The following is a 57,276-nucleotide window of genomic DNA, read 5'->3' on the forward strand; positions in this document are numbered from 1 at the left end:
AAATATCCTCAGCAAATATTGGCAGTGCTCATTTGCTCTTTATTGGTCCAGTACCCCAAAGGTTGGGGAAGACAATTCTAATTCAGAAAATATAATTAGTCAGCCTGCTGGTTTGTGTTCTAATTTAATCTGGGCAGCTGTGCAAGGAGCTAGTATTAACATGACACTGGGAGGTGGAGAATACAATTACCAAGCAATAGAGGAGAGAAGGAGCAGAGGGATCCTAACCAGTGTATGCCTGCAAAGGGGACGCAGTGGGGGCAGGGTGTCATAGAGGATGAGGTTCCCTAGGGAGAAAGGAAAAAGAAAGAGGTTTCTAACCAGGGATCAACAGTGGCATTAGTTTGGTTTTAGAGAAATTACACATGTGTGCGCTTTCGTGTATGTACATGCTTGTCGTGTGTGTGTGTGTGTGTGTGTGTGTGTGTGTGTGTGTGTGTGTGTGTGTGGTGGCAGTGCTGGAGTGTCCAAGGAGGAGGATTTGTAACTGAGAACTGATCCATTCTGCATGATGAATGTGAGTCTGGGAGTGGATAGATCCCTTCTGGGTCACCCTGGAGCTGGATTAAGGGTTGTTGTAGCAAGTTATGGTTGAACTGGGGGAGATGTTCTCAGATAAATTTCAGTGCATCAAGCTCAATGTCAAAAGCAGAGTAAGATCTGAGTGGTGCCTACCTGTTGTGTTATTTTATGTTTAAGGCAGAATAATTGTTCACAGCCTTAGATTATTTCACCCATATAGAGACGCCTCTAGCTACTAATTTGCTTCGAGGGTGTTTACTTTGTGTTGAGCTCTGACTAAGGAGCTTATGTTTATTATCATATGGAGTCTTTACAAGATATTAACATGCCAAACAAGATATTAAATATTATTATCCACCCACTCAAAAACTGAGGAAACTGAGGTTCAGGAAAATAAAAAAAAGTGCTCACAGTCATATAGTTAGTAAATGTTGAAGGCAGGAACCAAATCTAGGCCAGTCTGATTCTAATATGCCAACTATTGCTTTCTCCATTTACCCATGGGGAAGTGGGCCTCGTAGCAACAGAGCCATTTGCATTAGCTGTAAATTTGACTTAGTGTCAGAACTGAAAATAGACTTCCATCTCATGAGTTTGCTCTTTTATGAGGTGCCTATGGGAGGGTATTGCTTGCCAGAGGGAGAGCTGGATATTCAGAAAGAAACAAATGGAAACTAGGTTTCCTTACCCTCAATCTAATGCTTTCACTAATGTAAGTAAAAAAGATTTAATAGTTGGGCTGTTAGCTTATTTACTGTAGAGTAGTTTTACATATCCCCTATTTCAATCATATATTCCCCGTGCCTCATTATATGAAAAGAAAAAGATGTCAAGGCTCTATAGTTTGCCAAAACTTAAATATCTGGTAAATGACAGAATTGATATTCAAATCCAACAGTCCCAGTTTCCTATCACACTGCCTCTTCCTGCATGGTGCCAACTCCACCTTTATATCCAGACAGAATTTCAAGGTTCAACTATCCTTTGAAAAGGAAAAGTATACTATGCCTCTAAGGTCCATAAAACTATCTTTAGGTCAGGCCTATGGACCCGTGATACTTGAAGTGTGGGGAGGTGCTAGGCAGAGTGGCACAGACCTTCAATTCCAGCACTTGGGAGGCAGAGGTAGATGGATCTTTGTGAGTTAGAAGCCAGTCAACCTGGTCTACATAGTGAGTTCCAAGACAGCTAGGACTTGCATAGTGAGACCTTGCCTCAACAACAAAAAGAATGAGATGACATGTAGGGTCAGAAGGTTGGGGATCACAATTTTTTAACCTCAAAATTAACTTTTCTCATGGCTTTCAACCTCTCCTCTGTTCAGCAGAAACCTTTATAGTTATTTTCTCTCTCTCTCTCTACCTCTCTCATGGAAAAGGCAGAGAAAGTGCCCAGTTTATTCTTCTGCCTCTTGCAATGAGACTTTTCTATTCCTTCAGCTTTTTCCCAGTAGCAGCCTCTCTCTCTCTCTCTCTCTCTCTCTCTCTCTCTCTCTCTCTCTCTCTCAGCTTTTGAGAGGCACTGAGAGTGAGAGGACTTGGCAGCTTCCTCTACTAAAGGAAAGGAGGACGCTTGACAGAGCCAGGCTTGGTCCTGATAGCTCAGGGGCACAGCATATGCCCTACACCAAGGGGAGGCTCTTCTCTAGGGTACCTGCCAATCTCCAGGTGAGTGCCCAGATGAGCTCCTCCTCCTGAAGCCTGTGGACATTACTGGGCCACTGCATACAACCCATGTGCCAGAAACCAGAAGTGGCACCTTGATTTCACAGATCTTACCCCTGATGTCCATCATCCCTATAGCTGCCATTCTTCATCTTTTCACTCCACTCTCTCAAATCCTTCCTCTTCTCCTCAAAAGAGGACACAGACTGAAATGAGAGCTTTGAAAGAGGAAAGGCTTGCTTTTTCCACTATGTAGACACTGGGTTTTTTTCATCTATGGGTGAGACAAATGTCACCTACTGCACATTCCCCACCGGTTTGCAGTGAGATTATGAGAAAAATATACAGTAAAAAAAAGAAAATCTGCTGGAAGAAAGACTGTATCCAGAAGTTTTCCTGTGTCCCACCTGTCCCGCAGCCACTCAGACAAGTAAACACACAGAGGCTTATATTATTTACAAATCATATGGCCTAATGGCTCAGGCTTCTCACTAGCTAGCTCTTATATCTTAAATTAACCCATTTCTATTAGTCTATGTTTTGCCACGTGTTCCGTGGTTTACTGGTCTGCTGGCATGCTATTCCTTGAACAGCAGGCTGGCATCTCCCCTGCCTCTGCCTTTCTTCTTCTCGTCTCTTTCTTCCTGCCTGGCTATAACCTGACTCATCATAGGCCAGAGCAGCTTCTTTATTAACCAATCACAGCAACACATATTCACAGCACACAGAAAGATATCCCCCAGCAAAAGGCTGTCCATTTTCTCTAAGGATGTGGTCCTTATGAGACTGCCCATGTGCTGCAGTCATTACACTCATTACACACTGGTGGCACTAAGTAGATTTGGTGTATTTTAAAAAAAGAGCACATGAAGTTGGTGGGAAGAGTGGGGGTGTATAGAAAGGAGACAGAAGGAAGACAAAAATTCTCAATTTTAAAAAATTTAAAATATGATTATGTCAGTTGTGAGATGGTTGTGATAGACTTCAAAGTGCTTCAGAGCAGTAGAAATGATGGTCCCAGGCAGAGACATCTGGAGTCACACCCTGGGTATCCACTGAGACTGCTGGAGCTGAACTTGATTATCTGTGTAATGGGAATCCTAAGATTTCAATGACAGGATGTTCAGTGGGACAGCTGGGACAGAGGCTGTGCCAGGGAGTCTGAGCTTCATCACCCTTGTTCTGTCCCCCAAATCAAAGCCAGTGCTATAGTTCTAAGTATATGTGAGTGCTTTGCATAAGGAAAACATCAAAATCTCTGATCAGAGACTGGGCTGCCTTAGTCTGGAAGCATATCCCCATCCTCACCTGACCTACTGAGATTTTACGTGTTAGATTCAGGATTCAAAGATTTCCTGAACTCAGTCAGCATCAGGGATTTAGGCATAATGAAAGATAATGTGTAGGAGCTAGAGGTACAAAAACTCTTCCCTCCTTCCCTCCCTCCCTCCCTCCCTCTCTCCTTCCCTTCCTCTTTCCTCTCCTCCTTCATGGTGTTATTTCTAAACATATCTCTAACTTTATCCAATAAACTCAATTTTTAATGATTCCTCATTGAACATTACAAAGTCTCCCAAACTAGCAGTTGTAAATTGAAAGTTTGATAAGGAATAAAATGTTTATATAGCTTTAAAATATTTAAAAGAACTTAATTTTTTAAAAGGAAACCATAAGTTTATAGGGAGGGAGGGAGGGAGGGAGGAGAGGGAGGGGGAGAAAGAGAGAGAGAGAGAGAGAGAGAGAGAGAGAGAGAGAATGACTACAAACTTCCACAGAGGGCAGAACTTTCCCACGTGTTTCTTGGTGCTGTTCATTGAGGGAGATATATATCCTGTACAGCAACCACATGTCCAAATCTGATTATATGAACTGTGGAGAAATCAAACTGAAGGACACTCTGCAATACCACACCACATTCTTTAAAAAATGTCAATGTCGATGTCATAAAAAGTGGAAAAAAAATGAAAGAACAATTCTGGACTTTAAAAGACAAGAGTAATGAAAACTGCATGTAATACATGATCCTGAATATAATCAGGAAAGTAAAATTTTTTGTGCATGTGGGTGTGGTATATTCACATGAACGATGTTTGTGGGATAGTGCTTGCCGGATAGTACTTGCCGGTGTGTGTGTGTGAACAGGACTTAACGTTGAGATGCCTGCGTCAGTTGCTTCTCTGACTTCTTTCCTTTGGCAAGCTCTCTCACCAGAGCTTGCCATCTGCATTAAGATGACTGTGGTGTTAAGTCCGAAGATCTGCCTGTCTCCACCCCCAGTCAGTAGGACTGCAGGCATGAAGTGTCCCGTGCAATTTTACTAGGGTGCTGGAGATCTAAACTCCAGTCTGCATGCTTGCCCAGCAAACACTTTTTTAGTCATTGAACCATCTCCCTAGCCCAGAAAGGAAAATTTAATTAAGTCTGCAAGTTAGAGTTAGATGGCAATGTGGCATTATTGTGAAAATTCCTGATTTTTCTTAATTACAGTTCAGCTATGAAATAGCTATGAAAATCACTATCCTTGTTTTAAGCTGAATGGTAAAGGGACACAATATCTACAGTCCATTCTCAAAAAGTTCAGGAAAAAAGTTTGATGAAGCAAGGTATTAATAATCATAATTACAGTGCAGGCATAGAGCTACAACCTCCATAAGTCTGAAATGCTTTCAAAATAACTGGATATTTCTACCATATTCAGACCCTGAGGCAAGACATTGAGTTCCCTACATCTAGCCTGGCATCATGTCATCTCAAGGTTGACTCCTTCCCACTGACGGTGTAACCACTTGATTTTCCCCAAATCTACGCGGCATTTTCCATCTTAGAATGTGCTCTCCTTTAGCAGTCTTTTGTCTAGGCAGCCTTTTTGTGCTGCCTCACCTTTGAAATCCTGTTCAACCTTGAGGATCCTTAATTAAATATGAGCAATTTAAGAAAAAAAATCCCTTTAGTTGTCCACTTTGCTGTAAATATGTCCCCTCCAGTTATTCAAATCAGATAAACACACTTGTCCACACACTGCAGGAAAGGTTCTGCTCTGGTTTAGGTCAACCTGGGAAGACCTATGCAATTGTGCTCTCGGAAATGGCTGTTGGCTGCCACCTGCTGGTTTACAACAGTACATCAATCTGACCGTTTCTGGACTCAAATTTGTAGGAAGGAAAAATCTGATAAAAGAATTTCATTTAGTTCATCTGTTGAACACAATAACCGTTTTAAGAGATTGTTTTAATGAGAGTTAATGAAAGTTATTTTCAAGTAGTAGTCACAGTGGATATTACTATTATAAGCAGACGAACTGCAAAGAATCTTTTATTTCATACGTTTTTTCAATTAAGAAATGAAATCTGGAGGGAAAGCAGGGAGAAGCATGAGGAGCTGGCTCTTGTCCCTCACCCCTTCTCTGAACATACATCAGAAGAAACAGGTTGAGTGTGAGCTACAGGAAATTAGAGTATGTAGGTGTAGATGACTTCAAGGTGTTTAGATCACACACATACCCATCCTTTCATGACTCTGCTCTTCAAAGAGCCCCAGGGCAAACTGCAGGGGCCAGAGGCTGGACATGTGTTTGGGCAGGACAAGTGCCTAAGGAGGGGAAGTCACTTTTTTTTTAAACCACTTATGTGGCTTTATAATTCAGTTTCACTTTCTCCAGCTGATGAGTCACTTCCTTCAAGGTTCTGTCCCTGCCCCTGAGGCCATCTCTCTTCTTTCTGTGCTCTCTTTCTCAAAGCCTGACAAGAGAGTTCTGAGCCAGGTCTCCTGCCCTGACCCCTCTAAGGAGCTCCTGCAGACATCTTCTGATCAGAAATCAGTTGTTGTCTCATTTCCTCTGAGGAACTGGTACAGAAGATGGCATTCTATAACACTCCTCTCTTTCCTCTGGCTCTTACATTTTTTTTCTGTCCCCTCATCCACAGTGTTCTGCCATCCTTGGAAGGGTGATGCAGATGTCCTGTTTCTGGCTGGGCATTCAACGGTTACTTATTCTTATCATTTTGACAGTTGTGAGTCTCTGCATTAACTGCTGCCCATTGAGGAAGGAAACTGCTCTGATCAGAATATTTTGAAATCTTAATCTCCAAGGTGATGGTATTAAAAGACAAGACATTTAGGAAATGATTAGTTCATGAGGATAGAATCCTTTGAATAAAATTAATACCCTTGTAAAACAAATTCCAGAGAGCTAGCTCTCTCTGGCTACCACATGAAGACAGAACAGACAGCTGCACATGAACCAGGCAGCAGCCCCTCACACAGAATGTACCCTCAGTTTTGAGCATGGATATCCAGCCTTCAGAACTGATGAGAAATAAATTTCTTTTGTTTATAAACCACCCACCTTATTTTTGTTATAACAGTCTGTTGTATGACACTATTTCTAGTGATACCTGAACAAACATTTACTCATCTCAGATAGGGAACCGAGGACAGACCAGAGTAAGGGCACCATCAAAGTTCAACATGGTGAGCCAGTGAGTTTTCTTGGGGTTACTTTCATGAATATGGGTAAGGGATTACTTAGGGAAACAGAAATGACTCAAAGATGGCTACATCACCAAGACCTCACCCCAGTGTGGGAGAAGCTCATGGAAGCTGGAAACCTGGAGCGCACTGACAGCCCCACGCAGCTGGACAGGTCTGAAAGTTTTTTCCAGGTGGCTTTCCTGGTCTCTGCCTCTTCCAGGCAGCTGGATTAGTCTCAGGGTGTCTCCCAACAGGCCTTACTGGTTAATACGTTTGGGGAGAGCAGGGACTAGTGCATCCAGTCAGTTCCAGGGACTTCTTGAAGCCTTTGAATGGTTTACTTCCTGAGTTTTAATGAGCTTCCCTCCAGGAAGGAATGTTTCACTGGGCTCTAGAACATTCCAGTCTTAAGAAGCTTCCCTCCAAGATCAAAGATTTTATCTCAGAGTAAATTGCCACACAATATAGCCCAAATTGATAAGGAAAGATTCAACTCTAAAGCTTCATGTTAGTTACTCTTTGACCTCAGAATGGCCTATTTTTCTTTCTCCCTTACCTCCTTTACAATGAGTGGTTACTTTGTACCACGTTTGTGGTAAGAAAGCAACCCTTCTAGAAGCCTTTTTCTTCTAGGTAAAGAGATCAAATTTGAAACTATTCAAGTCCATAGATTTCTCCAAATAGAGTTTTGTTTTGTTTTGTTTTGTTTGTTTGTTTGTTTGTTTGTTTGTTTGTTTGTTTGTTTTGATAAACTTTCAGGGTAACTGGCTCCCATTCCATTCAATCCCCAAATGGTCCTTCTCTACTACACTTCCACTTCCATCTCACCCTAGGGCCTTGGGCTTGATATCAAACACCACTTGAATTCATTTGGGAGGCCGGGTGGTGGTGGTGCACGCTTTTCATCCCAGCACTTGGGAGGCAGAGGCAGGTGGATCTCTGTGAGTTCGAGGCCAGCCTGGTCTACAGAGTGAGATCCAGGACAGGCACCAAAACTACACAGAGAAACCCTGTCTCGAAAAACAAACAAACAAACAAACAAAAAAAGAATTCACTTGGGATCTCCATAAGCCCCAATGCTTCTGAGCTAAAGGGACTTGGACAGAAGAGGATGGTCCACGAGCCATCAGCCAATCAAACAGTGCTTGTGAGTACTGCCAAAGACACAAATGCCAGTATGTAATTCAGAGAAGACAGAAGCAGGGGACAACTTTCCCAAACTAACACCCTCAATCATACCTCAAAACAAAACAAAAGGACAAAGCAAGGTTGGTGAGGTGACTGGATGAGTACAGCACTGTGCACAGGCCTGAACACCTGAGTTTGACTCCCAGATCCTACAAGGTGGCAGGAGAGAACCTAAGAATTATTTTCTGACACATACCCTGAGGCATACACAGAGAGAGAGAGAGAGAGAGAGAGAGAGAGAGAGAGAGAGAGGAGAGAGAGAGCAAGAAATAAACACAGGCAGTCATTCAGAAAAATAGAATGCTCCATCTATCTTGAACATACACATTTCAAATCTGTTTATGAAAATCTCCAAGAAGTTAAGCTTTAAAGAAAAAAATCTTGACCTTTTAAAATCTTGTATTTTCCCAATTTATCTGATCATAGTACAGTATAATATTTAAGAGATAATGCTTCTCTTTCAGATGCTTGTGCCCATGGATGTGTGCTTACATATATACATAGGCACTTGGAAAGTAGCCAGTATCACAGCATTAGTGGACTTACTATCCAGATTTCTGAAAGAATATCTTGTGACTGATTGCTCCTCAGCTGGACTAGGATTCATCTAGACAGAGGAAAAAACTTCCCTGCACTGAGAGGAGGGATTCAGAAGGGACAGCTAGAAGAGTGAGAGAGTCCCATTTTTCAAGCTCTTTCACTCCCAGAACACAGAGGTAAAGGAAGCAGTACCTTGACAGACACATTTCTCCATACAAGAAACCCCTGATGAGCTGCCACTGTTTCCTCCTTGCTACCCACAGTGCTACAGCCCAGGCTCGCCTGGGAGTCACTATGCAGTGCTTGGCAATCCTTGTGGTTCTGCCTCTGAAGTGCTAAGATTAGAATCAGGAGTCCCATATCTGGCTGTCCTCCTACTTTGGTCCTTTGATACTGTAGGAAACAAATCATTAAACATCTCACATGAGCAGTTTAAAGAAACAGATTCCTACACAAAGTAGCTTTTTTCATATTATAGGAACCCAGCTCTGAATGGAGCAGATGTCATGCATCTGGGCCTGGGCAGAGGGGCCCAGCTGCTAAGGCAGAGCAGGGTTCTGAGCAGCAGCTTCTGTATCGTGGGGCAGCCTCTCTGGGCAGCTGTCCTGGCTGTGTCCCAGATCTGGGCAACCTTCCAGATGAGCCTTAGTTCTTTAGCTTTAGACTTGTGCCTAGCCCCACCCATCTGTCTGATGGGCACATCAGAGCTCAGAAATGGTTTGAACATTGCATGTCTACAGATATTATTCAAAAGTGATATATATTTGGCTTAAATGGACAAGAGTCTTTAATACATTTTTGTTACATTTGTAATATTTTTGCCAAATATCTTAATATCTTCATTCTTCATAGCAAGCCACATGTTAGGTATTAAACAATGAAAAAATTAATTGGTGTAGATGCTATAGATTTTAAAGCCAAGAGAATCTTAGTGGATTATATCTTTTTGTTAGAAAAAAACACTGACATCCAATAAAATCAAGAAATTGACATGTACTCATATTGAAATCAGATGGCTCTTAATTCTATAAAGAATAAAGAAAGCCACCTTGGAACGACAAATTATCCATAAGACATGGCATCAAACCCTTGAAGCACACATACAGGCGATACGTACTTTATTGTTTCAGTTAGCATAAGGAAAAATAAACAAAAATATTTTTAAAATGCTGATATCTTAAATGGCATCAATTTCATAAATGTCAAATGGCTACATTTTCATGAATTGTGTGAAAAACATTATCAGTGAAGTCTGTGGTGTTAAATATAGTCAGAGGATAAAGGCAGAGCAGATGAAAGATGAGGGCTGGATATTAGAGAAAGCAGAGGCCCAATGAGCCAGAAGACAAACACAGAGAAACACTGTAAAAAGCAGTCTTCATCTTCGTGTTTCAGCAATTGCTTATAGAAGGAGAAAACATTTTTTCTTTAAAAAAAAGTCCAAGTAGTCATTTTCTTTTTTATTAACCAATATCTCTAGAAATTGTTTGTGAAAAGGCTTTTTTTAATGGGATATAGCTGAATAAATTGAAAACATTTTATTTTAGAAATATTAAGAATAGCTGCAATAACTGAGCATATTCTTTGAGATGGACACAGCTGAACATTCTAGATGGCTCTATCCCTCTACCTTGAAACCACCCCTTCAGGATCATCATCCACACTGTGCAGCCAGGAATACTGAGGCCTGCAGATGTAACATGTCTATAGTCCTGCCTTGACTGAGCCACTAAGAGCTGGATTGTTACTCCAAAGGCTGATCTTCTATTAATGAAGTTATACCATCAGTGTTCACAAAATGTTGGCATTTTGGCCAGGACAATTATTTCTTATTCTGAATAATCCCATGCTTTCAATGATAACTTTGCCTTTTAGACACTGAATGCCAATATCAGTATCTTAACTCTGAGAAAGTTAAAATTTCCTCATATGTTTCTAGATTTCTAGTTGACATGAGTAGTCTTCATATCCAAAACATAAAAAAAAACAGATAAGAAAATAATTAACTGGGCAGTGGTGGCACACACCTTTATCCCAGCACTCGGGAGGCAGAGGCAGATAGATCTCTGTAAGTTTGAGGCCAGCCTGGTCTACAGAGCGAGTTCCAGGACTGCCTCCATAGCTATTGAAAATCCTGTCTTGAAAAACCAAAAAAAAAAGTCCATAAACTTAAAGTTTAAATGGAATTTAAGAATTTCTCAATTTTTACAGATAATTTGTAGATGAAAAAAATTGTTTATGATGAATAGGGAGTGCTGGGCTTATAATAGGTTTAATATTTTTTTGTGTGTGTATAGTTAACATCTATCTTGTATTGGGAAATTTGTTGGATGTTTTCATCCCTGGCTATAAAAGAATGTGATAAGGTGGAGATATGAAGAGATAAGAGACAGAAAATACAATTATCAATTCCTTATAGCATATTTAAGAAAATAATCTGTAGGAGAGCTAGTGAGGTGGCTCAGTAAAAAAGGTGCTTGGGGCCAGGCATGATGCCCTGAGTTTGGTCCCTGGAACTCACATGCTGGAAGGAGAAAACTGACTCCTATAAATTGTCTTCTGACCTTCACATGTGAACTGTGGCATATGTGTATGCACACACATACACACACACACACACACACACACACACACAATCGATCGATCGATTGATCGATCAATAAATAAATAAATAAATAAATGTAAAAATATTAAAATTTTACTTCCATATGACTTATTGATCAAGCAGGGCCCCAAAGGTACCCAAAACAATACAGGCAATTGCCATTGTTCTTATTTACCAACTGCAACGATATGATAAGGCCCTATTCCTGAAGACACCTCATACTTTAGTTGCAAGACACAGAAAACTCAATCAAATAGACCCAGAATCTCCCTGACGGCCGGCTTTCATAATTCTGGAAGGTTCTATGAAGGCTAATGGGAAAAAAAAGCATTAATGGTCTTATCCAGCATGGACCCTACATTATATAATATTGACCTGCCAGGCAGTTGTGTCCATTGGTAGAACAGTGATAAGACTATTTAGGGGATTAATCAGCTATTCTCTTGACTGGATCTGGAGTCTTCTTCACAGAAGGAAATTCATGCATGATACTGTAAACATGGTCAAAACTTATGGCCTAGGTAAGTCATAGGCCTTATGGGAGAATCATTGATAATGCTGTTTGTCTAAATGACTAAGTTATCAAATGCTTTCTAAATATTTATAGATTGATGCTGCTCCCAACTTTGGTCAGAGAGCTTCTGAATTGGTAGTGGTTAATGCAGAGATACATTACTGTTCATAGTGCCAAGAATAATGGATTGTGAGTGCTCAGCTGTAAATGGGACATCTGTATCAACCTCTATTCCGAAGCTCAGGGAACTTCATCAAAAGGGAAAGAATGTAAGAACCAGAGGATGGGGGGGGGGGGTGATGTGAAATACTGTCCCCTGGACTGTTACACACATGAACCCAGTACAGCAGTGATTACCCATGCAAGGTCCATAGACAAAACCAAGCCAGTTAAAAATTCCAGCACTCCCAGGGCCCAACCCCTGCTGAAGAGCTATTTAGAAGTTGATGACTGATGAAAGAGAGAGGGTCACTTTTCTTCAAGAGTGTAACACTACTTGTACTTAGTGATCTAAAAATAAATGATAAAAGGAGAATATTAGGTTGGAAGGTTGATGTTTTGGCATGGCCTGTAAGGATTTGGAGGATGGGAAATGAAGGGTGGATGTGATTCAGTTACAATGAATAAATGCATGACATTTTCAAAGACTAAGGAAATAAAAGAAGAAAAGAAAATCATGTTCCTAGAACTTAATTTTTTGAGCAAAGATTTTAATTGGACTTTTCTCCACTGTGTTACAGCTGTGCTTAAATTGTATATAGCTATTCAAGGGGGTTCTCCTATGGAGGTTTGAAATGGAATTTGGGGCCATAGTAAAAAAGAAACCCTACTCTCTACAATCCTAAAATTAAAAGAGAATGTGCACATGGTAGCAGTTACATTTAGCATATGAGAGGAGTGCTTTGGAAAATTAGTGTTCTGTTAAGTATTTATAAGTAAGTATAATGCTTAATTTCAATTGTCAATTTGATGAGACTTGGACTCACCTAGGAAATGAACCTCTGGACATGCCTGTAGGGGATTATCTTGATAGGTTTTTGAGGTTGGAAGACCTGTGTGTGGCACCATTCCCTGGACTGGGATCCTGGACTGTATAAAAAGAAGAAAGGGAGCTGAGCACAAGCATCTGTGGCCCTCTCTTTTTTGACTGCAGATACACTGTCACCAGCTGCATCAAGCTCTTCCTGTGACTTTCCCTCTGTGATGGACTGATGAGTCAAAAATCAGTCCTTCTTTCCTTAAATTGCTTTGATCAGTCTTTTATCATAGTGACTGGAAAGGTAAATGAGATGTTAAATAAGTCCAAAAAGAAAGAATAAAATCAGAAGATGTGGGAGATATCCAGACTTAATGGAGAACCATCAAAGACACAAAGAAAAAGCTCAATAAGAGAGGCTGGACAGAGGTGGAGGCATGGTCAGTGGTGCTAAATGCTACTCGGAATGAAAGTGAAAGGTAAACTCTTCTAGAGTTTAGTAAGGCTCCCTGAAACAGAGAGACAGCAAACTGAAGACAGCTCCAGGGTGATAGACTTTAAAAGTACAACTCTTAAAAACAAAAGTAGTCATTCCTAGGATAAGGGAAACTGCAGTGGGCCTAAACATAATAAGCAAAGTGTTAAGAAATAAACACAGGCTGGGCCTTTAATCCCAGCACTGGCAAGGCAGAGTCAGGTGGATCTCTGTGAGTTCGAGGCCAGCCTGGTCTACAGAGTGAGATCCAGGACAGGCACCAAAACTACACAGAGAAGCCCTATTTCAAAAAACCAAAGAAAAGTGCTGTGGGATGTTCTGTATGTCAAATGTGTTGCTGATTAGTCAATAATTAAAACACTGATTGGCCATTGGCTAGGCAGGAAGTGTAGGCGGGACAAGGAGGAGAATAAAGCTGGGAAGTGGAAGGCTAAGTCAGAGAGACACTGCCAGCCGCCACAATGAGAAACAGCATGTGAAGATGCCGGTAAGCCACAAGCCATGTGGCAAGGTATAGATTAATGGAGATGGATTAATTTAAGCTGTAAGAACAGTTAGCAAGAAGCCTGCCACGGCCATACAATTTGTAACCAATATAAGTCTCTGTGTTTACTTGGTCGGGTCTGAGCGTCTGTGGGACTGGCAGGTGAGAGAGTTTGTCCTGACTGTGGGCCAGGCAGGAAAACTCCAGCTACAGAAAAGAAAAAAGAAAAGAAAAAGAAAGAAAGAAAGAAAGAAACAAACACAGGGCCAGTGAGTAAAGGTACCTACTAAGCCTGATGACCTGGCTTCAAACCCCAGGACCTATGTGGTGGAAGGAGAAGACTGACTCCTTCAAACTGTCCTCTAACCACTACATGCACGCTGTGACATGGGTATGTACACCACACACACACACACACACACACACACACACACACACACACACACACACACACACAATGCATGTATACATACACAAACACAAATAAATGCAACAAAAATTGAAAAAGAAGTTAAGACATAAACACAAAAAATTGCTTTCACTGATAGTATTTAAGAAAAAGCTTCTGGGTAATTTACCTGAATGTGAAAGTTATGAAAAGCCCAGTTAGGGAGAAGTCCTCCTGATTTTATGGAGAGGCAAGTCTCATTTTTAAGTTCCATTTGGCTGCAGGAGTGGATTCTAACTACTTCTAACTGCATTGGAGGGGGCTCTCCCAGATTCCCATCCTCCCTAGGTGTGGTAAACATGACAGCAGCCCTCTCAGAGGATGAGCTCTCTGCCTGTAAGCGTATGGGTAAGAGATGCTTTGTTCTCCAGTCTCCTAAGCTAGAGCAGAGGATGTGGCTGACCAGGAGGCGGGGACAGTGCAGATGCATGTGTAGGTGTGTGTGTGTGTGTTTTCTCACATCCGCTTCCCCTTTTGAGCTGACAGTTGAATAAGAACAGAGAGAAAGTCAGTCTTCGATATGAGACTATCTCACCGTCCTCGTCTTTGGCACGGCTTCTGAGAAGGGCTCAGGCCTGTTTGGAGAACCTTCTTTCTTCTGGTAAGTGTTTCAGGGTGGGACTGATAGACATTTATAGATAGTAATAGAGAGAAGGGACATGGGTGAGGGAAAAAAATCTTGATTCTAAGGAAAGAGATGTGTCAAGAGACAACCTCACCTTCCTGACTTTGACTCTACAGCCTCATCATTGGACCTACTGAGCAAAAATACCTCACTTTTCCCTCCTGATTACCAGATGGGAATGTTCTAGGGTCGTAAATCACAGTCTCATTTGATGAACTGAATTACTATTTATAAAATTTCATTTTTCTCATGAGAGTTCTTAGCATCTTGCCAAACTCACACGTGTGATCATTTCATTCTATTTCCAACTATGGAAAGTTCTGAAGGAGAAAAATTTCCTGGTTTGATGACAGGTCCTATTCTAGAACCCATATCTCTGAATTTGGGAATACATAAGTCTGTCCTGAATCTTGTTCTCTGTGGACAGGATCTTTTTCTCTAGAATCTTCAGGGGAAAATGTGGAGATATAGTGTAGTGATGTATGCGAAAGTTCCTATGTAGGAGAATTTACACCATTGGACAATGGCAGGCCAGATATACTAGAGGCCCATGGTTCATATTTCATGAAGACTAAATTTTTGTCCCATATCTCATCTAGATATGTTTACTTCTCAGTGATCTACATAATACTGGGGCTGGAGTCTCCAATACCCTTTGCTTCAAGGTAACCACCCATCTGTATCCTGGGGAGGGAGGAGGCATGGAAATATTATTCACACTGGGCTTTTCCCACAACCTCATGCACTGCCAAGTTCATCAGTGAATGAAAGAGGTGAAGTGGAGACTTAGGGCAGAGCCCTATCTTGATAAAAGTGTATTGTAGAAGCAGTTTAATAAGATAATAAGCATTTGGAAGCAAAACTCAAGGAAATACTTGTGACTTTGTATATCACAAATATCCTTTTTTTCTTTTTAATTAAAAAGTTTTTATTGTTATGTGGTTGGAGAGATGGCTCTGTGTGGTTAAGAGTGTTTACAGCTATTGCAGAGAACCCGAGTTCAACTGCCAGCATCCATGTTGAGCAGCTCCCAACTATGGTAACTCCAGCTCCAGGAGAATCTGATGCCCCTGACTGCTGCAGTACCCGCACTCATGTGCATGTACACAGACAGATAGACACACATCCACAATTAAAAACAATAAACTTAACTTTCTATCACATCCATTCATTTATTCTGTGAGTCACAAATATCCTTAATGGAAGGTTTTATGCAATTTGGGGGGATTAGAGGTGGGAGGTTTGCAAATGGTGTGCACAAGCTTCCGATTCAGCAGATGTTCAGCTTGAGTGGTGAGAGCCACAGATCTGTATTCTCCTATGTCATGAACCATTGATGAAAAGAGGAGAGGCCAGGTTTATTGGTTGTCTGCTACTGAGAATGTTATCATTGCTAGCAAAATGAAGCTATAATAGGAGGGGTAGAAACAGAGTCAACACATGGTTTCTTATTCACAAGCACCTAGGCCGTTTAGAGGCTATTTACTAATTACTACTATAATGTTCTCTTAGCTCCTTTGGCCCTCTGAAAGTTAAGATGTTTTCCTAGGATGAAGCATTATATAGTGACTGTGGAGAGCCAACACAGTCCTTCTAGGTTCAAGGTCCAGGATTCAGATTCTAATAGATGATGAAGAGAAAGTTTGGATCTTTGCCCGTGTTGTGACTCAGTGTGACTTCACTCTTAGTGGCAGCAAGGGAAAAGACACATTTCTTTCTACTTGCAGACTAATAACTATCCTGATTTCCACTTAGGGGTCAAGGAAAGTGATGAACCCCAAACACACAATACTGTGGCCAGATCATACGCAGGCCCAGTGAGAACAGCTAAAGCACAGATTTAGGCTAAGAAGAGAATTCTGTCAAATAACTGAAGGATGAGAGGAGTATGTGTATCTACTGTGTAATAAAAAGGGGGAAGATGAGAACAGGAGTGAAATAACTTCATGACCATGAAAACAAGACATTGAATTAATGGTATCAATGCACAGGGATCACTCAGTGGTCAAGAAGTCTCTTCACTCATCCTAAACATGTCTGGATGAAGCCATGTGTAATTAGCCAGAGTGAGCTGCTGTTTCTTATTCCTGATATGTTTATAGCTTACCCAGATATTTTTTTAAATGGCATCTCTCACACACCAACAGTACAGGATGACTTGCTCCAAATATCTGACTTTGATATTTTCTATGGTCATTTATAAACACAAAACTCACTCACATCTGAATGTTGAAGGAAGTAGAGAAAGGGAAATGAGAGGAAAAGAACTTAGAAAGTTTGCTTCCAGTATTCAGCTAAACTAGTTTGTGGAAAGAAAGGTATGAAAAAGGAAAGGCAAAGGAATTACATTGAGTAGCTGACATTTTCTCCTTTCATTATTTCATAAATAACACCATATTTTTCTACCCCCTGAACAGAGATTGAAGTGCTCCCTTAGGTCATAAATATTTCAGAATGCTCCAACACCCTAAGGGCAGATTTTGATCTGATGATCTTCCTAGTAGCACAGTGAAGAGTATAAACCAGGAAGACAGTTATCATTGATCTAGGAAGGAATATGACAGTCTGTTGTAGGTTTGGGGCATGTAGGGTTGAGGAGGTTCAGCCTGGATTGAGATTAAGTTTGTCCTGTCCATAGAGAAATGCTGCCTGCTCTGGGATTTCCCCCAGCCTTCTAAATCAATAAGACTATGCCTGGCTGTGGATGCAGAAGTTCTGTTGGGCCACATCATGGAAACTCTATTTCCTTTTTCTCTTTTCTTATGCTTGATCTCACTCTCACTCCAAATTCACAGGTACTGCTTAGGGCATAAGTAACATACAAACAGAGAAGAGAAACCTTTATGGTCTGTGTCTGTGGAAGGAGGCCCAGAGCACTGAAAACTCATCCAGAACCAAGAGTGGCAGGAAGAAAGTTGTGTGACAAAAAAAGAAGAAAGAACACATTTGGGATACAAACTTGTGAGTCCTACTTTCTATTCTTCCTTCCCTCACTCCCTCCATCACTCCAGTCACTCCATCACTCCATCACCTCTCTTACCCCTCCTTATCTCTGTCTAGTTTTTTCTACTCTAAAATGAGTGACCAGATTAGGTTTCTCTCTGACCCCTCTGAGAATTATATAAGGATAGGTACTGTTGAGCTAGAGAGACAGTTTAATGGGTAAAACGTTATGAGGATCTGAATTCAGATCCCCAGTACTCATGTAAAAAGCTAGAGGTGGTGCTGCACATCTGTTATTAATGCTGAAGTAGTAGGGACAAAAGAATCCCAAGGGCTCACTGTTGAATCAACCTAGCAAATCAGTGTGTCCCAAATTTAGTAAGAGACTGTTTCAGAGAATAATAGAGGAAAAAACCAAATATGGCCCTTTGGCCTCTATGGGTGCACATATGGGTACATGCACCTGTAAATATATGCAACACACACACACACACACACACACACACACACACATACACACACACATACACACACACACATACACACACATACACACACACACACATACACACACATACACACACACACACACATACACACACACACATACACACACACACACACATACACACACACATACACACACACATACACACACACATACACACACATACACACACATACACACACACACACACACACACACACACACACATACACACAATTACAAAAGGCTGAGAGATTATTTTTTCTCATGGTTCATCTCTGCCTAATGTGAGCATCGCTATTTAACGTCCTGATGCTGCACACTCTAGTGTATTCTGATGACCACTCTCTTTTCTCAATTCTGATTCTTAAAACTATTCTACTTTTAGAGACTGGCAAATAGTGAGAGAAAATTAATAACAACCCTGCATATTATTTATTACATAATACATAATTTTAGTATCAAATAACCCAAAATGTCTGGTAATTTTGTTTTGTATATTCAAAACACTTAGATACAAAGAGGTTTAATAATTTTACCAAAGACTCACAAGTGTAAACAGACAGATTATTATTTTAAACAGGAATACTCTGATTCCAAGGCCCAAGCTCTGCTTACATTTTCCCCTGAGTTTCTAAATAACACTCTGAAGAAAAAGAATCATTGCCCATTGTTACTGGGCCTTTAAAAACATCCCCAAGTTAAGCCACATATAAGCAGAGCTTGTATTTGTCAACTTCATGGTGATAGGCCCATTTGTTATATTTAAATATTAAGCTGGGTGTGGAGGAACAGGGAGGAGTAGAGGGAGGGAAAACTGTAACCAGGATATATTATATGAAAAAGATATATTTTCAATACACAAAAAAGAAGAAAAGGAGGAGGAGGAGATAGAGGAGGAGAAAAAGAAAGAGAAGGAGAAGCAGCAGCAGCCCACTTGGCACATAATTAATATAACCCATCATAGGGAAATGCATCAACCACAATTTCCAGTTTTAAATAAAAATCAAACCTCCCACTTGGGGGAATGTTCCCAGCAAATTGTGGTAGACACTCATTGCTCCAGACCTTCTGAAAGCAACAAAATCCATCCCAGGTGCTCCTGCTCTTCCCACAAGGTTTCCCAGACTGTTCCAAAAAATCCAGATGCTCAATAACTAGGCCTGTGCTGAACAGGGCTCTGACTATTGTAAACTCTGTTAGTTCAGTCAGTGCCCTTCTACAGCTGCTGCCAAATATTCTAATTCTACAATATCAAAGCAATGAAGAGTTCTCTCATGTAATCCTGATTTGGACCTTGTTGGAAAACTGCCTTGCAAGTCCAAGGGGGTTTGTATGCTTCAAGATCACCAAGATGGAATCAAGAGGGAAACCATGCTGGTAGCACAAAGAGCAATACTTCTTTTGCTTCGATTATCACACAGCTGAGCACAAAATGCATTGGGTTTATGCTGTTTCTCTTGTACTAGATTATAAATAGAGAGCTGAACAGCATGTAAAGTGGAGAATTTACTAAAATCATCCCTACTTTCCTTCATCCCAGATTGTATTATCTGCTGATACTTGGATGACAATAGGCTGCTTTATTATTCCACTATTCGTGCAAAGACATAGAATCAGACCACTGTGATCTTAAATCTATGCCCTTTAAGGTCCTAAATACCCATCAGTGAACAAAACATTCTCTCTGAGCTTCAGATGCTAATGATTAGCTTTAAGGTCAGAATTAAGTGAAGTATTTTATAGGACATATTTATGGGTATATATTAGATGCTATACACAAATCAGTTATTACTAGTCTGTGCTTTGTTGATTCACCATATCAGTGCATTGTAAAACTCCAGCTGCATCTTCTAGAAAATGGACTGGCAATGTAATAGAACTGGCAAGAAATAGGCAATGTTCTCAGTTTAGCAATAATGACACTTTAACAACAGTTTTTCACTACTGCTCCAGTTATTGCATTTGATGATATTTTATTGGATGACAGACATTCACAGATCTTAAACAATCCTGTGTTAAGCCACAGATGTGATTTCATCCCCACTTCTATAAATTCTGCTTTTTCTATACTCTTCACAGAACAAAGAACATCTCTTACTCTATTTTGTTGTAGTTACAGTCTAGACTTCAGGAAAGGATATGGAAAATAATCAAAGAAAACGATTCTGGAGAAATGTCTAAAGAAGTGGAAAGGACAAAGGGCAATGCTGGGGGGAGACACCTTTGGGGAAGTTCAGGCAAGAAGTAATAGACCCTGTATGTCACTTTTCTTGAGTTAGTGGTAAAAATGGGAGAAAAGAGGTTATATAGGCTGCCACCTTCTGTCTCCACATTGGATATAGTACAGTCAATGTTATAACAGAATCGGTATCAAGGAAGGGAGTAGAGCCCAGAGAAGCTTTTTGAGTAGGAAATGAAAACCTAAAGATAGGATAATTTGCTAGTTTAAACTTTAAAATTTAATCAGACTTGAGTTTCCCTTATGCTGCATTAACTAAAGCATGGAAAGATTTTGCCTCATAGCTTCTCTTCACTACAAGGTAGGTAACATATACACAGAGGATCTGAGGCCATAGAGAAAGGTAGTTAGGTCTGTACCTCTTCTATGACATATACTAATTGAGGACAATTTCCCAGCACAAGTATGAATCTTGCTCTTCAGGAGGTGCAGTGTTTGCTGAGTTATCTCCATTGAAGAGCACTACACCATGCCCTGTTGTGGGGCTCAAGAGAGATCTCACAAAGGATGGTCGAATCAACACAGGCATACTATACATTCTCTTCTTGAATATGACACACACACACATGCTGGTTGCTAGAGACTGATTGGAGAAATGGTGTGAATGCAAATGACAATTTAGTTTTTAAGCTTTTACTGATTATTATTCTCATTATCACTGTGTGTATGTGTATGGTGCATGTGTGGGGAGGTCAGAGAGAAACTTTCAAGAGTCAGTTTTTTCCTTCCACCTTAGATCCCAGGGATTAAACTCATGTTGTCAAGCTTGTGTGGCAGACGTTCTGATCTTATCCCTGGCCAGTGCTCTCTGCTCTGCTCCATGTTCCTTCATATTATAGGAATGCATTTTGTCTGATGACTCTTGTTGTTACTGGAATGTTCTGAATAAACTTTTCCATCCCCATCTCTATATTAGACAGCCTCCCTCCAAAAACCTCCAAAGCTGCATCTTGCCATCTCTGTACCCATCTGTCATTTCTCTGTAGCCTTCTCACTGCTGGTGTGTTTATGTGATATCATTTGCCACTTCCTCCAAATTTCCAGAAAGAATACTTAGTTTCTTATCTCCAAGCAGCACATTTTCATCTGATTACCATGAACCAAACCCTTCTATTTATTTCTGTTTCCCAATATTGCTACCCATTCTTATAGTAGTTTCATTTATTACTTTGTGAACTGTTCATTACAACCCATATATGACAAAGATTAGGGAAAATTAATTTCTATTTTAAGTCCCACATCAATGAGCCACAATGGGGAAGGTTAGTTCTCTTGTATCTTCTCTCTTGAGATGATTGGTGTGTGTGTGTGTGTGTGTGTGTGTGTGTGTGTGTGTGTGTGTGTGTGTGTGTGTGTGTACATGCTCATGTGTATGTGGAGGCTGGAAGTCAAGGTCAGGTATTCTCCTCCATCAGTCTCCATCTTAAATCTTGACTGACTCTGGAATTTGCTAGACTGGCTGGACAGGAAAACCCAGGAATCACCCTGTGATCACTTTCAGTGTTGGCATTACAGGCATGTGGTACAGCTCTCCGCTTTTTCCTACAGGCTCAAGGATCTAACTTCGGTCCTTGTGCTTGCATGGCAAGTACTTTAGGTGTTAAGCCATCTTTCCAGCTCCTACCATAGTTGTCTTTTAAAGTGAGTAAATGATTCCATTCTCATCCAAACTGCCAGAAAATGACTATTCTTTGCAGTGGGTGATAGAGCTCTTAGCTCCTGTCTTTCTGCTGCCTGTAAATTACAGTCAGTTTTGTGAGCCTTCCTTTGGAACTCTTTAAGCATTAAGCATTCTATTTCCATATACACTTTCCTTTAGGTATTTGCAGTAAGTAAAAATTCTGTGTAAGGATGTACAGACGAGGAAAAAGCATTTTCGGGCACATGTAAATGCTGTTCTCAATTTCAGGAACTCTCAGAGCAGAAACAGGTCTTAGAACTATCATCTCTTTGTTTCCCAACTTTCTGTCCCAAGCACATTGTTAAATCTTATGGAAGCCTTGAAGCTGAGCGCTGAGTATGTCTGTGGTGACTTGTAAGGCGCTGAGCTCCCAAGGGGCATAATCACCTAGGAAGCACTCGTTCGTTTAGAGTATATGTTTAGCCAACAACATGTTTGATTCTGTTTTAGACATTGGAAATACAGCAATGGACAATCCAGACAAGCATCTCTGACCCTGGATCTTATGTTCTAATTAGAAGATTAATAAAACAGGAGAGAAATTAATAAAAGTGTAACGTACTTTGATGATAATAACCAGAAAGAACAGTCAAGGGACAGGGTTAAATTAAGGCCAACTGCAGAAGCCACATCTGGCTTCCTGGAGGAAATGGGTGGAGAATGGATTGGGGGCTTTGTGGGTTGAGTGCAGCAAATACTTAGGGTGAAAAAGGAGAGGAAAAAGTGTAAGAAAAACCAGAGCTAAAAGAGGTGGAGAGGAAATTAGCTTATTTGGATGAAAGCTTCAAAGATGTGAGGAACATACTAGAGACATATCAAAGAAGATGCTAATACCCTTCACCTGTCACTCCAGGTAGGCTGTCAGCTCTTACAAGGTGCTTGAAGTGGTTTTTGGCACTAATAGTAAGGTGCAGTGGGGCAGCCCTATATCTCTTCCTCATTGTGTCCCTCTTCTCCTTCTCTGTCCTTTCTTCTTCCCCTCTTTCCACCTCCCTCTTCCTCCCTCTCTCCTTCCCTCACTCTCTTCCATTTCCTCCCCCCTCTCTCCCAGCTCCCTGGACCTCCATCTTTACCTCTCCCTCCTTCTGTCCCCCCCTCTTCCATTCTTCCCTTCCCCCATGCTTCCCTTCCCTTGGTGTCTCCTTTTAAGTTTTCCTAACCACCAAAAATGTCCTTGTGCATCAAGGATACCCTGCGATTTATGTGAGGGAATTAAAGAAATAAGCAAGTCAGTCTTTGGCATTTTCTTTTCTGGGCTGACTGGAAACAGCCGATTAAATATTTTGGAAGGCAGGACTAAGAAAACACACTTTGATTCAGGCTTTGTGGAGACTTCCTTAATTTTTTTTAAATTTTTCATTACTTTTTTATTTAAAAGTTTTTTCATTTTACATACCAATCACAGTTCCCCCTCCCTCCCCTCCTCCTACTCCCCCCCACACACCTTTCCCCCAATCCACTCTTCAGAGAGGGTAAGGTCTCCCATGGGGAGTCAACAAAGTCTGACATATCAAATTGAGACAGGACTAAGCCCCCCCCCCCCCCCACGCTCCATGTCAGGGCTGAGCAAGGTATCCCATCACAGGAATGGGCTCCAAAAAGCCAGTTCATGTACCTGGGATAAGTCCTGGTCACTACAAACAGATCTAGCCACACAACTGTCACCCACATTCAGAGGGCCTAGTTCGGTCCTATGCAGATTCCCAGCTGTCAGTCCAGAGTCAGTGAGCTCCCCCTAGCTTGGGTCAACTGTCTCTGTGGGTTTCCCCATGATGATCTTGACCCCCCCTTGCTCATATGATCCCTCCTCCCTCTCTTTGATTAGACTCTAGGAGCTTGACTCAGTGCTTAGCTGTGGATCTCTGTATCTGCTTCCATCAGTCACTGGATGTAGGTTCTATGATGACAATTAGAGTAGTCATCAATCTGATTATCGGGAAAGGCCAGTTCAGGCACCCTCTCCACTATTTCTTGGAGTCCTAGCTGGGGTCATCCTTGTGGGTTCCTGGGAATTTCCCTCGCACCAGGTTTCTCCCTAACTCTGTAGTGGCTCCCTCTATCAAGATATCTCTTTCCTTGCTTTCCCCCAACTCCACCACCCCATTCCCTCATGCCCCTCCTCTCCCCACTGCACTCCCAATTTACTCAGGAGATCTTATCTACTTCCCCTTCTCTTCTTTCTGGAGGCAACTTCATCCTCTATCACTTAATGCCAGCAAGTCTCCTCTGCTGACCCTCTTTGTAGCTTTCCTTTGACCTGAGCTTAGTTAAGTGGTTGAATATTCCCTAAAAGGAAAAAAGGAGTGGAGTGCATAACAGTCTCCCAGTGCTAACAGCTGCCTTCCCTAGAAGACAAAACCTGGACTGGGCCTGAAGGGAAGGGCCCAAGATTAGACAGCAACGATATGCATTGTCTTATATGTAGCAAGACAAAGCAACTATAACAATTTTATTGCAATAGCAGAACATTTATGTTTGGGATGTTCTTTTAAAACATAGCTGTTTCAATACCCTAAGTCTTTGAATGTCTTAATAATGATTTTTTTTTTAGACTTAAAAGAAGGCTCTTGAAATTCCTGTATTTTTCTCTTTTATTTTCCCTGACTTCAGAAATTCAAAGTATAATTTTGAAGATGAAGCTATGAGTGGCAGCTCCAGGGAGTGGAAGAATAAGATCTGAAAGTCTTGCTGCAAGTCTACTAACTCATGGTGGAGGGCTGTGGCTGTGGCTGAGTGCACATTAGTACTTGCCTTTCAAGCTCTGTCTGGACAGCTGAATGATTCTTCCCTTACTCTTCTCAGATTCTATGCCTTATTATATATTTGGGGGAAGAATGCAGAAATGTCAAATGAGCTGTCACTATACAGAGTGACAATTGCTTTGACAAGCTGAGTAACTCATAGTCAACATGGAGATACAAATCCACAAATTAGAAAGTGACCATCTGGAAGGCATGGTCGGCTAATTGCTTAAGACAGTAAGTTCAGTGTCTCCTTGTTTCTATTATAGTTTTTCCTTTTCCTGGGAAAAGAATATACCAAACTGAAAACCAAACAAATCCAGAAACAAAAATAAAGTGTAAATTTTAAGATTTTGGTGACGGTGTGTGTGAGCATATATACATGCCTCTCTCTCTGTGTCTCTCTCTGTCTCTGTCTCTGTGTGTGTGTGCGCGTGCGTGCATGTGTGTGTGTGTGTGTGTGTGTGTGTGTGTGTGTGTGTGTGTGTGTGCATGAAGATCACAGGCCAATAGCAATGTCTTCTTTGAATCTCTCTTCACCTTATTTTTTGAGATAGGGTTTCTCATTGAACCTGAAGTCAACTGATTTGACTAGGTTGTCTAGCTAATGAGAAAATTTCAGGGAATAATCCTTCCAGCTCTGTGCCCACAGCTAGGATTAGAGACCTACCCTTGTATTTGGCTTATATGTGGGTGCTGGAGATCTAAATTCATGTCCTTATGCTTGTGTGTCAAGCACTTAACTGACTAAGGCATCTCCTCAGTCCCTCAAATATTTTAGTTGCAATGGTAGATTCTGAAAGGCAAAATTATTAAAGAGAGTAAAGAAAACAGTTATTTTAAACAGAGTCACTCTTGAACTGTAGCTTAGATTGGTCTTCCTCAGCCTTCTGAGTATTAGAACTACAGGTATGAGCTAACAAGCCTGCTTTAAGGGAAATGTTTCATAATAGAGCATTGCAGCTACCATGGGAAATAGAGATACTTTAAGCCAAAAAAGTTTCCTCAGTGGCCCTTAACTCCTGCAATGTTTGAAGCTTTTAGACTCACTGACTTGAAAGACTTGATCTGGTACTTAGATTTTACAGAGCATTCCCTTTTTTGGTGGTAGTGGTGGATGGGTTGAAGCAGCAAACGGCTATGCATCATTTCTTTCCTGATTAGGCAGAGAGAACAGGCTCTTTGCACAGACAGAAAATGAGAGAGTCACCTTGAGAGGAGTGGGTTCTGAAGAGAGGGTGAAAGATTTTCCTCGTGTTTCAACTTTCAGGAGGGCATCAGTGTGGTAGAAAGGCCTGAAAGTGGCCCAGGACCATGGAAGCATCAGTGCTGAGCCCTACATCCTGGGAAAAACGAAGGGCCTGGCTACGACAGAGCCGTAACTGGCAAACCCAGGTCCTGGAAGAGGAGGCTGCAGCTGCCCTTCAGGATGCACTGGATCCCGAGCCTTCCAGCCTGGATGATGTTTTCCAGGAAGGTAAGAAGATGCTGGGCATCACACAAATATCCACTGTGTCTTGCACAGGTCTGCAAAGGATGGAAAGTGGTCTCTGTTTAGAGTAGGACTTCACAGAGGTTCATTATGACTCCTTTCAGTGAGTGTAAGGAAGAGGTGTAATATAATATGATTATGTGAGGAGGAGGCAGGCATATGATTAGGAAACAGAAGGGGACACCTTTGCACCATCCTGAGAAACTTCTGTAAGAGTCAAAAGAAGAGGGTTTGTCTGTGAATTAAGTTTGTTTGTGTAAAAAGACTACATACAGTCTATGCCCAGATTCAGGCGGCAACTCTGACAACTGTGTGACCTTTGAGAAGTCTCTCTGAAGATTTTCTTGCTCAATGAAGCAGTTGTTCCTTTCTCACATACCTTATTATCTGATGTTGAAAGAGAAAGAACAGAGATGTAGTTTGAAACAAAAACTTTTGGACCAATAAACCCACCCTTGTTTATTTGTTAGGAAATAAAAGCATAGGGCTATCCCTCTTCTGATATTTTCTTTCTCTCTTCGTCCCTCCCTCCCTTCCTTCCTTTCTTTTTCTTTTTCCTTTTTAGTTTTGAGAAAGGAACAATCCCTATTCCCAAACTTTGGGAAAAGAAAGCAGAAAGTGTGGTAGCCTGGACACTGGGAACTTCCCATTTTTCTGAAGTAGATAGAAGAGAGGGGAGACATACCTGTCATCTTTATACATGAGTATATCCCTTTCATATTCCCCACTTCATGGGTAAAAAGAGTCATGCTGTAGCTTGTGTGAGAACAACTTGCAGAGTGCCCTGAGTTATCTGAGGAGGTGTGGTTCCTTCAGTTCCCACAGTCACCCTGTGTCTGCTTTTTCTAGGGAATCCAATCAATAAGATCGAGGACTGGCTGCAGGGCTGTGGGTAAGTGCTCAAAGGGTTAGGGTTAGGGTTAAACGTGGCTGGTGGGTGGCTGTGATGGTGTACATGGTCCGTGTGAACTCAGAGACAGGAAAAGAGTGAGAATCAGTTTGCTATGCAGGCATGAAGAGGAGACTTGGGTCTTGGGTCAGTTGGTGAACCAGGCTATGGGTCAAATGTAACTCAGGGCTGACATGAAGTTCAGCTTGGAAGGCTAGAGCTAAGAGTAGATGGAAATCTGAATCTTCCTAGAATCCTAGGGATGAGTGGTAGGCCCCTCCCATTGGCTTTCCCCATTCTGATTGCAGTTTTACATGGTGTGGCAAAAACGGAAGAGTTGGAGGGGGACCATTCATCCTCAGTAGAAGAACACAGGGGCTGCAAAATCATGAAGAGTTCAGAGACTTTAAACTACATTACCTCTTTTCTTGAAAATACTTTATCAAATACTACAAAGAAGCCCACAAACATTTTCTCATTTTTCTTCTTTTAAAAGCTATATCCAATAATTATAATATTGTGTTATTTAATATGTAAATTATGAGAAGCCAAGAGTGAATCCCAAGTGCTCTGATCCCAGCTCAAAGCTCTTTCACAGATTACTTTGCTTACCTATTTCAGATGAAGGGTATTTATTTTGTTTGTCAAACTGCTGCTGCTTCTTACTATCTGTTATGCTGATTTCCATTTGTTCTTTTGGTCAAGATGGTGAATGGGTGATAAGACATCATTACAAAACCTAAAACTATCTAACAGGATGCAGTTTCTTCTGTTTCCTGGAAGATGTGATAATCAACAAGAGTGTGGATGCTACAAAACTGAAGGAATGTGAATAGATATGGTAAACTGACAAGAGCCTGAAAAAAAATGACATTTGTATATGTCATATGGAAAATATGACATCAGAAATGGTCAAACTCTAGCTATTAGATCACTAGGAAGTGATAGAAATCACAGCATCAAAAACCTCTGTCCTCTTGACAAATTTCCCCAGTTTTGCTTCTGTATTTTTTTCTTATTTTGATAAAGACTGATGAACCATTATAAAACCAACTTCAGGCTACATAGCCATAACAACAGTAGCACATTTAGAAATACAACACATTCCAATCTCAGGCCCTCATCACTACTGCTATGAACATGTCAGTCAAGTAACCATAGCCTAATTGTCTTCAATATGAAAGCAAATTCAATAGTGCTGATTCTCACTGGAAAAATTATGTGAACATGTGGAAGATATTTGAAGAAAGACATGAAAATATGATTTTTTTTCTTTTGGCTTTAGAGACACTGAGGAGGGACTTTCTGAAGAAGCAGGGCAATCCAACTATAACGGTGAGCTGTTTCATTTTTTCTTGGATGCTGTACAGCTGTGTGTGTGTGTGTGTGTGTGTGTGTGTGTTTATACACATCCACATTTATGTGTATGCTTGAGATTATGAGTATTTTTAGTTTCTTAAAAATACCATTTATTTGTTATAGAACAGTCTAGAAAGTACAAAAGAAGTGCTACCTCAAGGCAAATGTTCTCTAATATTAATGGATTACTTGTTAGTGGTTGCTAACAACTACTATTGGAGAAGAACCTGGTGAACTGTGTGAATTTATATTTGTGTGTCCCTGGATGTGGTCACACACCCTCATGTATTAACTACTTAGCAGGGTATTGTGTACATGATTGTGTATGACAAAGTACACAGATAAGTTACACAAAAATGTGTATAATTCTTAATCAAAACATGACTGCGATTGCTGACATAAAGCTGAGGGAGTATATAGACATCTAGTCTGTTGGTGTAAGTTATTTAAGTCCAAGGACATGTTTAGATGTTCAAGTGTGCAGTTGTGTGTGTGTGTGTGTGTGTGTGTGTGTTTATATTATGTTCTGACTTTATTTTCTGCAACGTTTCTGTAATTTTTGGTAGGGTACTCTAGCCATGGGACCAGCTTTGAAGATGACTTGAGTCTTGGAGCAGATGGTGAGTGGCACAGCTGTACGATGTTGGGATTAGTGCAAAGGATCTCATGGTATGATTTAAGGGTAGGGTGGAAGGGAAACCAAATAAAGAATCAGGGTCTTCCTGGGGTTCTACCTGGAGAGAAAGAATAGTTTGGTTTTCTTGTTTTGTTTGTTTTGATATAAGATAAACACAGAAAGTATCCCAGATTTAGAAACATTTCTTCACCTGCCTACTATGATTTCTGACAGTCTTTTTATGGTGCTTGAGGAGACAATATCAAAGCACCATAAAATCTGCTGTATATTCACTCATCTTCATGACTTCTTTTCTCTATTAGAAGCCTAAAGATCCAGAGAAGTTTGACAGCTTCTTCCTTGTCTTCTACTTCATCTTCTTTATATTGGGCATCAGACCCAGTGCTCCGTCCAGCTAGGAAATGCTCTATCACTGAGCTATATGCCTATCCACTAGAAGTGGTTTTAAGGGATAGATTTTGCTGCAGAGGACAAGGGTTTAAATAAAAGAAGCACTGCCTCTTACCTGATAAGATAAAAAGGTAGATATTTGAATCTACTTTTAAAAAGGAACTACTTGTTTTAAATACTTTACATTGGATTGGATTTTTGTATATTGCATACAAATTTTGTATTGGATTCACCAAAATAGGATAAATAATGAAATTTTTGTTTGAATTTGTCAAATGTTAATGGACTGACATTTTTAATGTAATTCTTGACTGTATATATTGTATATAATTATTGTACTTATTGTATATAGTTTGTCTTACATTAGTTATAACCTTCTTTTACTATTTTATACAAAAAAGGGAAATGTGGTTGATATATTGTGCACCTCAATAAAACTTATATTTTTAACAGAACAGCCACTAGATTAGACATAGAGGCCAGACAGTGGTGGTACACACCTTTAATCCTATTACTTGAGAGGCAGAGATCTGTCTGAATCTCTGTGAGTTCAAGGCTACACTGGGAATAGAGCCAGACATGGTGGCACATGCCTTTAATCCCAGCACTTGAAATCTCATGTCTTTGTTTGGGAAGGACACATGCCTTTAATCTCAGGAAGTGATGGCAGGAAGCAGAAAGGTATATAAGGCATAAGGACCAGGAACTAGAGGCTTTTGGGCAATTCAGCTGAGATCCCTTCCAGGTGAGGACTCAGAGGCTTTCAGTCTGAGGATTCATGGAAACAGGATCAGCTGAGGAATTGGTGAGGTGAGGTTGGCTGTGGCTTGTTCTGTTTCTCTGATCTCTCAGTATCCACCCCAATATCTGGCTCCAAGTTTTCTATTAATAAGACCTTTTAAGATTTGTGTTACACTTACAAGTATCTCCAGAGATTTGTAAGAGACCAACATGATGTGCAGGAACAAGATCCTAAAGATCTCAGTGACCTCCCATGCTCAGGTATGGCAGCTTAATTGACTAGACCTCAATTAAGATCATAAGTTCAGAATCCAGGCTAGGTGTTTGCTTGACATGTCTGGGGCACTTCTTAGCCTGTGTTAGATGATATTGATGAGATCCCAAACTCTATACCATTGAGCTGGCCTGCAGTAATAATAGAGGAAAAGAGTCAAGCTATTTTATGGCCTGAGAAACAACAAAAGTGCTTTTTTATTTTCCAGTCTAACTTTTTACCTTTCTGTTTCTATTCAGCCACACTACTGGCCACCAATGGAAACCTCTTCTCCAGGTAAGTAAGAAGTTCAGACAGTTTGAATGGTGTCCCCCAGGACACAATAAACTGGAGGAGGTACAGAATCAGAAATTTAAAGAAAAGAGCTAAAGATACATAGCAAGAGGAAGGCTTACTAGACAGCAAAGGAAGGCATAGTCTGTTTCCTCAACACAGAAAAAGTATACTCAGTAATGGGAACTTCAGGCCAGGTATAGATTAGAAACTGGAGTTGAATGACATCAATTTGATCTCTGCAGGAATTTTCTCCAGACACCCAGGCCTTGCCAATTACTTGATCTTGGCTGTAGTTTGGCTTCCAGCAGCATGACTGGTGGGACCAACAAAACTAGTTCAAGGTAAGTAGTTAATTTTGGAGGGTTGGGTCCATTGAGGGATGAGAAGCAGTGAAGAATGAGCTGTGGACCTGCATGCTAGAGCTTTTATTCATTTTCTATGTACAATCAAAAAATATGATGATGTTTGTACCAAGAAGAGGGAGGGGTACAGAGGAATCTTCAACTCAGAGATGGATACTGTGTAATAAACACAGGAACCTTTTTCTACTGAACCTATACTCCAGGAGGTGTAGTAACAATACTATCACAGTACCTAGATGTATAATAGGTATTCAATAAACTGTGTGTATTTTGTGATCAACTTATTTGTTGATAGAAATAATAGAAAGTTTTGTTCAGTCTGGGCATTGACTGTATGGAACTTGCAAAGCTGAAGCAGGGTTTGTCTTAAGGGTCTCAAGTATTCCATAGAATGGACAAGATATGCATGCAAATAAATCCAAACAAGATAGAAAGTAATAAGATTTAGTGATATACAGTAAGAGTATCAGAAATTTGTGGACACAGATTTAATTTGAGACATGATACTGAGACTTAACATTTTAATTCCATGTGACTAACCTACCTTCATGGAACTCAATTAAATGAGAATGTATAGAAGTAGGATTCAGGTGCTATATTAGTCAGGGTTTTCTAGAGTAACAGATCTTACAGAATTAATCTCTCCCTACATATAGAAAGTGTATTTATTAGAATGACTTACAGGGTGTGATCCAGCTAATCCAACAATAGCAGTCTATGAATGAAAAGTCTAAGAATCAATTAGTTCCTCAGTCCAGGAGGCTGGATGTCTCAGCTGGTCTCTAGTATGTTCTGGAGTCCCAAAGAAGTAGGCTTTAATAACAGTGAAGGAATGAACTTGCTAGGGAGGCAAGAGCAAGCAGGTAAAGAACAAAATCTTCCTTCTTCCATGTTCTTACATAGGCTTCTAGCAGAAAGAGTGGTCCGGATTAGAGGTGGGTTTTCCCAGCTCAAAAAATCTGGATTAAAGGTGTGTCTTTCTACCTCAAAGAACCAGATTAGAAGTAGATAGCCCCACTTCAAATTAAGCAAAAGAAAAATCACTTTTCCACAAGTGTGCCCCTCCGTATTTGGACTTTAATTAATTCCAGATGAAATAAAGTTGACAGCCAAGAATAGCCATCACAGGTGCCTATATTTTTTTAATGATTTTATTTATTTATTTATTTATTTAGTTAGTTAGTTAGTTAGTTAGTTAGTTAGTTAGTTAGTTTGGTTTTGGTGTTGTTGTTGTTGTTTTGTTTTGTTTTGTTTTGTTTTGTTTTTTGAGATAGGGTTTCTCTGTATAGTCCTGACTGTCCTGGAACTTGCTTTGTACATCAAGCTGGCCTTGAACTCACAGAGGCCTGCCTCTGCCTCCCAAGTGCTGGGATTAAAGGTGTGTGCCACCACCACCTGGCTATTTTTGAGATTATCATGTAATGAAATCATTTTCCTCTACCCTTTGCTTTCAACAAAGTATTCCCCCAAATACTCTTTCTTGCTCTCTTTCAAATTCATGGCATCTTTTTTTTATTAATTGCTGGTGTGTGTGTGTGTTCCTAAATGCAAATGAAATCTGCTCAGTCTATATAATGCTACTTCTATGTATGTTTTCAGGGCTGACCATTTGGTATTGGTTAACCAATTAGTGTGCTCGTCCCTGTGGAAGACTATTTCTCCTGTTCTCAGCATTCATTAGTTGCCTGTAATTCTTTGTGTAGGATTGAGGCCTCATGGGCTTCCCTCCATCCACTTTGGCATGTTTATTGCTATTTTTAGGCAGTCATGTTGGTGGGACTTTACGTGTGTAACTTTTGACATTCTTGAGGACAGAATCTTACATAAAATTCCATGCTTCTCTGGCTCTTAAAAATTTTGTGCTCCACTCTGACCCTTTTGGGACTGGGCTCCAAAACACTGCATTTTGATTGGTTGTGCCTATTTGTAATAGTCTCCATCTGTTGCAAAGAGAAGTTTCTTGATGAGGTATGAGGACTGCACTTATTTGTGGGTATAAAGATAAATATTTAGAATTCAGTTAGGGATTATGCTGGTTTAGCAAGATGATTCTAACACTCAGCCATGGTTGTGAGCAAAGATCAAGCAAATCTGTGTCAGCAACTCACAGATAAGGAAACCTACAATAGTGGAGATAAAAAGAACACAAAGCTGGCAACACAAGGATAGGTTCAGGGACTTCACAATCCACCTGCTAAATTCTAGCATCCTTTCTGAAAAGAATGATAGTGATAGCCCGAGCCTCAAATAATCTACACACCTTGTCTCTATTGTTAAAACACAGTTATTGCACACAGGTGTCTAGTAGATTCAGTGTGGTACTACAATGAGCATGTGCATAATAAGGGGAGAGGAAGTACTTAGCCTTTTGTGAAATAGCACTTCTCCAGATGAACAAAGAGCCAGAAAAAGGGACACCTTTCTAAATCAAGTATTGAATGTACCTAAGTTCAGAATGAGACTACTATAAGATCTATGGTCTTTACACACTAACTGTTTAACTGTCTCACACAACTTCAAAGGCAAGTACAGTGACAGATAAACTGCAAAGCACCTGGCAAAAGTCAGATCTACAGCAGCATGCAATTGGGAACTGACAAGTTAGCAATAAAGGCATATTTCTCTGACTCTGTATTGCTCTTCATTTTCAATGCATTTCCATATTTATTTAAATTTGTTTTCATCTGTAGAAACAGTTCAAAGCCCTATGCTAATAGTTTTCATAAACAGATCTGGAATATATTCCCTATGCCCCAGACACAGAAATTAAGTTCAAATAGTAAAAGCTCATTTAAAAGCCACAATAGAGTATAGAGAAATGTCCAGGAAAAAATGTTAGTCTTGATTAAATATTATTAAATATTGTCCTTGTCACTGTTCTATTACAAGGAAACTCTTGTAAAAGAAAGCATTTAATTGGGGCTTGCTTACAGTTTATCATGGTGGAGAGTATGGCAACATGCATGGGGCTAGAAAAATAGAAAAATCCTGATCCACAGGCTGAGAAAAAGAGCCTAGGCCTGGCCTGGGCTTTTGAAACCTCAAAGCCCACCCCAGTGACATGCTTCCTCCAACAAGGCCACACCTCCTGAGCCTTCTAATCCTTTCATATAGTAATACTTCCTGGTGACTGATTATTCAAATATATGAGCCTATGCATTCTTACTCAAACCAACACATATATTATTAATTCACATTTATCTCCAAGTTGTCCTATGTACCAAAAACCCCTCTCTTTAGCATCTCAGAGATTTTGGACCAGGTACAAGAAGATGCAGAAGATGTCCTCTTCAGTCTGGGCTTTGGCCACGAGGACCACAAAGATACATCTCGTATCCCTGCAAGATTTTTCACCAACCCCTCTCAGGCCAAGGGCATTGATTTCCAGCTCTTCCTGAAATCTCAGATGCAGAGGATTGAGATGGAGGATCCCTGCCTGATGCTGGCCAGTGAGTGTTATTTCAACTCCATCCATGCTCTTCTCCCTTACCTTCCTCTCATCTGCAACAGTGGCTTCATACCCTGCTTTTTTCTTAGTTAACTTTGTCCTTTGCTTGTTCCATTCTCATTTATATTTTTCCAAAAATGAAGAAGCACTTTGGTGTCTGCTTTTTTTCTCTTGAAGAAACTATCTTCAGAAAACCTAGGGCCGTTAATGTTTTTGCTTAGACCTTTTGTCCATCAGCAGATTCAAATCAGCACAAAATTCTTATATCTTATTCCAGATTAAAATCTCATTGTTTAGTTACTTACTGGTGATAGGGAGTCTGCAAACCAAGAGAGGGGTCTCTGGGTGCCTGAAATCTAAATTGGAGGATCAACTGGTACCTCTCTGAAATTAGAGCTTTGGGGAGGATTTTGAGTGGACATATTGAAAATGTAATTTGCTGATGAGCTCCTGGAGTCACCATCTTCATTCCTTGTGTTCAGGCCGGTTTAAACAGGTGCAAACACTGGCTGTCACTGCTGATGCTTTCTTCTGTCTCTACTCCTATGTGTCTAAGACACCTGTCCAAAAGTTCACGCCTTCCAACATGTTCTGGAATTGTGACCCAACTGATGTGCCATCCATCAGGATTCTGGCTCCAGAGCCTGAACCCCACTCACCCAGAGAACGTCTACGGAAAGCAATCTCTAAAATGTGCCTGTATACAGGTTCCCGAGATCGGCTGTTACCATCTCACACTAACCCCAAAAGGAACAGTTTGGACCAAGTTGTGTGGGAAGTGATGGACAGAGTAAAAGGAGAGAAGCTAGGTCTCCAGCAAGGCCCAGGGCATGGGCAAGCACCTCAGGAAGAGTCTGCGCCCCCAGGACAAAATACAAAGCTGTCCACCTCTTCTATTCCATGTGTTTTCTGCCCTAAAGAAGAAACTGAGGGAGATATGTGCTGTGCTCATGCTCTAGCCAGCACAGGTCCACAGTGCGACACAGACTCTGCACAGATAAGGAGAGAGCTGTGGGGTCTACAGGCCATCAATGAGAAGCCCCATTCAGCTGAGAAGGAGAGTCCATGGGAAAGAAAAGGCAAAGCAAGAAAGAGCCTATTTCAAAGTCCTCCCTTGGACAAGAATATTAAATCACTGGACTTGTCCATCATACAGAAGAAACGAAAACAGAGCCAAGCCAGACATGAGCTACACCAATCTCTAACTCAGCAGCTTCAGGGTGCTTCTGACTTGGAGCAGGTGAGTGTCCTGGAGGTGAGAGAAAGGCAGGACATGAAAAGCTCTGTATCTTGCCCAGAAGATATAGGAAAACAAATCCATTATCTTGTTCTCACTGGACAAAATAAAACACAACTTGAGAACATTCAGAAACTTTTGTTAAGTATGCTAATATGGATGTAGAAAAAGAAAAAGCCATAGTTTCTTAAGAGAGTTCAGTTTCTCATGAATCATACATGCACTGATGTTTTTTAATGTTTTTCATATAAGTGAAATTAAATGTTAGCTATATACAAAGCTACACATTATTTAATAATATATGTCTTTTATACACATAGGTAACCATTAAGATCTAGAAGTTCTGATTCCAAATCTAAGAGTTTTATCCATTTAACTGTGGGTGGAGCTTTTTCCTAGCCTCACACTTGGTTCCTTTTTCTTTCTACATCTCTATATAGTTGGAAACATAAAGGATTTTTCACATGCTTTTGTGAACACTGCAAACTATGTAGCTAGCACAGCCCTTTCCTATACAATCAGCCATCCATTGGTAATGACATGGACCTATGGATACATATTGATGTGGAGAGGTTCTTGCAAGAACAGACACCAAGCAAAATCAATGCAGGTCTATGCAAACAACTTAGGGTCATTTGACAAGCAGATTTTGTGATTCTAGGTAACCAGAGTTTTCAAGAAGGGATTGTTAAGGCTTCAGGTACTGCCCCATCTATTTCTGCATATTCCCCCCCCCGGGGGGCCATCTAAAACTTAGCATTCCTTTGACCTTGATGTACAGATGGCACTGCCATCAAGTGTCAAGATCATTTGGAAAAGCTTTCAAATCTGTGTCACACAGAAAATCTGTGATCATTTACAATAAAATCACATGCATGTTCCCACTCGTTGACTGTAGTTATATAAGTCATACCTGACTACTAGATGTCTGACACAACAAAAGAAGGATACCTCTGTAATGCACTCAGTCCTCATTCTTCTTTTTAACTTCTTTCTATCCTGTGCCTTTCCTCGATCCTATTGCCCATTGATTCTGCCTCAGTTATGATGGGATCATGTTCACAGGTACAAAACAACAGTGAAGAAGAGAACTGTCACTCACCCGGCAGAGCCAGGCACCCCTACTTCTACCATACTTCCCTTGGAGAAGACTCAAGAAGTAAGTGGGCTTGTGTGTCGGGCAGTATTTCAATATGTGGACACATCTTCTCCCTGGTGAGAATGTATGAATATCCACAGTGGAAGTTCCCACATAGTACAATTATTTTACAAGTGTGGCACAGAATCAATAGGTGATTATTTTTTTAAATTCTACAGATGGAGGTAGAAAATACTCCTCTAGATGAGTGGTGCTCAGACTTAACATATATCAGAACATGCAGAAAGGCTTGTTAAATTGCAAATACTGGGTCTTAGTTCATGCTTTCTTGCTCAGAAGGTCTGAACAGGGACCAAGAGTGTGCATCGCTAACAAGAATCTGACTCTCAGGTGATTACCATTCAAATGCTACTGTCCTAGAGGACAGTCTGCAGATACTTAGCATTCAGAATGCATCCCACTACCAGAAGCTCCTGCTAGAAATAGAGGATCAAAGGCCCCCACTTTTTAATCCAGACTTGATGGATTACAATTTGATCAAGATTAGAACAACCTCTCTACTAGGATAACAAAGAAAACAGCATTAGGGTACGCATTTTAGTTAGAGATGCTTTCACTTTTTACAGGTATGTACTCTCTAATACACCTTCTAGACCAGTGTTTCTTGGTTAGCAATCTAAAATTTCAATGTTATTTTCCTAGAAACAACATTTAATGCAAGTTCTCGACAGTTTTGGAATGCTCGCCACTATTCTTTCTCTCTCACCTGTACTTCTAGGTCTGCATATCTGTATATATGCAATTATTTATTGAGACAGATATGCAGGAGGCAAGGAGGTAGTACATGTAGTTTAATTTTTAAGTTATTGATCCAGGCCTAATGTCTATGCTTGTAATCCCAGAACTAGGGTACTGTAGAAGAAAGATAGCAAATTTGAGACTAACCTGAGCTAAGGTTCTGTTCCGCACAGCCTGGGCTATATATTGAAGCTTTGTATCAAAAGGGAGAAGGAGAAAGGGATTAATGATGTGTCTGATACCTTTGTCTTGAATATCTGATGGATTCTCTCTCTCTCTCTCTCTCTCTCTCTCTCTCTCTCTCTCTCTCTCTCTCTCTGGGTTGTTTCATTTTCCAGTATCCAGCCTGACTTTATTACATGGAAATTTAACAAAAACCAAGGCTGCAATAATTTCAGGAAGTTGTATAAGATTCCCTCACATTTGTTATATATAACAAACCAACCTGTATTCAAAAGAATGAAAAGCAGACTCCACATTTAATGGAGTGACAAAACCATGCAGTACAAAGACATGTGGGATGGGAAAGTTTGGGCCGTCTTTTTAAACAATCCATTACAGATAGTAAAAAACGGGGGTGGGGTGGCTGGAGAGATGGCTCAGTGGTTAAGAGCACTGGCTACTCTTCCAGAGGTCCTGAGTTCAATTTCCAGCAACCACATGGTGGCTCACAACCATGTGTAATGAGATCTGAAGCCATCTTCCTGCCTACAGGCATACATGCAAGCAGAACACTGCATGTGTAATAAATAAATTAATTTAAAAAAACAGTTTTATCAAAATTCTTTATTCTTCATGTCTTAAAGATTCACCAAGAGTAAATTCTCATTCAAAAGTTATTCAAACCCAGGCATATCATACAGAATTTTGAAAGGAAGTTAAATCCTAGACTCACTGAATTAAAATAGAAAACATGTGAAGTACACTGCAGAGCCTAGTTGCCTTGCCAAACATCTGCTCTAAATTACAAAGCTTTGCTCCTATGCTGTTTGTCCACCAGATGTCAGCCTCACACAAGAAAATGTCAAGATATCCATGAATGCCAGTTCCCCTCACAAACCTGAAGCCACTCAAAGTAAATTTCAGAATCCAAAAACATCAGAATTGTCTAGCAAAGAGATATATTTTAACTAAATGAATAGATCTTATTTCCTGTCAATTTAACAAGATTTCATCTTAGCAGGATGGTTAGGCATTCTGTATATTTTGCATCCTACATGTGTATTTTACTGTAACATATCTACAATTAGGATGCATCTTATCATTTATATCATTAGTCAAAATTTTCTTTTAATTAATGTGTGCTCACATGCAATATCAAATAATTTTCAATCTTATTAGAGATAACCAATACAATGATATGTAGTAATTTTAGGAAAAAAAATTGTACTTAGACTCTCAAGAAAATGAAACCACAATATTTTAAATATTTCTCTCCTACAATTACCTGGGAGAATCAGAAATCTCTTCTCAGACAGTCTTTGTTTCAGTATTGGAGTCTTAGTATTTCCAAAGTCTTTCCCATGTTTTTTTTTAAATAGATTTTTTTCATTCAACATATCTTGATTATGGTTTCTTTTCCCTCTGCTCCTCCCAATTCCTCATCACCTCTCTTCCCATCTGGATCTACCCCCTTTCTGTCTTTTATTAGAAAAGAAACAGGTACCTAAGAGATAATAATAAAATAAAATAAAATAAAAACACATCAGAATAGGACAAAACAAACGAACAGGAGAAAAAAAGACCAGGAAAAGTCATAAGAAACAGATATAGATACAGAGACATGCTTGTTTACACACTCAGGCATTCCATAAAAATGCAAAACCAGAAGCCATAAGATGTACACAAAGGAATTGTGGTGGGGGAGAATTTTAAAAAGAAAGATAAAATTTAAAAGAGAAAAATTCCCAACATAACATTATGAGACAAGGAATCTCCAAACGTGCCATTGAGTTTATTTTGTGTTGGCCATCTACTGCTGCAAATGTGGCATTCCCTTAAGAGTAGTTTGTTTCCCCAGTGAGATGTTTTCAAAAGAGACATAAATTACCACTCTCAACCTGTGTCTATCATTCTTTAAGAGATCACAAGGTGATTCAGAAACTGCTCAGTGCTGCCAAGATTGACACCTATATGATAAGTGTGAAGGGAAAATAGGCTGAGGTATACTGAATAAACCTCACTCCTACTTCTTTAAGGGCATACGGATAGGTAGGATGGGCGAGAAATATTCAACTGGCCACTCTATTCAGCTGAAAAATCTTCATTGTCCAGAGATGCCCAGCCTTCTACAGTAACAGCGCTCAGAATCTACCCATTCCCACCAATTTACCACACAAAAACTCTAGGGACTAGAGAGAAGTGAAGGTAGGGATCTATTATCCAGCCTGTAACAAGTTATATAAGATGATTAAGGGCTGGGCATGAAACAGTAAATCTGTATTTAGCAATAATATACAATTAAATTTTAGATTTTTTTGTTAAGTTACTGTGTGTATATGTGCATGCACATGTGTGTGTACAAGTGTGTGCATGTGTATGTGTGTGGGTGCACATGTGTGTTTACATGTGTGTGGAGACCAGAGGTAGACATTAGATGTCTTCTTCAATCTTTCTCCACCTCATTTTTTAAAGTTTTCCTATTACAATTTGTGTGTGTGTGTGTGTGTGTGTGTGTGTGTGTGTGTGTGTGTGTGTGTGTGAAAATCAGAGGATAGTTTGCAAGAATCAGTTCTTCCCTTCTACCTTGTGTTCAGGGCATTAAACTCAGCTGTTAGGGCTCTGTTTTCCCACTAAGATACAAAAAGTTAATTTTTGAGACAGGGTCTGTTACTTAATACAGGACTTAGTTATTTGGCTAGATTGTCTGACTGAAAAACTCCAAGAATCCAACTGTATTTTCCTCTTCTCCAGCTCTGGGATGATAGATGTACACTGCCATACCTGGCTTTACATGTGGGTGCTCATGTCCTCATGCTTGCACCATCTCATCAGCCCCTGTTAAATGTTTTTATCACAGCTTTATACACACACACACACACACACACACAATCATCTATCCATCTATCCATCATCTATCTATCATTTATCTATCATCCATCTATCTATCTACCATCTATCTATCTTATATGTATGGATTATAAATGCTTGAGAAAGACATTTACAGGTTGTAAAGTGGCAAAAGATGATTTAGTCAAAAAATTTTGCATATATTTCAAAGACACGGAGAAAGAACTTAGAAGCTTTCGAAAGAAAGATGTTTCAGGAAAGAAGGTGATAGATGCCTTTCCAGTTGTGCATCAGGGAATGTAAGGCGGAATCTCAAAATACTTTTGATTTGCATTTCCCTGATGGCTAAGGATGTTGAACATTTCTTTAAGTGTGACAAACTTTTCTTAGAGAAACATTCATTGGTAGTTGAGTACATGAATGATTAGATTCAGCTCATAGTACAGAATTAAGGGTAGGTTCATGAATTTCTTGATTAGTGTTCAGTAATGTACAAACAGAGGGAAATATAAATGCAGAGTGTCAGAACTATAAAAAGCATACTGTCAAGTCTTTTAAACATTAAAGAATAGGTGGTTAACTCTACTTGGGATCTTCCCTTTTCGTGAAAATAACTTTAAATCACATGACTCTTTATTGTAGTTGCTGCTGTTATTGCTGATAACTTTAAATATTACTTATGGCAGTGATAAGTCCACAGGAGAAATACAAATAGTCCTGCCAACCTTCAGTTGCTAAACTTATCTCAAAATAGATACATATTACATTTCTTTTGAATTACCATCACAGGCTTTCTTGACCATCAACACAGCACAATCTGACAACATGGCTTCACAGAAGAGCCAAACTAACATCTCATCCTGCAGTTAAGTTGCATCATCCTCAGCAACCAGCTCCTACTCTCTGCCTCTCCAAGCCTTTTACATCATAGGAGTACAGCAGCACTGGACACTGGGATGAAGACCAGACAGAGAGAATTGAACAGTGCATCCTAATGATGGTGTAATTGTATGCAGAGAGATAGACTTCCATGTAACTTCATTTCTGCACAAGCTACTTTCTCTCCCTGGTGGATGCTGCTCACATGATATGGATATGGGCAAACTGAACAAAGACTTGATTCTTTCCGAAGCTTTGACACTGACAAAGACAGAAGACAAATGAATAGTCATCTTCTGGGGGCAGAGTTTATTCTTTAATTCTGTTAAAAGGCCAGAGCTACAAGAAGAAGGAGAAATTCTAACTTCATGCTCAAAGACTTTGTGTGCTTTCCTGTGGACCTCTACTCATCCCTAAGTATTAGCTAAATTCCTGCTGATCTTCCATGAAATCAGAGTTTTATTTTCTTCTTGATGTTTCACATAAGGATATATCCTTGGAAAATTTCCCTTAAACACACTTCCTCTCTATTTCCAAATTTCTGTGCCCTCCTAGAAAAAATTAGATGACTTGTCCTCAGGGTCCTTTCTCTTAAAAGACAAACACACACCCACAAAGAAAAACAGACAAAAGCAAAATTTTCTGCTGGCAGAGAACAACACAAATAAAAATAACTTCCAAATTGTAGCAGTTTTGTTGTTGGTATTTGTTCAGTTTTATGTTTTTAAGACAGGGCTGAGTTCAAGATGTGTTTCATCTTCCCAAGTGCTGGGAATATAGACATTTGCCACTACACTAGGCTTGTAATGTGTTTGGGGAGGTAATTAACAACTGTGCATGTCTTTGTAGAGAAAATATCTTGTCAGGAAGCACCATGTATTAGCACAGTGTTCTGCTAAGTGGTCTATAGCACCCTAGGCCCTTTCCTCCAAAAAACTTTGTTCAATAAGAAAACACATACATTCCCATCAATAGACCACGTCATTGTCTAATAAATTGAAAAAGAATGCATAAAAAACAAAAAGGAAGATTTTTTAGGTATTTTGAAGGAAATCATAACTTTGAGGGTTAGAAAAAAGAAATCATATCAAATAATGACAGAAATAAGCCAACCAAAGGGGGCAGACACAGAATAAGTGTAGCTATCTAGTGACAGAGAAATTTTCTTTTGTGTCCCATACTGAATCATAAATGGGGAGAACAGAAAAAGGCAGAGAGAAAAGAGTTAATTAATTAGCCTTTATGGGCTAAACCAATTTGAATAAAGATTCCATATTTTCTTTAGTACCCAAATCCTTACTTTAAAAAAATCTTTACTCCCAGGTAATCACACCCTGGGCACTGTAGTATCTTAATTATCCAGCAAACCCAGATGCAACACTCATCTCCCACTGTAGACTATTAACTACCTCAAATTTTGTCTTGTTTTGTGTTACACATCTTGCTCAGCTATAATCACTTCAGGTCGGTGTCAGTAATATATGATTTTTCCTTCCCATAGATGCACTTGGCCCTAAATCAAGCAGATACATTTCCAACTGCTGTGTTGTGTTGCTGCTGGAAGTTTCAGAACACACCTGGTCTTTTTATAGATTAACACCTAAAATGGCATAAACAAAACAAAACAACCTTTTCTTTGAGGGATCCTTCAGTCTTCAAATTTTTTATTCAACACTAGGTAGCCAGAGATGGCACCAAATGGCTGAGAGGTTTTAAGTGTTGAATTGCTTGAGGAAAATGTTCTTGAGACATCTATATCACACACCCTGTTTACAAAGATCAGGGATAATCTCAGAGGAAGTGTTGAAAAGAGTAGGAGAGCGAGAGATAGTGGATACCTACAAAACTGTGTTCCAGACACAGCAGGACAGTTGCACAAAGCCATCTCTTGATTTGGCAAAGTGCTTAACACAAGTTCTTATTTATGGGATAAATATAAAAATTTCAGTCTTATCTATTATATTATGTTGGATCAAATGAAATAACATTGAAGTGATTTTAAGTTAGACATGTACATTCTTGGCAGTGTTCATATAAAACAGAGATCCTTGATGCCCAGCATCTATGTGTTAGTAAAAATAATGCTAGAATCAAGTAACTCACTAGCTGTGTGACTAGAGGCAAGTTACCATATTGCCCTTTGCCCCAGATTCTTTGTCAGTAAAAATAGAAATAATGTCAGAGTAAAACTGCTGTGGGATGGTCTGTATGTCAAATGTGTTGCTGATTGGTCAATGAATAAATCACTGATTGGTCAGTGGCCAGGCAGGAAGTATAGGCGGGACTAACAGAGAGAAGAATTGAGAGAACAGGACGCTGGGTGAGGGAGACACTGCCAGCCACCATCAGGACAAGGAAGATGTAAAGTACCGGAAGCCACAAGCCACGTGGCAAGGTATAGATTAATAGAAATGGATTAATTTAAGCTGTAAGAACAGTTAGCAAGAAGCCTGCCACAGACATACAGTTTGTAACCAATATAAGTCTCTGTGTTTATTTGGTTGGGTCTGAATGGCTGTGGGACTGGCAGGTGTGAGAGAGTTTGTCCTGACTGTGGGCCAGGCAGGAAAACATTTAGCAACATAAAACTTTTATTGGGAAAAGTTAAATGAAAAAGAAGTGATGTTCTGGAAAGGTGGCTTACCAGTCAAGAGCACTTACTGCTCTTGCAGAGGACCCAGGTTCTGTTTTCTGCACTCACACCAGGTAGCTCACAACTACTTGTCATTACAAATTCATGGAATCTGGCGTCCTTTTACAGCCTCTGTGGTCACCTTCACAAACATGGTACACAAAAACTCACACAGGCACACATGTACATTTAAATAAATGAGTAAATAAATCTTAGAAAAATGATTTTTAGGAGAAAGAAGTGATTAATTTTCAAGAGATAGATTTCAGGTTTTTGAGGAAGATGTTCTTGAGACATCTATATCACACACTTTCTTTTCAAGATCAAGGACCATCAGAAGAGTTGGAAATAGCATAAGAGTCAGAGATAGTAGTTGACTGCAAAAAATGGTGTTTTCCAGACACAGTAGGGCAGGTGCACAAATGAACCCATAGTGCTTGTGACAACATTCATAAGATCTGTTCACGCTCAAGCCAGACAAAATTCCAAAAGGAAAAGGAAAGGTGGACACTAAGTCTAATTCTTAGGTGAGGAGCTATTGGCATTAATAGCTGCTGGGAGAGGGAGGGTCTGTTTTACTTCCCTTTGTACTCCTGAGAGAGGGACCATGAGCCAGTGGATGGCTACACATTCAAGGATATACTGGCAGCACACATTGTACTGGAATGGTTTACTTAAGAAATAAAAAGTGGATACGAATTCAGGTGCATGGTGGATAGGGTATGGATCTGTGAGGAGCTTGGGGAAGGGTGGATATAGTCAAAACACATCGTACGAAATTCTCAAAGAAATTAAATAAATGAGAAAACATGGTATAGCAAAATCCTGAGTAGTTGTAACTTTAGTTTTCAAAAGTTATTTAGTATACTTATTTCCACAATAAATGTTCATACTCACCAACAGACCGAGAATTTGTTTTTCTCTACACCCTCACAACTGTTTTTTATTTCCTGCCTCATTATAGTTGTATTGACTCAGTTGTAATAAAATCTCAGCACAATTTCCATTTACACTCATTTGTAGATAAGTGTGTAAAGTCCTTATTCACATATTTACTTGCCATTTTTACTTCTTTTGAGAACTATCTTTATACTCACTGACTTACTCAAATGGACCTAATGAACTCTAATCTTGTCCTTTCTTTTTGGGTAAATTATTTTATAGACTATATGTCAGAAGTTTGTTTTAAGCACATATAAATGCCAATAGATATGATTGGGCTTTGAATTTTATTCCAGTAAGAAAGAAAAATAGCATATATTTTACACCTTTAGTCTAGTATCTTAAAGCTTATATGGAATTTTTCTCTAATGGCAAATCTCTATCTGGCTAGGTAAGGAATGTTTCTCCTTCATAGGCATCAATGGTCTGTGCAGGTTTTCAGTTATGAGCAAGAAGCATGTATTGTGTCATAACTACTCATTTATATTATTGTTCTTCAACCATAGACAAATGATAAATGGATGGATATGATTTTACTCTATTAAATTTTCTTAAAAGTTCAAATCACGGTTCAAAATTCTGGGAAGCCTCAGTTTCTGAACATTTATTAGCACGGACTGATTGACTTTCTCAAAGATTCCAATATCTTTTAATTTATTTTTTATTTTGTTTACATTGGTGTTTGCCTGCATATATGTCTGTGTGATGGTGTTGGATCCTGGAGTTACAGACAGTTGTGAGCTGCCATGTGGGTGCTAGGAATTGAACTTTGATCCTCTGGAAGAGCAGTCAGTGCTCTTAACCACTGTGCCATCTCTCCAGCTCTCCAATATCTTTTAAAACTTATTTCTTTTAGTTTTCAAGATTGTAATTGCATTATTTCCTTTCTTCCTTTCAATTCCTTCTATATACTCTTCCCATATTCTCCATCTTTGTTCAAATTCATACCCTCTTTTTTCATTAATTGCTTATTATTACATTTTTGTATATATTCCTAAATACATAAACACAATCTGATCAGTCTGTATGATTTTACTTTTAAGTATATTTTCATGGCTAACCATTTGATATGGGCTAACTAGTTGGTATACTCATCCCGGGGGAAGACTATTTCTCCTGCTCTCAGCATTCCTCTGAAAAGTTCTTCCAATCAAGGAGTGAATGTTCTAACAATAGAGGTATATTTTTCTGAGACACTTGATGTCTCTTCTCCTGCCTATTATAGATCTATTTTGAAAGATATAAGTCAACCCCTGAGCCAAGTTGTCATCTGATTAGACATGTCACACTCAATTGTTCATGACTTTGTAGATGCAGATAGGTAGTTTAAAGCTAGAGGTTTTGTTGGAGTGATCATTATATGAAAGGAAAGTATATGAAAGCAAAACAAAGTATTGTAAATGGAGTTTCTCTGTCCTGCCAGCAACTCCCAAATACCCACAGCCACTTCCCAAATTATCACACAGAGGCTTATACTAATTATAAACGCTTGGCCCATAGCTCAGGCTTATTACTAACTACCTCTTACACTTAAATTAATCCATAATTCTTACCTATGTTAGCTACATGGCTTGGTAACTTTTCTCAATACAATATTTTCATCTTGCTTCTTCTGCATCTGGCTGGTTGCTCCTGGTTCTGCCTTCCTCTTCCCAGCATTCTTAGTTTGGTCACCCCATCTATACTTCCTGACTGTCTACTGGCCAATCAGTGATTTATTAAACTGATTCAAGTGACAAATCTTTACAGTGCACCAGAAGATTATTCCACAGCATTCCCCCTTTTGTCTAATTAAAAAGGAAGGTTTTAATGTTAACACAGTCAGATTATATTTAAAAAAAAAACAATTATCCAGTAAGAATTACAGTTACAATACCCAATCTATTTGTATTTGGCAAAATTAGAGAAAATACTCTATTATCTATCTTATCTTGGTGAGTCTAAAGTTTTACATCTAATTTACCTTTTTATCATAACTAAGGAAAACCATAATCATAACTATCTAGTCTTTGACTCCATCAAAGACCCCAGAAGGGTGAAATGTTACCTAATGACAGGTACATCAGTCTTCCTGGACAGTCACCCAAAGTTTTCCTCTGCAAGTTGGAGCATCCAACTCTGACCTTCAGGCCTAGCATATCTGACAGACTTTCCTGTGAATCAGGGATTTTTTTTTTTTTTTGGTTTTTCAAGACAAGGTTTCTCTGTGTAGCTTTGTACCTTTCCTGAAACTCACTCTGTAGCCTGGGATGGCCTCAAACTCACAGAGATCCACCTGCCTCTGCCTCCCGAGTGCTAGGATTAAAGGCATGTACCACCACTGCCTGGCTAAGCAGGGAATTTTGAAGGACTGTTCTACCTTGTCTTGGCAAAGTTCAGCAGTCACCTTTCTCACATCCTGCTGGTCCAGTTTGGACAGTATATTGTCAGCAATTGAGGCAAGGGCAGTTTCTTTGCCCACATGGCTAGCTTTTGCCATACAGAAAACAAACTCTATAAAGAGTTTCTTCAATGCCTATCATCATCTCTGAAGTAAATTGGTGCTGCCAGGAGAAGATGTGTCTCACTGTCATGAAAAACCTGTTATTAAATATTTTAAAAGCCATATTCTGTAGGTCTTTGAGGCATTTGAAATATCTGAAATATATCAGAAATATATCTAGAAAACCTAACTAACATGACTGTAAGTTTGACTATTATAGATGACTATTAATCTGCATTTCTTAATTATACATTACATTTTTAAATGAATTGCATAAATATAATACCCTAAACAAGAGTAGAAATTTATATACAGTATAACAAAATTAACTTTAAATTTGTATCAATAAGCTAAAATCCATACCAGTGTAAAATATGTAAGATTAATAGTTGTTTTTTGATTAAAGTAGATTCAACAATCTACCCTTTCTATATTCCCCCTTTTCTTTTTACAATGAAATCCATGAATCTAATCTCCTTTGTTCAGCTTTTTTTCTAACCATTACCAATAACAACTTGTAACCAACCCCTTAAACAATGACAAATATCCATAATTTATTTTTGGGAATGTGGGCATAGTTCTCTAGACTACTTACTGTTAGTTGGTGGTGCTGGAAATCTTTGAGGGACCCTGAGAAAATTCAGGATTATGGTCAAGTCCTGACTGGAGAATTCTGTGAGGTTGGATAATCTCAGTCAGGAGCCTTGAAGCCATTCTTGATGCAGAACTCAGAGGAAACTGCAACAGAGGTGCTCTGAAATGTTGGGTCATCTGGACCATCTGTTCTCATTAGAGATTTTTCAAGGGATCTTCCTTGATCAAACCTGATTTTTCTTAATCTAGAATGTTTCCACAGCCTCTCATTTCCTGTGAAAACAAAAACATAACTTCTCCCCCAAAGTAACATATCTTTTGACTTAAATTTTGAAGTCAAGATAATTTAAAAATTGGTTGGTTTAATATGGCAGTTTTTATAATCCAAGGTCTCTTAGCTGTGGTAATATATTGTATATCCCAATAAAGCTTGACTGAGGATCAGAGGACAAAGTCAGCCACTAAATTAGACATAGAGGTCAGGCAATGGTGGCACACACCTTTAATCCTATCACTTGGGAGGCTGTGATCCATCTGGATCTCTGTGAGTTCAAGGCCACACTGGGAACAGAGCCAGGCATGGTGGCATACACCTTTAATCCCAGAACTTGAGAACTCATGTCTTTGCTTGGGAAGAACACATTCTTTTAATTCCAGGAAACAATATGGCAGGACACAGAAAGGTATACAAGGCGTGAGGTAACAGGAACTCACTCGCTTGAGACTGAGGATTTCATAGAGGTAAGAATTTGTGGCTGGCTTGCTCTGCTTCTCTGATCTTTCAGCTTTCACCCCAGTATCTGGCTCTGGGTTTTCTACTAATAAAACCATTTAGCAATTCATGTTATACTTACCAGCAAAAAATTTTAAAGACAACACAATAATATACATAATCCAGACTCTCTGTGTATTTTCCATCTTTTTGCATCTTATTATAATTTTATTACTCTATTCCCTTTTTAAGGACTTTCTCTACTAAGCCTACATACATTTTCAAACATACTATAACCCATTTATAGGATTTTTTGGCCTGAATCCATCTTTACTGCATATCCCTATCTTTTGCTGACCACATGAGTCTTTAAACTGCTAAGCAGTGGCTTTGGTGGCTGGCTCCACCCATTCCTCAGTTCCTTGAGAGTCTAGTCTTATGGCAGAGGTACTTTTACTGCCAGCTCTGGAAACCATGTTTACCATTCCAACTCTGGGAAGTTTTTGAGTCCACACTGCCACTGAGTAGTATGCTACCCACTGCTCATAAACTCTATTTAAGTGTTTGGCAGCAGGGTCTCTTAAAAGAGCCACTTGGTTTTTTCCACTAATGCTGTGTCAGGAAGCCATCTCTTAAAGGAGCTGTGCCTCTGCTCACTGACAGTAAACAGAGCCCACAGGAGAAAAAAATGGTTACCAAGAAGCTGAGTTTGACTCTGTTTTCCTGTGTTTAGAATCCTTTTTTTAAGCTTTGTTCGGTCTTATGTGAAAATTCTGACCAAACATTTGGGTGCCATGTGTAAATGGAATTTCTCTATCCAGCCAGCAACTCCCAAATACCCAGCAGCCATTTTACAAGTTACCACACAGAAGCTTATATTAATTATAAATACTTGGTCCATAGCTCAGGCTTATTACTAACTATCTTTTACACTTAAATTAACCCATAATTCTTATCTATGTTTAGCCATGTGGCTTGGTACCTTTTCTCAATACAACATTTTCATCTTGCTTCCTCTGCATCTGGCTGGCAACTCCTGGCTCTACCCTTTCTCTTCCCAGCATTCTTAGTCTGGTCACCCCATCTATACTTCCTGCCTGCCTACTTGCCAATCAGCATTTTATTAAACCAATTTGAGTGGCAAATCTTTACAGTGTGCAAGAGGATTATTCCACAGCAAAGTATAAAAGGATGTAATGGAATAGGAAGCAGGGATGAATAGAGACAGTCCATGTAAAAATGGAGGTTTACTCCTTTTTGCTATTTAATATACTAATTTTACTCTTTTGAATTTTCACTTTTTAAATGTGTGTGTGTGTGTGTGTGTGTGTGTGTGTGTGTGTGTGTGTGTGTATGACTCAGTCTGCTAAGGCAGGCTTTTTGTAAATGGTTTCAGAACTTACCACTCTTCACTAGACAATTATGAAGGTGGCTCTTCTCTGGGAAAGTTAAATTCTCCTTCTCCCAGCAGTCATTAGTTGCCTATAGTTCTTGGTTTAGGGGTGGACCCCACGGAATTTTCTATTTCCATGTTAACATGTTCATTGGTCTTGCCATTGCCTGGTCTTGTTTATGCATCCAATTCTAGGAGATACTCTTTCCCACTAGACTTCCTAGTATTCTGGTTCTTACCACATTTTTGCTTCCCTCTTCTTGCAATGTTCCTTGAGCCACAGATACAGGAACTGTCTAAGTGGACATAAAGTCCACTCACAAAGTGGGAAATTATACCTGAAATTGGAAATCTAGCCAGTTTCCTGAAACCTAGTGAAATCATGAACCTTAGGAAAATACCACACTGCTTCTTTGTTTGACCAGCATAATCCCTAGCTACATTCTAAATCTTATTCTTATACCAACAGGTAAGTACAGCTACCACCTCTTTATCAAAGAAGCCTCTTTTTACAGCAAGTGGAGACCATAAGAGAAAGTAGGACTGGACACAATGAAGGAATCTCACATAGAGCCCAGCCTCAACACATACACCATGCAATTTAGTTTCTTTTCTTTTTTGAGACATGATTTCATGTAATTCAGTCTGGCTTTAACCTCTCTATGTAGCACAGGATGGTCTTGAACAGTTGATCCCGCTTTTGTTTTCCCAGTGATGAAATTACAGCAACAAGTCACCACATCTAGCTGCAATGCATGCCTGACAATACCTCATCATCCCAAATAAGACCAAAAATAGGGAGATCTCATTTACACCACTAATGACTGAGCAGAGTATGATCTCAACTCCATATGAGAATCAGATCCAGAGAGGGTCATTGTTGACAGTGGTCAGCTAACTGTACCTGCTGAGAGGTAGAGGCAAGTTCTATTTCTAAGGAAAATCACTCAGTGCTTTCTTAACATGTATTGATTTTTGCTCCTTATGTATTTATGACTGCATTGTAGCCTCAGTATAATATCTGTGGGGGGGCCATCCCTCAGCCCTGCATGTCCCCAGAGTACTCTTGAGTAGAAACAGCAGGAAATATTAGTTAGAAGGATAGAGGGGAGAGAAAAAGATAGAAAATACAGGCTAGCCTTGAGAGGGCCTGGATCCTAATCCATCAGGCCTTGACTGTCTCTGCCCTAGGATATTTAAAGGAATGCCAAGAGGTGGAGCAAAAGATCTCCCCCCCCCCCCATGTACAGCCAAGTGCAGACCATCTCAGACACCTGTACTCAGGCCTGTGGTCCAATCATCCTCTTTATGCAGACCTGCTGGGTAAAGCCTAAATGGGCTCCAAGAAATATCTGTGGACATGTTATCAATATGTTAAGTTGTATCTCATAAATGGCAAGAAAAATAGACAATAAGTTCAGAACACCAAAATTGTTTATCTTGTAATATAATGACAGAAATATCAAAGTTTATGTCTCCCAATGAATATATGACATAGAATGACCCTTGGGATATTTTTGATATTTAGAAAGTCCTAAATGGCAAGTGTAAATAATTATTAGCATTGGTGCAATAGAAAGATTTAATAATCATATTATTTGAGCAGTAACATTTGAAAACTTTTAATTTTTATTTAAAATATTTACTTATGTATACTTTATGGTTATTTTTAACATGAATTCAGATTTATCAGGTAGGAAATATTATTTTCAAATATTAAACTAGATTTTCTTTTGTATATATTAAAATTGATCAAAGATTTTTACAAAATACAATTCTAACTGTACTCTTCACCATACATTCTATTAGAATAAATGCATTTCCTAAGCAACATGACCATTCCTATTCGTTATAACTAATCCAAGAGTCTGGGCATAGTTGTTGAGGAGAACAGGAACACTGGTTTTTGTATCATTTTCTTACAAGCCTAATTATTTGGAAGCAGGACTTCTCAGAGTATTATACAGTTCTGTCTTTCTGGATAGTAATGTTTGCACCTTATGAAGATCCTACTCTGCTTGCAGTGCATTTTTATCAATCCAGTTAAACCTTAAGGTTGTGCTATGCAATTCAGATGGCCTGCTACATAGCTGTTTCCTCTAAGATGAAGCATTCTCTCCTAGAAAAAAAAAAGCAGAAAATATTTTTTCTACAGATATTGATATTTTCTCTAGCAATTTTTTCTTAAAAAGTACTTTAAAACATTTAGTGTAAGCAGAATGCATAGTGGTCACTACTTTTTAATTTCCTGTGCTTCAAATGATGTTCCTTGATCATTTTTACTTGCACTTCACGAGATCTTTTTCCTCTGGTTTCTTTTATACTCAGCATCTGGCTAAGTCAGAAAGTCTTTCCTAAGTTATAGTCACTTGAGAAGCTGACTCATTAAAGACATCCTCCATTTCAGTGAACTTGACATCCAGTTTTTGAGTTTGATTCATTCTCAAATTTTTCATCTAGCTCCTTACATTATATTTTGTTTAAAACATAAAAAACTGGCCCCGGTTTGACGCACACGGCACCAAACTGCTTGATTTAATTTTGGATGAAATTATTCTTGCATCGAGATGTTAATAAGCCAAAATTTAGCTTTAGATTGTAAGCAAAAGAAATCAAGGTCAAGATCTGGAAGCAAGAAGAAAATGCTAACATTACCTCATGGTGCTGACGAGGTTTACATTCTCCGATGCAGGTTTTGTGGCCTAGTCTTTCGGGGACCACTGTCTGTTCAGGAAGACTGGATTAAGCATTTACAACGACACATTGTGAACGCTAATCTCCCACGGACTGGAGCCGGAATGGTGGAAGTCACGTCACTACTTAAAAAGCCTGCCTCGATTACAGAAACTTCATTTTCTTTACTAATGGCAGAAGCAGCTTCATAGAACCAGGAATCCTTTTAAAGAGCAAATTTAATTGGATGTAAATTTAAAATTCTTTGTCTTTTTTTTTCTTTTTTTTTTTTGTAAGCTACATCCATTTATAAATACTAAAGTAGGAAAAATGGGGGAATGTGAATTACATCAGAGCAAACTGAATACTTAAGACAGTAAGTAGTCTATATTTTATATAGGGTGGAAATGTGTTCTTAAGGTTTACTGAATTTTGTTGGCTGAGTTTACTCAATTAAAGGTCTTACATCTGAGAGCCATTTGTAAAATGTTGCACATGAATTTACAGACAGACTTACTGAAAGATTATGTTTTCTGCAGTGTTATCAGAATCAAGACTCTGTTTCTTCCCCACACTTACATAGAAAACTAAGATATTATATTTTGTTGGTATGTATTTAGTGTTTTGTATAATACCAGGAACTGCTAACTAAATTCACTCAACTTAGGGCATTAAATATCATGTACTTCATAGTTTGAGACTGTTCACCCAAATAGGGCAGAGTACTATCTATCTAGTAGATGTGTAAGTGTTTTTTTAAATCACATGGAACGGTTTTTTTTTATACTAAAAAGTCGGAGGGAGATTTGTTTAAACAAGTATTTCTAAGAGAAATATGTACATAGTCCTGGAAATTATTTGTGGTAAGGAAGTGTTCTTTACCCCAGTTGCATTTCTCAGACAATGAAGTGGTGCATCCATGCTACCTCCTACTTTGTCAACAAAGATGCTATTTACCCTTTCCATTTTTGTATCATAATAGATTTTAAAAATCTAATGTTCTTTATTGCAAGACATACTTTTGTTAACAGATTTGTTTCTTTGTAACGTTTTACGTACAGTTTGACATGCTTACAGGACAGGGTTGTCTTTATTTAACATTGTAGAAATGTAATTAATAAACCAGGCTCACTACACGATTTAGATAGGCTTTCTCATTTATATTCACTTCCAAATTTGATCAGTTAGCAAAACTATTAATACACAAAATATTTCTACATATGATGAGAATGTTTACAATTTCAATCTTAGAGCTTGTTTTGGATGTGATTATATGTATGAAAATTGTGTAACACTATGCTCATGCTAAGGACCGACATAATGGAATTACTGAAATAAATGTGCTGTGAGGAATGGAAAAAAAAAAACATAAAAAACTATTTAATATATTTCATAAGCAAGTATAAAATACATATTTCATATAAATATATTGATATAATTTATATAAACACATTTATATAATTTATATAAATTTATATAAATGGTTATGGTTATATAAATAGAATATATAACATGTATATTTGTTTATATTTGTCTTATATTTGGTTCACTTTTTTAATTTTTTTATTATTATTTTATTTTTAAGAAATTTTCTATTCATTTTACATACCAACCACAGATCCTCCTCTTCCCTCCTCCTGCCCCCTAGCCTTCTCCCCCAATCCACCCCGCATTCCCACCTCCTCCAAGGCAAGGTCTCCCATGGGGAGTCAGCAGAGCCTGGTACATTCAGTTGAGGCAGGTACAAGTCCCTCCCTGCTGCACCAAGGCTGTGCAAAGTGTCCCACCATAGGTACTGGGCTCCAAAAAGCTGGCTCATGCATCAGGGATGGATCCCTATCCCACTACCTGGGGACTCCCTAGCCAGTTCAAGCTAAAAAACTGTCTCACCTATCCAAAGGGCCTAGTCCAGTATCATGGGGGCTCCACAACTATTGGTCCACAGTTCATGAGTTTCCACTAGTTTGGCTGGCGGTCTCTGTACATTTTCCCATCATGATCTCCATGTCCCTTGCTCACAGAATTCCTCCTCTCTCTGTCATTGATTAGACTCCTGGAGCTCAGCCTGGTACCCGGCCATGGATCTGCATCTGCTTCCGTCAGTTATTGGATGAAGGCTCTATGATGACAGTTACGGTATTCACTAATCTGATTACCAGAGTAGGGCAGTTCAGGCACCCTCTCGACTATTGCTAGCAGTCTAAGGTTGGGTCATCCTTGTGGATTCCTGAGAACTTTCCTAGCACCCTGTTTCTCCCTGTTCCCACTATGTCTTCATTTATCATGGTATCTCTTTCCTTGCTCTCCCACTCTGTCCCTGTTCCAGCTCAAACCTCCCATTCCCTTATGTTCTCATCCCCATCCCTTGCCCTTTATTAACACCCCCTCCACTCCCAATTTGCTCATGTAGATCTCATCTATTTCTCCCTTGCTGGGTGATCTATGTGTCCTTCTTGGGGTCCTCCTTGTTAGCTAGCTTCTCTGGAGCTGTGGGTTGTAGTCTGGTTATCCTTTGCATTACATCTAGTATTCACTTATGAGTGAGTACATACCATGTTTGTCCTTCTGAGTCTGGGTTACCTCACTCAGGATGATATTTTCTAGTTCCATCCATTTTCCTGCAAATTTCATGATATCATTGTTTTTCACTGCTGAGTAGTACTCCATTGTATATACGTGCCACATTTTCTTTATCCATTCTTTGGTTGAGGGGCATCTTGGTTGTTTCCAGGTTCTGGCTATCATGAATAATGCTGATATGAACATAGCTGAGCATGTGTTCTTGTGGAATGGTTGAGCATTCCTTAGGTATATGCCCAAGAGTGTTATAGCTGGGTCTTGAGGTAGATTGATTCCCAATTTTCTGAGAAACCACCACACTGATTTCACAAGTGGCTGTACAAGTTTTCACTCCCACCAACAGTGGAGGAGTGTTCTCTTTGCTCCGCATCCTGTCCAACATAAGCTGTCATCAGTGTTTTTGATCTTAGTCATGGTATCTCAGAGTCATTTTGAATTGCATTTCCCTGATGACTAAGGATGTTGAGCAGTCCTTTAAATGTCTTCCAGCCATTTGAGATTCTTCCTTTGAGAATTCTGTTTAGCTCTGTAACTCATTTTTTAATTGGATTGTCCAGTATTTTGATGTCTAGTTTATTGAATTCTTTATATATTTTTGAGATCAGTCCTCTATCAGATGTGGGGTTGGTGAAGATCTTTTCCCATTCTGTAGGCTGTCATTTGTCTCATTGACTGTGTCCTTTACCCTACAAAAGCTTCTCAGTTTAAAGAGGTCCCATTTATTAATTGTTGCTCTCAGTATCTGTGCTACTGGTGTTATACTTACTTGTCTTATATTTGGTTCACTTTTCAAATAGAACTCTAGTCCCAGTGTTGAAATTCCTGGCCACTCCCCCAGCTACATGACTGCACATGCACTGCTCCATAGCCTGGCAAGATATTTAGTCATTCCAGGGCTTTACATCCTATGTGACTGTGCATTGCATCATCACATAATTTGTGTTCAGCATGCTCACATAATCTATGTGCATGCACAGCATAGCTACATAAGCCCATATGCACATGTGTGGGGGAATCAATAAAAGTGGGCCACAGACTCCTCTCCCTTCTTCCCCTCCTCTCTCTGCACAACCATTTCCACAAGCCTAAGCACTCCCCTCTTAATAAACTCTTATAGTGGGTTTTGTCATACTGCGTGGCTTTTCTCACATAGTAAACAGTGTTGCTTAATGAATAACATCATGCCTCATAATAACTAACACCCAGAAACTGATATCAACCAGTATGTTGCCTAGGAATGTTGAGTTCATTGAATGGAAAGAAATTGAGATGTCCCCCACACCAAAAATCCATGTTTTCCTCTGTCTCCCTTTTCTCCATTGCCACAGCCAATACAAAAAGAGAATTCTTCCTTAAAGTCCACCAGAGAAATCAGAGCCTCTGTCTCCCAAAGCCTGCAATAAAATCTAGAAATAGTACACTTACTGTATCTTTACTATTTATCTGTGCAACAGCTAATAAGGAAATTGTCTGAGCTATCATCTCAGATAGATTAACAAATCTCTTCTTCCAGAAGCAAGCCATACTCAAGAGAAAATGCTACAGAGGCATACCAGGAATAATCAGAGCATGCAATTGTAGCTGTTTCCTTGGAGCCTAAGGCATGCCCTTCATTGTTCAAATCTAATTCCACACATTGTCCAGCTGTTTCAAACCTTAGCACAAAAGTGGATGATTATTCCCAGGTTCTTTGTCTCTTGATTTATACTGGTTTTGCTATTACGTAAATTTTTATTAAATAAATCTATTTTG

General features: G+C 39.5%; 2 protein-coding genes across 2 annotated transcripts; both read left to right on the forward strand.

Moving 5' to 3' along the window:
* Window positions 1–25,938: 25,938 nt before the first annotated feature.
* On the forward strand, window positions 25,939–36,069 carry Tespa1 (thymocyte expressed, positive selection associated 1). The gene is made up of 9 exons (XM_052753753.1): window positions 25,939–26,103; window positions 26,968–27,010; window positions 28,293–28,342; window positions 28,933–28,986; window positions 30,648–30,684; window positions 30,927–31,025; window positions 34,287–34,495; window positions 34,977–35,734; window positions 36,052–36,069. The coding sequence occupies exons 1-9, from the start codon at window positions 25,941–25,943 to the stop codon at window positions 36,067–36,069; spliced, it is 1,431 nt and encodes a 476-aa protein (XP_052609713.1). The 5' UTR covers window positions 25,939–25,940.
* A 16,706-nt stretch (window positions 36,070–52,775) lies between these two features.
* LOC128120085 (zinc finger protein 644-like) lies at window positions 52,776–54,303 on the forward strand. The gene has a single exon (XM_052753840.1). It carries the CDS (start codon window positions 52,839–52,841, stop codon window positions 53,154–53,156), a length of 318 nt encoding a protein of 105 aa, XP_052609800.1. The 5' UTR covers window positions 52,776–52,838; the 3' UTR covers window positions 53,157–54,303.
* Window positions 54,304–57,276: the final 2,973 nt, after the last annotated feature.

Source organism: Peromyscus californicus, unplaced genomic scaffold (genome assembly GCF_007827085.1).
Source record: "Peromyscus californicus insignis strain IS unplaced genomic scaffold, ASM782708v3 Scaffold_24__1_contigs__length_46423439, whole genome shotgun sequence".
NCBI lineage: Eukaryota > Metazoa > Chordata > Mammalia > Rodentia > Cricetidae > Peromyscus > Peromyscus californicus.

What these genes read in the sequence shown, in the direction of transcription:
- Tespa1 (XM_052753753.1), top strand. Translation starts at nt 25,941, where the DNA reads ATGGAAGCATCAGTGCTGAGCCCTACATCCTGGGAAAAACGAAGGGCC. An exon ending in CTTGAGTCTTGGAGCAGATG is followed by an intron (nt 28,987 to 30,647) that starts GTGAGTGGCACA and finishes GTTTCTATTCAG; the next exon opens with CCACACTACTGGCCACCAAT. An exon ending in ACCAACAAAACTAGTTCAAG is followed by an intron (nt 31,026 to 34,286) that starts GTAAGTAGTTAA and finishes CCCTCTCTTTAG; the next exon opens with CATCTCAGAGATTTTGGACC.
- LOC128120085 (XM_052753840.1), top strand. Translation starts at nt 52,839, where the DNA reads ATGTTAATAAGCCAAAATTTAGCTTTAGATTGTAAGCAAAAGAAATCA.